The following is a 72,089-nucleotide window of genomic DNA, read 5'->3' on the forward strand; positions in this document are numbered from 1 at the left end:
GCTCTGTGAAGAGGAAACAAGGAAAGCTTAGTGGAAAGAGAGAGGAGAAGAGAATTTGAACATTGATTTGGATCTGGAAAACGAAGAAGATATTTCCAGTCTGAGAAGAAAATCACGAGTACCTGAATACGACTGGCTAGGCTAATTTAAGGGTGATAATTGGTCTAAAGTAGACAGACCAAGCTAATCAAAAGGAGAAATGAAGGTAGAATGGCAAGAGAGAGCCGAATTGTGAAGAGACTTGAATGCTGAGCAGCATATTTTTTAATTTGTGTCACAAGTAATGGGAAATTGCAGGTCTTTAAGTGGGGGATGAGCAGGACTGACTCCAAGTTTTAGGAACTGAGCTCTGTCAACAGTATGAATGACAATGGGCAGCTGAGCTCAGTGAGCATGGAAGCATGGTCTCTGCAGAGAATCCTGCCCCTTGATAGCTGTGTGACATTGGGCAAGTGATTTACCCATACTGTGCCTTATTTTCCCTATCTGTAAAACAGGGATGATGATGATAGCTACTTCCCAGGATTGTTGTGAGGATTAAATCCAGGAATTCCCATCATGGATTCAGGACAGTGCCTGACATTTTAAGAAGCACTACATAAATATTTATATACACACACAACATGTACCTTAGAGAGAAATAGTGACAAGGTGTTAAACAAAAACATCTAGTTTGTGCTCTATCTGTAACGGGCCCTTGAGAGATGGGAGTAGGATGTCTGGGACCAGATTGCCTGGTGTCCAATCCCAGGTAAACTGTTTTTTAATCTTCCTAAGACTCTTTTTTCCTTCTCTGTAAATTAGAAATAACAACAGTATCTATTTCATAGAGTTGTGTGGAATTAATGTAGATAACACATGGAAAGTGCTCAGCAAAGAGCCTGGTACCTAGTGATGACTCACAGTAGGATAGTTTCTTTATCAAAAAGTATTTGCGCAAGGAGTTTGGAATCCTGTAAATCCTTACCCTGGTTGACTCCCAGCCCTTGGGATGCAACTGACAGTGCAGAGAGCAGATTAGAATCAGGTGAACCTGAAGTGAATTCTTGTTCTGTCATTTAAAGTAGTGTGAATGGGGGCATTTTTCTAAAACTAAGGCCACCTTGTTTCTTCCTGAGATAATGAGAATGCTTCCCATCTCAAAAGGTTGTTTGTGAAGATCAGAAATAATTTATGTCAAGTAGCTAGACCCACACACACTGAGCGCATGCCAGAAGTTGGCTCCCTGGGACTGCCCCCTGCCCCCCTCCCCACTTTTTCAAGCTCCCTCGCATATCCTCTCTGGAAGAGGAAAAGCCACATTCCCTGACCTTAGCCTCAAAGACTATTGTGGCAAGAAGCCAGGCAGAAGATTAGCCACTATTCTGGGCCAAGAATTATGGGTCTCAGAGAAAGACAAAAGTAGAGCCAAACTAACCCAATGCCTTCACTTTCCAGACCTCTTGTTATCTGACTCCCACTGATGTCTAACCAAAATTAACCACAGACCGCTAATGGGCCAGTGAACCATTGTGCAATGTTTTCAACTGGATACAGTGTGGAAAAATGGGAAAGAAGGAAGGGCCAACAGATAGTTGGGGGTTGAAAGTATAAGGGAGGATCATAATGGCTCTGGGGCAGAGGACAGCATATATGTTAGTTTGGAGGAAGGGGCATTTTTTTGTTCTTTTTTCCATATCAAAAGACACAGAAGTAGACCACCCCAAGGGAATAGTTTTCTTCAAGTATGGGAGGTGTTACAGTACAGTGGTTAAGAGAGCTGCTTTAGGAATAATGATTGTTGAGTTGAGGAATAACCTTGGACCTGCCATTTGTGAGCAGTGTAAGCCAATGTAATTCAGTAAATCGGTGGGCAAGTTATTTAACACTTCTTTTTTTTATTTTTTTTATTTTATTATTTTTTTATTTAACACTTCTGAGTTGAAGTTTCCCCCCCCCCAAATTCCTGAATCATTACATTAATGCAATGTTTAAATATAATAATCCATATAAAGCAGATGAAATAGATTTGGCATATAGTACATATTAAAAATATTTGCTTTTTGTAATTATGATTTAATCTTTTAGCAGAGTCAACACAATTCAAAATGAGGAAGACAGAGGTGCAAACAACAAGATGAATTAGACCCTACCTGGCAGCCTGAACCATCTAATTCCAGAAATTTATTCGGTATACTATTAGCATAAAATTCCTCTCCTGAAAATTATTTTCCTGCTTGATTTCTTTTCCCATTTTTAAAAAGATATTCTTTTTCTAAGCTTCTGACATATGGCACTTCTTTGTTTCTTAAGAAATTACTATTACTAAAAAGTTAGATTATCTGACTTGCTTCTCAAGTGCCTTCAGGCTTGACTATTGCTTATAGATCTTTGCACTTGTCCCTGTGGTTTGAGTCTTTCTGCCTTTCCTTCTTTCTCAATGTGGTCATTATAATCTAGATAATACCCATTAAAGGCCATTTAACCTTCTGGCTTTATGATATAGCATTCTTGTCACCTGGAAAATGCCCTCTTATTCTCACTTAGCATTTGCCAAGCAGCAATTTTGTGCCTAGATTTTTTGCTGGGTACTCTGATTTACAGATGGGAAGGTGGTTCTTGCCTCCCAGTGGTTTCGAATCTAACCGAAGAAACAAATCTCACACGAAGTTATAAAACTTTCATGACGGTTTTATGGAAGTTATGAAAATAAGGAGGATAAGATGGTAAACACAGGGCAAGGGCCTACCAAAAGAGTGAGAACAGACAGATACTGCTTTCTGGGAAGCAGTGATCACTACAGCTGGAAAAGGGAGGGGAGACAGTGAAGAAATATTTCTGTTGGCCAGATGGCTGGCTGGCAACACCACAGCTGGGAGTGTTACTCTCCTGACCTACAGGAGAGTAGCCTGTCTTGACACACTATGCATTTTCCTCTATAGAAACATTTTAAATAGCATTTGTTTCCCACATCATTTATGAAGGGAGACTTAATCCAAAGAGTAGCTGAATCATAGAACACTAGAGTACATTAATAACTGACATTTTGTAGGATATAGCAATGTAAAAAGAACTTTTGCTTACCTTGCCTTACATCATGCTCACAAGCAACCACCCTATGAGGAAGTTAACCAACCACCCTATGAAAAGTTATAATTTTCTTTTCCTTTTTTTGAGAGCTAGAGCATGTATGAATGGAGGGGGGGGGTGGTGGGTTAAAGGGGGCAGGCAGTGAGAAAATCCTAAACTTAGAACCAGACTCAGGGCTAGATGTCACAATCCTGAAACCATGACCTGAGCCAAAATCAAGAGGCAGATGCTTAACCAACTGAGCCACCCAGGAGCCCCTATTTTTATTTTCAAGTGAAAAAAATGAAAGTAATAGAAATTAAGCAGTTTTTCTAAGGTCGCTAATTTAGCCATAATAATTACAGGTGGGTTATTACCATGATCCCTTAAATAAAACCTATGTTACATCATGTTGCCTCCTATTTGAAAGAGTGTGAGTTTTTGTGTGTATGTAGGTGTGTGTATGTATTGGGGGTATGCCAGGACAGGGGTTATTCTATGAATTCTATGAATTCAGAACATTATTTCTAGAGGAAAAAATATTTCAAATACTAACAAACCAACTTGGTTCAAAGTTTTCAGAATACAATCTATGTATAAGTTGAAAACTGATGACATAAAATACGCATCTGGACCTGCAGCCTAATGTTTCATTTTCCTACTTCTTTGTCAAGCAGAAAGATGTGAATTTCCTCTTCAGTGTATTTTTCCAGGTACTGATTCAATAGGCCCTTGGAAAGCAATTAATATAGATCTATTTTTCTCTTTCTCATTAGAGTAATGATTAATTAGCATGCTGGAAGTAAAAGGATTCCCTCTGTCAGTAATGACATGCCTCTTTGGTAAACTATGTAATGCATTAGCTTCTAAGGAACTTTCTGTTGCAATATCTCATTCAAAATAGTATTTATATTTTACTTTGTTTGGCTTCAAATTAAAATATATTCCATACTTTATTCCATTTTAGGGTCTAGTTTTTCTTATCTAAGATCAAGTGTTTGATCCTAGACAATCAAGCCCTACTTGTTTCAGTGACTTTTAAGCCTTCCAGACTCTTGGCTGTCTGTCCCTAAAATATTCCATCGCCTCTTTGCTGTGTTCCCTGCACCCTTGTGCAGCCAAGATACTTCCTTTGTTAAGAAATTTCATTAATGGTTAGAAATAAATATTAAAAAGAGCTTTGAAAAAGATAGACTTTCTTTTGTCCATGTTTCCAAAAATCCATCAACATGTAGTTGATGGAATGAGCCTGCCATTTCTTCTTTCGGGAAATGAAAAATCTAAGAGATGCAAAGTCATCAGTTCTTGTTTTCACAAGCCTTTGATCTCTGTCACTGCCTCTACCACTTGGCCAACATTTTAGAATGGTTTCAATTGTTATATTCTAATGAGTATTATTTTATTAATTCAAAAAGCCTTGTAAATATGAATGTTGTAGCATATACACTGAAAAGCTGGCATGGGTTGCAGTTTGAGCAGTGACTTTTTGTCTAGTCCTACTTCTTCTACAGGTGAAGAATTGACTAGATGGGCTGTTTTATAATTTTCCTCACAGTTCACACTTGGTATTGTAGTGTCATTTCCCTCAAGTTAGCACTTACAATTGAGAAACAAAAGTCAAAATCACTTGCCAAATACGTGAAATCATTGTCATGGCTGGGATTAGACCTCAAATTTTCTGATTTCCATCTCCTAGTCCTTACCTTAATACATGGGACTCTACTCCTCTGACCTCTATTTCTATAAGGCCAATACTGGTACGCATCAAAATACAAAGCTGTCGTGGACAATACAGTTAGCCTTCGTGGTCTTCTGCAGTTCCCGTGGTTATCTTGCAACTCACAGAGCACATTTGCACATTTTGGTTCTTTCTTTCTTTCTTTCTTTCTTTCTTTCTTTCTTTCTTTCTTTTCTTCTTTCTTTCCTTTCTTTCTTTCTTTCTTTCTTTCTTTCTTTCTTTCTTTCTTTCTTTCTTTCTTTCTTCTTTCTTTCTTTTAAAGATTTTATTTGTTTATTCATGAGAGACACAGAGAGAGAGGCAGAGACAGGCAGAGGGAGAAGCAGCCCCCTCACCCCCAGGGGAGCCTGATGCTGGACTCAATTCCAGGACCCTGAGACCATGACTTGAGTCAAAGGTAGATGCTCAGCTACAGAGCCACCCAGGTGCCCCACGTCTTGGTCCTTTCATTAAAAGGTGAGATCTGTTTGCCAGCTAACTAACTTGTGTTAGCCTATCTTTTGTTTGCAATGTAGATTTAGCACCAAGTGTGCAAATGAAAAGTGGAGCTTATTTCTTCATGGAGAATTTGTTAAGTGCTAACTTACAGTGTTGAGAATGATTATGGTTCTACTCACCTCCAGGATCTTTAATTCTTCTCAGGTCATGACTGAGAGACATTTTGTGGATTGGAAGAGGAAGATTATTCCTTTCCCTGCTGCCTAGAGATGAAAGTCACACAATCCCAAGTAAGAGCCTGGTCACAGAGCCCAGCAGCCAGAGGAAGAGGGGGACTTGGGAGAACACACAGCTGTCCTCAAGTGCAAGATCCTATTGCTCAAAAAAACACAAAAAATACAAAACGCTTCCAGGCACCAGAGAAATTAGGAAAACAATCGATCTAGTTGAAATGAGGAAGTAGAAGCCACATTTTAATAATATTGTGGGGCAGGGAAAAAATGAAAGGTTAGAGGAGAGAGACTGGAGTGACTACAAGAAGGAGTAAAAATGGTTGACTTGGGAGAAAACACAGTGTAAGAGTTGCAAACACTAATTTGTTAAGCTCGGAGTTGAAGGAAATAGCTGGCTCCCATTTGGAAAAAAAACTTGTCCTCTAAATGACTAGAAATTTGGAATTATTTGGGGGGTAAAAGCCACTACAGAGAAATAATTAAGGGGTCAACAAGTAGAAAGAATAGAAACTGTCGTGAGAAGTTCTAAATACATTTTCATTCAAAAGGATCTGGACCTTTGAAGCAAAATCATGTCTTTGACACAGGAATTACATGTCTAGGAATATATCCCAAAAGACAATCTTAAGTAACTAAATAAAAAACGTTAAACACAAAGATATCAGTGTGATACTTTTATGGTTAAAAATGAGAGCTATATGAATTCTTTAAAACAGGGAAATAGTTAAGTAAATAAGATAAACTGTAGAAAATGAAGTCATAATATTCAACTTATCTTATCTTATCTTATCTTATCATCTTTAAATTGTGCATCACAATACATCAAATGAACAAAATGAAAACTTTGCCCTGGCATAATACTCTGTATGTGCACAAAGTATAAAAATATAGAGAATGATTATCTCTTAACAATGTAATTATGAGTGACATTTATTTCTGAATTATTTTCCCAATTTTCTAAAGACCATGGAAAGCAGTCTAACATAATGCATAAAAACTGAAGATTTGCATTTAGCTGTCTGGCTTCTCATTTTTACTAGCTTTACACCTCATATATTCTACTAGCTTCGTGATCTTGGGCATTTTACTTAAAATTCTTGGGGGTTTCAGTTTCTTCATCCATAAAAATGAGATAATAATAATAACTACTTCATAGAGCTGCCTTAAAGATTAATGAAATAATAAGTTATTAAATGAAATTAATTAAATGAAATAACGTACTGTATGAATAGTCCTTGCAAATAGTTAACTGTTCGATAAATTTTACCCAATCATTATCTAAAAAAAAAAAAAGCATACACACGTATATGGGTACACACACCTACTCAAGCAGACATATTCAAGTTTTAAAACAATAAAAATAAACACAGCTATCATTTACAAGGAGAGTTGAGTATTGTTAAAACCCATTTTAATCATGTTTAGTTTACTTAAGAAAGACATAGGGGAGCCTGACAAAGGGTAGGCTGGTCAGGGCAGTGGTGAAGGCTCTGCCCAAGCAGGGCATGCCGCTCACCTGTAACCTCATTCATCTCTGTCTTCCTGGATCACATTTCTCCAGTCCTCTCCTGAATGCTCATTGCTTTGGAATCAATGTGACATGATACACCTAGAAATAGAGGTTTTTCTACAAACCATTGAATATGGGAGATCTAATGCTCAAATACTTTTTCTTCATTCCCTGAGGGTCATGAACTCCATCTTTTCTACAGGCCTGCTGTAGACAGGGAGGAAATATGAGAAACAGTCATTTAATTCACTTTGTGTATTTTTCCAGTACCCTGCAAGTTAGAGTAGGTTTCTATCTTAACCTAAAGGGAGCGAAGGGGGGATAGAAAGGGCCAGTTCTCCAGACAGTAAAACTGCTGGAGAGCTAAGCAGTGTAATCCCAGTTCTCCATTAATGATCTTTGTCCATGGTGTGGTTTAGAAGAAAAGTAGAAAACAAATTTTAGCTCTGGTTTTACTACAGCTGAAATTGAACAAATTATTGAGTTTCTGAATGCTAAATTTCCCATCCATAAATTGGGATTATAAGTAGAGTTATAGGAAGGACTAGTGAAATATTACTTCGGATAAGATATGTGATATAGGGGCACCCAGGTGGCTCAGTCAGTTAAGTGGCTGCCTTTGGCTCAGGTTGCAATCTCCAGATCAAGCCCTGTGTTGAGCTCCCTGCTCAGCAAGGGGGTCTGCTTCTCCCTCTGCCTCTCTCCCCTGCTTATGCACTCTCTCTCAAGTAAATAAGCAAAATCCTGAAAAAATAAAAAGGATATGTGGTATATAGTAAGCATCTACTAAATAGTAACTACTACTACAGAAACTAAAGAAGAAAGGGAAGTGTGGAGTTTCCATGATGATAACAAGTGCTAAGTGCTAATGATTGCCAACATTTAATATGTGTCAGGTACTAGTTTGAGCATTTTGCCTATAATAATGCAGTTAATCCTCATAACAGCCTTAAGAGTTGGGTAATATTATGAATCTATTCAATATTACTTTGCACAATATTAATTTGCTCTGTTTTATATATAACGAGGCTACTGAGTATAAAATATAGTTTGAAGAAAAAAATATATATATACAGTTTGAAGATACTTTGGAGCTCTTTGCAACTCTGTTAAATATCTAATATCTAGTATAAAACTTCTCTCTCATTCTACACCCTGAACCCTGTCTTCAATGACAGATCTTTGTAACTCCCACTTTGCTTGCCTTATGGAAAATATACAATAGATATATTTTAAAGAGAACTGCTCTGCCTTCAAGGATAGAAATTAGTTCTACACTCAGGGCAGAAATTCATTTCATTTAAGATTTCAGTGGCTACAAAGGAATAGTCTAGTTGTACCTTCTTCATTCACAATACATATTTTGAAATCAAAGTTTCATAATTAATATCAAGATCAGTTTGCATTAAGGAACAATTCAATTGAGATAACATGCTTGGTGTCAGGTATGATATTACTATTTTGGATCTCTGCTGCCCATTGTGTTTTTGGCACTTCTGCTATTTCCATGAGCCACCGAATCAACCACAATGTAGTTCATTCCTTTCATCTGGTTTTGCTCAAGGCCTATGTCCGACATAATTAATCAACTCAAATGTGTAGAAATTTGAACCAACCATTGGATGATAGAAATAATCAGAGTCCAGGCCACAATATGAGGAATTTGGTTAAGTGGCCACAAATATGGCTGAAGTCAAACACATTGGGATTTGCACATCACTGAACTGCAAGCAACATGCTAGAATGCCTACTAGCAAAAAGTCCTTATCTGAAATTCTCTTCTGTGTTAGGACATCAGAGAAAGCAAATGGCAAAGAAGGTTTACAGTCATTGTAATAAATCTGTTGAAACTCTAAAATATCCTTCAGAATATTATTTCTTGAAATCAGTGAATTTCCTTGAGACATTTCAGGGAAGAGTCAGGGATTAAACGACTTTTGCACAATACATTTCTTTTCTAATTATATGAATACTTTAAAAAATAGGACTTTTACATAATTTTTAAAAATTCCTATGTGAGTGGTTTGTGGCTTGGATATTTAACTTTATGAGTCATCATTTTACTGGCTTATGGAAATGCTGTGGTTGTTCAGGTATGTTTTTATATTCCAACAGGGACATGAAGTAGTTAGAAAAGCCTTTAATTTCCTTTAGACTTTAGTTCTTCAGTGATACAAAATGATCCTCATTTAAAGATGCAGCTATCTATGCTAAAGGCTGCCAGGAAACATCTCCTTTGAACTTTTTATTTTTTTTTATTTATGATAGTCACACACATAGAGAGAGAGAGGCAGAGATACAGGCAGAGGGAGAAGCAGGCTCCATGCACCGGGAGCCTGACGTGGGATTCGATCCCGGGTCTCCAGGATCGCGCCCTGGGCCAAAGGCAGGCGCCAAACCGCTGCGCCACCCAGGGATCCCGAAACATCTCCTTTGAAATAAACATGCAGACTTTCTTTTAGAGAACGGTTTTGATTGTTATTTGCAAGGACTGTTAATGTTTATGTCACTTTCTTTTTGCTAAACTGTTTTAGGGATCTTACATGACTTTTTAAATAAATGTTAGTCAAATGTACTATAACAGAAATATTGACGGCAGGGAAAGTGAGGTTCTATAAAATATGTTACACATTTCATGTTAGAATGCTCTATAATGAATGCATCACTCTCCTGAGGACTTCAAAAGAAGATGCCATATAGGTAGGAATATTATTCACTATAGGCCACCAATTCCACCTTTAAATTGAATGGTCAGAGATAATGGAACGTAAAAAGTCCTGTACATTTTAGCAAAGAATTACAATTTATAGGGTATGACTCTAGACAAGTCAAGCTGACTGATAAGGACATACATATATAAAAAAAGACAGTCATCTTGAATATAAATACCAGTTTCTTGGCAGTCTCAAGATACATATCTAAGGGCACCTGGGTGGCTCAATCAGTTAAGCATCTGACTCTTGATCTCAGCTCAGGTCTTGATCTCAGGGTCATGAGTTCAAGCCCTATATTGGGCTACACACTGGGCATGGAGCCTACTTTAAAAATAAATAAATAAAGACACATATTCAATTACTAGTAAATAAAATACTGAGAGGTAAGACAAAGGTAGGTTGTCCTACTCTGGAAGGGGAGATGCCTATATCTACATGATGCATTTAAAAATGATGAAGAGTCTCAGCCAGAAAGAAACTTAAAGAGAAGTCATATATTGTACAAAGACCTCTTTTGGAAAAGATTTGTCAGGAACTTGAGGGATGCCCTTGAGCTTCCTAAAGCCATGTGTGACCAGTGGCTTCATGGGAGTTTTAATATGCAGTCTCAGCCTTAGCTTGGAGTTAATCAGATTACCTGTCAAGACTTCTAGGAGGTCAGCCTGGATTTTATAAAGATGGAGTCCACTTGGCACCACAGTCAGATGAAATCAGGTAATAAAAGAGTCAGGGAAAATAGAATGTCCTCAAAGAAGGACTCTACAAGAAGACATAACTGCTGGTAGCAGCAGAACCTCCCCAGTCCACTCATTCCCTGAGGTGTGCATACAAGGTATGAAGGCAGAGCATGGTAAGATCTGGCATCTTTGGAGCAGTAAAGAAGTGTGGGTAGTGTTTGGGGGAATGCACATCATTTATTAACATTGGCTAAATTTTCAATTAAAATACCAATTCAGTAATGCAATTTGTAGTTAAATGGATAACAAATTTCAGTACATAATCACGGGTATACAAGAAATAAGAAATATATGTCTATTTTCCTGCACTTCAGCTCAATTCTTATTTTTAATCCTATTCTACCTGGGTAATGGACACACAATCTCACTTGATATTTGGTTCTTTCCTTTTCTAAGGATTGTTTCCAAATTAGGAGTTAGTTACAGCACTGAGATCGTAGGGTGTAGTGTAAGCCCCAGTGAGTCAGCTTTTCTTTTTTGTAATGCAAGTGCCTGGCTTAAGCTTTGATTGCCCAGCACCCAATTCAAAGAGGCATCTCCTTCAAGGATGGCTGTTTCCGACAAACACATGGCCAGCTACATGCTAGATAAAGAGCTAAGTACCTCCTCTTGAGGCTCCCGATTTGATTTGGTTTGATTTATTTCTATATTTATTTGAGAGAAAGAGAGAGAGCAAGGATGGGGGTGGAGACAGAGGGGGAGAGAGAGAATATTCAGCAGACTCCATATCCAGCAAGGAGCCTGGAGTGGGGCTCTTTCTTACAACCCTGAGACCATGACCTCAGTTGAAATCAAGAGTCAGTCACTTAACCAACAGCCACCCGGGCGCCCCAAGGCTCCCTATTTTAGACATCTTGATTGATTCCAGTAACTGATCATTTGGGCCCTTGTTTATTCTCTTCTTGTGCCTGAAATTCTTGTTCTTATGCTTTAAACTCACCAATACAGAGCAAGCCTGCAAAACCCTAAGCCCCTACCATTGACCTCAATAAAAGCAGAACTGCAGGCACTTGTCCTCTGTGTGTGTGTGTGTGTGTGTGTGTGTGTGTAACAATACATCATTCTTGCCAAATGCTTGACAAACTTTTGCCATCTACTTAAAGGATGTGAAAAAGCTAAAATTATTTTTCATGGTAAGATTTACATTATAAATGCTGGGGACCAAATTCCATTTATTGGATTGGAATGCCCCGTTCAGATGTAATGTACTTACCTCATCTGTCAAGTATCTTTCAAAAGACTAGCAGTACGTAGTGTGGCCCCAAGTGCACCATGTAGTTTCTAGCACTTATAAGTAATAAACCTTTTATTTTTTTCCAAAGCTTCCTGATGGTTGTTATGGAGGGCATCTTGCAATCATACTGAGGACCACAGGGCTGGTCCAGCCACAACATGAGTTATTGATAGGCTGAGACCAGCACACAATAGTGAAGTGTATCCCTCTGCCCATTAATGTCATTTGCCTACTTAGCATCCACAGTTATGTATACATAAGAATAATATAAGAATTAATTGTATAATTGAGTTTGTTCAATGTAAATAGGTATGACAAGAACAAGCATGTCTAGGAAGAAGTATGCTCTGTGTTTCTTCCTCTTTCATCTAAGAATGGAGCTAGCACATTCCAGGATTTTTGTTCTGTTGGTAGGAGGGAGAACCACTTGGGAAGCTTAGAAGGAGATAAAACCCAGATTTATTTTCATTATTGAACTTATCTGAGGAAAGCCCATTGAAACTCAGAAGCTAAAAAGGGGGAAGATAAAAGAATTGAGAAGAAAGCTAAGTGAGCCAGCTCTAAAGATTTTTAATAAGGTTTTTGGGATTGACAAGAGAGAAGAGATTTGGGAGAAGGGAATATGAGGACAGTCTTAAGGAGATAATTGAGTAGAACAGACTTCTAGGTTTTGCTCCAACCCAGACCATGTGATTCTCCTCTGTGACACTGTAGATAGACTTTGGTAAGAACTATTGCTATTTTCTACGTGGATTGTGCCAATTCAGGGATGATGACAATAAAAGGGGGGGGCAGTGACTTTCAGGACCAGGTATATACATACATAAATAGGGAAAATAGGGAGGAGGAGGAGTTCTGACCTCTCCCACCACCCAGCTCAGCTACCGTCTTGCAGATTTGGTACTTCTGGAATGCAGGATGCTAAGCTTTGACAACTTGCTCTGGGTTCCTGCTTGGGGTTCCTGGATCATCAGTTAACAGATGAACTGCCAGCATCCAAGGCATCACCTTAGGTTCTGATTTTAGGAGAGTGAAAATTACAATTCTTTAAAAGAGAAAGTGTGCAAAAAGTCTTTTTTTTTTTTGTCTATAGAAAGACATTTCTTTCTAAGTATTCTGTAGATTATAAACCAGTTATTTACTATCCAGATGCTCACTTTAAAGTTCTTTGGCTTGCATTTCTTTGTTCCTATGTTGTCTTCTCTTTTTGGAAATGCCAATAACTTGGCACTTATCTTAGTTTAATCTCAAGACGATGGAAGTGCAACCTCTGATGCTCTGCCCCTCGATTGCCTTAGTTTTCTGTTATGGTAAACAAAGTTAAGATATCACCATAATGCTGGCTTATGTTTAACACTTGTTCAAGAGTTTACAGCACTTATACATTTTTCCCAAAGGGCCTGGCTTCCTCACAGTCCCTGTGTTTGGGTGTATTTGGAGATTTTTGGCTTTAAATTTAAACATCTAAGTGTGGTCTGCCTTTAGAAAACACTGGACTGAGTCAGACACACTTGATCCCTTTTTATGATTCTACTCAATATGTTGAGAAACCTCCTACCCTCTCTAGGCAAGTCTTTCTATCTGTAATGAAGCCACCCAGCACTTAACTGTATCTCAGACTAAAAGGAACAGAGTTAATAGACCTGGGAGCCTCCTGGATACTGAAATCAGGAATGGGCCTAATTCCACTGTACTTTCTTGTGTTTCTAATCTAAAGTATTTCTATTAGTTGCTTTATTTTGATGTAGTTGGAAATATGCACTAACTACAAAAGAAGAAAGAATGATCTTTTATGTTTTCATTTAATTATGGAATTCTGACACAGGGAAGTTAGACTATAAGTGAGAAAAACAAAATCACTTCATGTACTAAATAACATATTAGTTCTTTACATCTCTTTCTGAACTTTTTTTTTCAAGATTTTATTTACTTATTCATGAGAGACACAAAAAGAGAGGCAGAGACACAGGCAGAAGGAGAAGCAGGCTCCATGCAAGGAGACCAATGTGGGACTTGATCCTGGGACTCCAGGATCACTCCCTGAGCCAAAAGACACTCAATCGCTGAGCCACCCAGGCATTGCTCTTTCTGAACTTCATTCTGATCAAGTCAATACTATGTTACCTTCCAATACCAAGGATAAATTGCTTTGGATAATACCATGCCTGAATTTACAGTACACTACCAGGAAGTGAAGAATAGCACTTAGGGGCACACCACCAGAACAGACACACAAACTCTTCCTGCACTTAGCCTCTGGGTAGGAAAATATAAGTTAGGAGGGAAAAGAGGAGTATGGGAAGAAAGAGTTGCGTGTAGCTCCAAAGCTCTTTTTTTTTTTTTTTCCATTTTACTTTTGATGTGTGTGTGTGCGCGGGGGGTGGGGGGGCTTGTATTTGTGTGTTGTTAGGGTGTTGTTAAGAGGTAGTCGGCAATGAAATATAACCCCCACATATTTTCCTTTTAGGGATGACTTTTAGTTCTGCATGTCCTTTTTTAAAGCTCATATGTAGCAGCTTTGGATTATTCCTACATCATAGCATCAGGACTGTAACTCGATCAATGACTTATTTTATCTGCAGTACAGGGGGAGGGGGAATGAGGTTATTTTTATTTGGGAGGAGTGGTAGAGGCTCTGGAGGGCAGGATCTGGTACACCAGAGAGCAATGACAAAGCTCTAGGTGCAAGGATGCAGGGAATAAGGACAGGCCAAAAGGCCTGTGAAGGTGGGATAGTGAGAAAAAGAAAAATTGTTTAATAATTGTGACTTTGCAGTTTTGCCTGGTGAACTCACAATAATACATCCAGGTTAGTACAAAGATAACAAAACTTCTCCCTAACAATTCATGTCACTTTTCCCAGTCATGTGAGGTCAACCGGAAAAAGAAAGGGGTTCACTTAAAAGAGGTGTGAAAGAGACAAGTATATATATTCCTACAGTCTCTCACACATACAAGAGTTTGAGCATGTTTAGCTCTTATTCTTAAGAATGAGAAGTTGATGGTTCAGAGCAAGAGAAATGAGGCAGCTAGTACAGAGTTAGCTGTAGGATGGGATTAATTATGAGGAGACTTTTGATATAAAGTAAAAGGCCATAAAACATATGTCCTACACTGAGAAGTACACACCTTTAAAGTTAAAAGGATGACTTAACCACCAATTCTTATAAATCTTACACCTCAGGAGCATCTGGATCCATGTTGGCCACTCGGGTAGCTTTGCCCCACCCATATATCTGTCACCTGGAATATTATTACAAGCCAACCTGGAAGTTATCCTCAGCTGCTCTTTTTTTCTCACACATTCCACATCCAATACATCAGGATATCGTGGTTCATTTCAAAGTTGAATCATGTGCACTGTCACCCTCCTGGTCTGGGCTGCCGTCTTCAGCCACCTGAACTGCGTTATTAGTTTTAATTAATATCCTTATGCTCCCCCATGTCTACTTTTGACACACTTCCAATAAATCCCTTTCAAAATATAGTAGACCAGGACTCTCCTCTGTTTAAATCCACTATTAGCTCCCCTCTCTCAGGGTTAATGATTAAGTCCCTGGAAATGAGTGAGGAGATTTTGCATGTTGTGTCTCCTGTGCTTTCTCTGTGTTTTCCCCCTTGCTCACCCACTCCAGCCACACAGGGCTCCTTATTCTTCCTTAAATGTACATTCACTATGTTTCCTTTTTAGGACTATTTATTCTGCTGGGAATTCTCTTCCACCAGATACCTACTTGGCTAAATCCCTCATTTCCTTTAGATCTTTGCTCTCATCTTCCCCTCTCAGTGAGGACAAATTCCTCAATTTACTTGGTCCCTTTGTCCTTTCAACGAGTCCCTCTCTGTTTTTAAGCACATCCTTACTTTCCCATGTAAGCAGCTATTCCAGGATCCCTGCATACTTTTTTCTCAGCTGCACTCAAGCCTTCATTAAAGTGCTATGCATATGCTTAATTTGGTGTGTGGATATTGTTGGCCATGAAGGATGACATGGGAGAGTCGATGCTCAGCATTCACCCTCCCCACTGACATATGCTCAAGGCAGCAGCTGCCTGTTACAAGGGATCATAATCCAGAATTCCAGATACCCACAGCACCTACATAAACTCCTTAAGTTTCCATTACATTCTGGAACCCATTTGTTTTTGTAAATGTTTTATTAAATTAATTTAAAAATAAGCACATTTGTTTGTGTCTTCTTAATATTGTGTGGTCTCCTGACATCTTGGATCACATCCTTTCATATTCACAGCCCCAGATTTGAGTATAGTTTCTAGCACTTATTGGGTGTTCAATAAATATTTGATCAGGGAAAAGAAGGAAGAAGGAAGGGCCATCTCACCAATTTTATCAACAATTCAGACAAAAAATATGGAATGATAAACTCTACATAAAACCTGTGGCCAATGAATGGCAAGTTGAAGGTATATTGTAAGAGTAAGCAAAGTAAAAGCTAGAGTTTTCTGCAATTTGCTAGTTCTGAGATATAAGCAGAAGAATGTTTTTATGTGTGGTTTATTGTATTCACAATATTCCCGTTGACAATATAGCAAACTGGTTGAAAAAATTATGAGAAAGCATATTTGATGTTATTCCTCCTCAATTTTAAGTTTTGGAGTTCCAAGAAAATTATTTTAAAGTGTAATACTAAATTGAATTTTCCTCATCAAATCAGCACAAAGTAAATGATTGTCAAGAAATCATGTGTAAAAAAAAAAAAGACACATAGATGAGTGGAACAGAATAGAGAACCCAGAAATGGACCATCAACTCTATGGTCGACTCATCTTTGAGAAAGCAGGAAAGAATATCCATTGGAGAAAAGTCTTCAATAAATGGTGTTGGGAAAATTGGACGGCCACGTGCAGAAGAATGTAACTGGACCATTCTCTTACACTATAGACAGAGATAAACGCAAAGTGGATGAAAGATCTAAATGTGAGACAAGAATCATCAAAATCCTAGAGGACAACACAGGCAACATCCTTTTTGAACTTGGCCATGGCAACTTCTTATAAGACACATCTATGAAGGCAAGGGAAACAAAAGCAAAAATGAACTGTTGGGACTTCATCAGGATAAAAAGCTTCTCCACAGCAAAGGAAACAGTCAACAAAACTAAAAGACAACCTACAGAATGGGAGGAGATATTTGCAAATGATACATTAGATAAAGGGCTACTTTCCAAGATCTATAAAGAACTGATAAACTCAACACCCAAGAAAGAAACAATCCAGTTATGAAATGGGCAGAAGACATGAACAGACGTTTCTTCAAAGAAAACCTACACATGGCCAAGAAGCACATGAGAAAATGCTCTGCATCACTTGCCATCAGGGAAATACAAATCAAAACCGCAATGAGATACCACCTCACACCAGTGAGAATGGGGAAAATTAACAAGACAGGAAACAACAGATGTTGGCAAGGATGTAGAAAAAGGGAAACCCTCTTGCACTGTTGGTAGGAATGCAAGCTGGTGCAGCCACTCTGGAAAAATGTGTGGAGGTTCCTCAAGAAGTTAAAAATAGAGCTACCTGATGACCCAGCAACTCACTACTGGGTATTTACCCCAAAGATAAAGATGTAGTGAAGCGATGGGACACCTACACCCCAATGTTCATAGCAGCAATGTCCACAATAGCCAAAATGTGGAAGGAGCCTTGGTGTCCATTGAAAGATGAATGGATAAAGAAGATGTGGTCTTCTTTGGAATATTACTCAGCCATTAGAAAGAATGAATACCTATCATTTACTCTGACATGGATGGAACTGGAGGGTATTATGCTAAATGTAATTAGTCAATCAGAGAAAGACAATTATCATATGGTTTTACTCATACGGGGAATATAAGAAATAATGAAAGGGATTATAAGGGAAAGGAGGGAACTTAGTGAGAAAAATTAGAGAGGGTGACAAACCATGAGAGACTCCTACCTCTGGGAAATGAACAAAGGGTAGTTGAAAGAGCGGTGGGCAGGGGGTTGGGGTAACTGGGTGATGGGCACTGAAGAGGGCACTTGATGGGATGCACACTGGGTATTATACTATATGTTGGCAAATTGAATTTAAATAAAATATTTTTTTAAAAAAAGAAGGCAGAATTAAGCAGATGGAGAAGGTAAAAAAAAAAAAGAAAAAAGAAATCATGCATAAATACTAAATTAAAACCACAAAATCAACTGATGAATTCTGAGCAGGAAGTATAAAATCCGAGAATTATGCTTACCATGTTTACATTAAGTCAATGACTACCAAAACATTGATGCAGTTTTATATAAACTCAAAAAAATGTCACAAATAAATTAGTGTCTAGTCTGGCTTTGGAAAATAGCTACAGTTCTAACTGCAAGAATAAAGTAAAGTTTAGGATTGTAATTAACTCTGGAAGCAGAGGAACAGAATCGTGAAGGAACATAGGTATATTTGATAATAGTGATAAAGCTCTAGTTCTTATGCTCATGGTGTGCATTCATGAATGTTTGTTTTATGCTTTAAACTATATATCTTTGGTAAATGTTTTTATTTTGCATGTATCAATTATTACATAATAAAATAGAACATAAAAAATAATAATAAAATAAAATAGTACATAGTTAACATTTTGGAAACTACTGACCTAGTGCATTAAGACTTTGGTTTTCCCATATGTCAAATGCAGATAATAATCCTCATAAAATTGTCTTTAAAATTAGATGAAATAATATATAAATTGCAACATAGTGTCTGGCATATATGTATATGTTATTACTTCGCATGTATGTATAAAAGTGACCATTTAGGCTAATCTTTGTTCCGATTTTTAGTTTATAAAAACACTATTTAGTTTTTGTAAGTTGCAAAACATAATAAATATTGCATTCAAATCCATCCTGAAATGTTTTAGGCCTATAACTACATTCTTGATGAAAGTGATTATCTTACTAATACATTTATCTTGGAAAATAAGCACTGAACAGCATTGTCTAAAATGCAGGAAGAATTTCAAAATATGTTCTCTATCTAGTGTCACTACCATCTGGATGGCTAGCTGCGAAAGTCCTTGCCACAAATTAACTGACAATAGAATCTTAACAATTCATGTAAAATATAAAGCTGAAAATTTTGGACATCAGATGAATCGTGTTTGATTATGAATTGTGATTACCCATACTGTAACTAGACTGTCTAATTTTACCTTCTTATTTACAAGATAGATGCAAGAAAGACTTTGCTAGAATAAGATCTACAATTCTGTCTTATTTCTGCATCTTTTCCTGATATAAAAATCAAATATGTAATATAGTGCACACAATCAAATCAAGTCTCTCTCATTACTTTGAAAAGTCTGTCAACTCAACCAAAATACAATTTTCCATATTTTGGCTAAAATATATACTCAGCTCAATAAGCTAAAAATAAAATAAATAAATAGATAAGAAAAAATATACATCTATTCAGACCTTCCAGTTGAATTCAAGGTTGCACTCTTTCAAGCAATGTTGGGCTGTCCACCCTTCTGACCACTTCTCCAAAAAACAAACATGGAAAATAATGCACCATTTAGAGCTGGGTTTTGAGGTCAATTCAGAATCAGTTGAGAAAAATCAGCAGGGATATGTTTGGCTCTTTCCATTGAAGATTAAATTAAATTAATTATTGCCACCATCTGATGATACCATGAGTAAAAGCAGTGATGATAATGAAAGGCACTATAATGTCCTTACCATGTTCTAGGCAAAATGTTCGGCACTTTACATGTGATCTCATTTAATTCACACTAAAACTTTCATGAAGAAAGTATTATCTGGAAGTGACTTATCTAAGCTACACTACTATTACGCTAAACTAGAATACCAAACTTCTGACTCTAGTGCTAAGACTCTTAACTGCTAACACTCAATATGGGTATTTCTTATATACCCAGTTCCACCTTATTAACTCTTTTGCCATTTGTTCAAATATCATCAATCAGTTGCAATCAATTGCCAATCATTTCTTCTAGCAGTACCTTACCTAGCCTGGAAATAATTTTTTATTGTCTGAAAGGAAATTTTTGAGTTTCCAATCTTAAGACTTCAAGGATTCTGAGATAAGAAGAAGAAATAATGAATCAGCCATGATATGATAAAATCTTCATTCTAACAGGATCTTTCCTGACAGGATCTGAGAAAATGTATAATCTGTAGTTTTGGTCTATGTCTCAGGTAGGCGAAGAGGAGGAAAGGGTTTGACACTGTTTAGTAAGTACTCAGGTAAAGCCAAGAAATTAGTGTTAACTAACCAATTTATAAAAGAGAGAAAAAGTAAAGATTACAGATCTTGTTCAACCAAGCATGCAATGCCATGTACTATTATTTGAAGTGTTCAACATCAATAGGATGATTTATTTATCACTTTTATAGAGACTAGTCTTGAAGAAAAATGTCTAGACACATTTAACAGCTTTCTTGCCCATTTCAAACCTCTGAAGCTTGCTTCTCTCTCTTCTAGCCAAATTCACAACTGATTATTAAATGAACCATCTACACTTTGGATTATTATTACTGTGGATTTTTCCTGCAGTGTCTTCTTGCCATTTGATTCGTTTCCTTGACTGCAAGAGCCGAGAAGGATATGGATGTGGGGCCACCTGGTGACGGATATAGAAAAATCCTGGAGACTGAACAGTGGGATTAGAATTTTGGTTTCCATTTCTAAATCATTAATGTTCAACAAATGCCTTTTGCAAAAGGGTATCATGGCAATAGTTGATTTTTGCTAATGAAGGGATGGTTACCAATATCACAATATACTCAGTTACACCACTGACTTGTTTCTACGTGCCAGCCACTGCCATAAACTAACTGCACATATTATATCATTTAATGCTCAGAGAGATCCTATTAAATAAATGCCATCATATTTCCACTTTACAGATGAGACAACTGAGATTTAGAAAAAAATAAGTAATTCATTTAAGTTCATGAAGAGAGCAAATGTAATCTTAGGAAGCCTCAAAATATTCTGGTTGAAAATGTGGGAAAAAATGTCACTCTATATGAAAGCACAAAATTACATGAAAATATTAAGAAGTAGATCAACATATTTACCATTTTGTAACATTTTAAAGCTTCAAATTGCATTTTATTAGCATATTTTGGATTAGAGACCCTGTTTTTATAAAAACACAAATAGGAAAACAAAAAATGGGGAAAAAATAAAAGCTGATAATATTATGGGTAAACTCAATAGTGTAGAAATTAAAAAGCATATTACATTCCCCATACTCGTAACTAACCTTATGATTGTTTTAAAAAGATTTTATTTATTTATTCATGAGAGACACAGAAAGAGGCAGAGACACAGGCAGAGGGAGAAGCAGGCTCCATGCAGGGAGCCCAATGTGGGACTGGATCCCTGCACCCGGGATCAATCACGCCCTGAGTCGAAGGCAGTCGCTCAACTACTGAGGCACCCAGGCATCCACCTATGATCTTATTTTTGACCCTTACCTATGTCATGTTAAAAGAGGGGGTTTGTGTATGTGTGTGCACATGTGTGTGTGCACGTGTGTGTGAAAACAAAGAGCAGATATTCTCTAGCTAAAATTAATACTAAATACCCTTGGATTCTATTTTCAGTGTACGGAAATTATTAGTGAGTCATGTGCTCTATATTATTCCTTCAGGATTTCAGATGACATCTTCAAAAGTAGAGTCAGTACTTTTCTTCTATGCCCTCATATGTATTTCCATCCCCCATAGTGGCAGTAGCCATGGAATTCCTCTGCCCAGCGCCCCCTTAGAGGAAGAACTTGTTTCAGCTGCAGACAGCTGCCTTGCCCAAAGTCACGCCCTCCCAGGGACACACTGTGTCCAGTGGCTCAGTGAGGGTTTAAAGGCCGGGCATTTGGCTCTTGGAGGGACCACTGTATTTGCTCTGGGGCTTACCATGCGGCTTGGCTAAATCTATATTAAGGTTTGCATCACAATGCAACTGTGTTCTCTTCTGCCCAATCCTGCTCCCTCCCCCTTTTTGTAGATTTTGATCCCTAACCTGTCTTTAAATTCAAAATCATTCCACAATCTGCTTCTTATTTGAGTGTGTGTGTGTGTGTGTGTGTGTGTTAAAAAAAAAAACACATGATATAAAATCTATCACCTTAACTGTGTTTATTTAAGCGGACAGCACAGTAGTATTAACTGTATGCACGTTGTTGTGCACCAGGTCTCTAGAACTTTTTCATCAGCCTCTGCTCCTGGAGAAGCCAATCTGTGATAACACTTTAATGATCTAAATCGTCTTCGGATGTTTTGAGGTGCTGCTGTGCCTTGTGGGTCATACCCTGGAAGGCTTTGCCATCTGAAACTGCGACAACACATAGTGCAGAGTATTTGCAGTGATCACCTGCCTTTCCATGACATGTGTGAGAATTTTCCGAACAGCTTGAAGATCAGAGTTTTTCTTGAGAAGAAAGTTTTTCATGAGAAGCTCTAAGCTGTCTAACTGCTAAATGTTGTTTTTGTTTTTTATTAGGCCAAGAGCAACATGGTTGGTATCTAACAAAGTTTTTGACTTAAATCTTTCCAGAAGTATTGAGCATCGGATTTGAAGTTTTAGAGTTAATTGTATTTACTCAAAACTGATGTCACATCAAAACGCCATGCTTTGGTATCTGTATCTGTAAAATGGAGAGTTTAGGCTATCATAATCATTTCTATTTCGGTGCAGTAATTTAAGTTTGGCAGAAAGTGTTTTTGCTACTCCTTCCATTGAGAGGTGGAATCGGATTCTCATCCTCTTGAATCTGTGTTGATATTAGTGACTCGATTAACAAACAGGACATGACACAAGAGATGTGGCATGAGTTTCAAACTAGATCAGACAAAGCCTGAGGCTGCACCTTCATCTCTTGGACCATCTCCACAGGAACCTCACCTCAGCACAGACCAGCAGGTGTCTGGGGACCTAAGCAGCAGGGTTGGAGACAGGAATTACAAAGGGGCAGAAGGAAACTTTTGAGGGTGATGGATATATTCATTACCTTGACCCTGATGATGGTTTCAGGTATATATATATATATATCGAAGTTCATCAGACTGTACATTTTAAATATGTAAAGTTATTGTAGGGAAATTATGCCTTAATAAAGCTACAAAATGAGAGAGAGAACTTGGTGAGCTCAGAGAATTTCCCTAGGAACCAGAAAGCTGGACCCAGGGGATCCATAGCTGAAAAAAAAGTCACCTGAATTTCACAGCAAAATTACGCTAACAAAGGTAATGCAACTGTCACTTATTGGACAGGGACACCACAGATTGCATTATTGACTCCTGGACTCCTGGAAAGCAATTGCTTTTATGAGAGATTGCTTTCGGTACTGCATCTGACAAGGGAGGCATCTGCCCCCACTCATTGCCAGGTTAATGTAGCTCTTCCAGGTGAGTTTCATTACAAACGATTCTGTTTGTAGGTACTGAATCCTACTGGGACTGCTTAGATAAGCCCAGGAGCATCTATTTAAATTCATAAAAACCTCATTGATCAAGCAAAAAAAAAGCGGTTTTCTTCTTATCTTCAATAGCTATTGGTACCTGGCATTATCTCAGAAGCTAACCATGAAACCCTGGCTTCAAAGAAAGCTGAACAGTTCATGAAAAAGCATGGCAGTTAAATATTTGTCAGCCTGAGTTGGCCAATAGAAGTATGGAAACCCACAGTCAGTCACATTTTTTTTCAGGACATTTTGCACTATAACAATCTGAAAGGCACTCTAATGATAGGATTCCACAATAATTGTATTGGCCAATGTTCTTTAACAGATGTCCTTAGACCATTGGTGTCTAACAAAACAATTCTCCAAGATTGTTTACTAGCTTCGAGTTACTCAATGCTACGGTTTCTTGCTCCCTTTATACATATCAAGTATCCCTTTTATCCAGAAAATATTATTTGACTCTAGCACAAAGCTTCCCCTCTAATTTGTCCTCCTATTTCCCAGGTACTTGGGCTTCTCCTAAACAAAAACTGTTTAAATCCAATTCATGGGATTTTCTATAAGGATGCTCAGGAGAGAGAGAAAGAGTATGCTTTATTTTCTTTTTTTCCCTATTTCTATCTTCTATTGAGATAATGAAGTCTCCATGGTCACTGTGGCACTAATATACCAGGATTTTACAGAAAATAGAAACAATCCTGCATAATAGCCTTTATTCCTGCCCTGTTAGTCCACATGACCGGGGTTATCAGCTCCATCTCTTTCTTTAATTCTACAATTTATTCAAGGAATTTCATCTTCTCCAAAATATACTTTGAGACTTAAAATAGAGACACTATTCTCTTAGCTCATGCATTTGTTAATTCACTAATTCCTTTATGGACCCAAGATCATCACCAGGTAGCTGGGACTAAACATGCTGACTAGATTCAATCAGGTTATCTTTCACTTGAGCAGGTGCATGGCTTTTCTACCCTGCTACTACTCAGATGAACTTTAGCAAGTTATCAAACTTCTTTGAGTCTCTATTTCCTCACTGATAAGATGAGGCTGCCAACTACTTCATGACATTATCATGAAGAGTTGCTAAGTTGTAAAACTGTGGGACACAAATTAGACATACAATAAAAGCAAGTAAATTTCTACAGGATGATATACTCGGGGGTTTTCTCTACTTCATTTATGTAAATTCCATTTCCTTATCCAGCTAATAAATTCATCATTAATTGTATTTTTCTCCCTCATCCCACTGACAGCCTAGGAAGGCTAGCCTTGCTGTGCACAACCACTGGTGATGGATAGTCGAAAGTCAGTCTTGGGAACAGGTACCTACACTGTGAAACACTAATGCTGAGGACTTGAGAAAAAATTCCCAACCTAGAGACTAAAATATATAAATCCTCCCTGTTCTGTATTTTGTTTTCTGGGTTGTGTTTGTATTTTACAGAGATGTGAAATGTGTAAAAATTTCCATAGAACGTTTTAAATTTTCTAAGTCAAAATGTATGTGCTTGGTAAAATAAAAAAACTTTCCAGAAAAGTTTACATTTACATGTTAAGAAGAAAAAAAAAAAAAGAGAAGAAAAGCAGGAAGGGAGGGAGTGAGGGAAGAAGAAGAGAGAATGAAGCAAATATGAATATTTCCAAACTGCTAAAGTGGTAGAGAGAAAAGACTCCATCTGAGGAGTATATGAAGAAATATCTTTTTAAAAGTTAGGTAAATAAAACCTGGTGTTGACAAAACATTTCCGTTTAAATGAAATGGCAACCTATGGTACATAAGTAATTTTAACCAACCAACAGTGACACTAGGAACATTGTCAAGAGAATCCTTGTTATTTTGCTTTTCCAATATAATAAAGCCACAACAGGGATGCTTCTCTAGCACAAAAGTCTCATGGTTCAAGCGATAATTGAGTAAAAACAGAAGGTAGGATCAGCAGAGATGAGAGCAGCAGCAGCAGAGCTCCCTCATATAACATCATTGAGTCTAAAATAAATATGGATGTCGTACCAAACCATTATATTATCCTCTTAATATTTTTTTCTTTTTGATTTGGCTATACTTAATATTGGTTAATCTATGTACTACCTATATACATGTAGGTATATTATAACTAAATTACATTTGAAAATAGCATTTTATATAACTAAAAGCTTAAAGCATTTTACTTGTTCTCACAATTCTGTGTGATATGAAGTGGCATATTTTTACCCCACTGTAGAAATTTAAGACACTAAACACAGTGGTTCCTTTTCAGCTCCCCCCCACCCCTCCCCGGACTCCACCGCTATTGTCTTAGGTTCTCCCTAAGAGCAGTCACTCAGATACAGATTCAAGTGCAAATAGTTTATTTTGAAAGTGATCCCTATAAACTTGGGAGGGATGGGGCCATAGTAGTGAAGGAAAGAGACAGCACTCAATGAAGTGTTAGTTATCAAACAAGTTATTGCTATGGATTGATTGGAGCTTTACTGGAACCATGTAAAATATGTGCATGAGGGTTACCCTGCCTGAGGGGTGAGGGAGCCAGGACATGTAGACTACTCTAGTGTGTCATTAGTTAAAGGCTGCTTTCAGGGGCATTCATTTCCCATTATTTCCAGTCCATGGCTCTGCTGGTACAGTGGACTCAATGGCCAGAGAAAGCCCCTGAAGACTAAGTGTAGTGAGGGGCTGCAGTAGTGAAGATAAGACAATAATGGTTCTGTTTTTATAGAGTTCTGATTTTATTTATTTGAAATTTCATTAGCATGTTCACTAAGAAATTTTGGGAAAGCATGGAGGAATTATCCTTTACTTTTTATCTCATTCATTCTTCTCATCCCTAAAAGCAATTAAAAATAAACAATGGGGCAGCCCAGGTGGCTCAGTGGTTTAGCACTTCCTTCAGCCTGGGGTGTGATCCTGGAGACCCAGGATCAGGTCCCACATCGGGCTCCCTGCATGGAGCTTGCTTCTCCCTCTGCCTGTGTCTCTGCCTCTCTCTTTCTCTCTGTGTCTGTCATGAATAAATAAATAAAATCTTTAAAAAAAAAACTGGATTAAAGGAACTATTTTGCAGTGTGGTTTGGGTTTTTTTTTTTTTTGGAGAAATTAATACTCTTAGGTTTCCTGTTTTACTCCACATTTTCAGTTATCAAAAAAGCAAAACTCCCATTGCTATTCTTTTCTATCACTGAAAAGTCTCCTTGAAGAGGCAAATATGTGAAAGAAACCTTTTAAGTAACAGGGAAAAAAGGCTTAGGTCAATTCCATGAGGTAATTGACCTGACTTCTGAATCTTTCTTATAAGTTGCATGAAAAATGAAGAATTTTAAGTGAGAAAAATCAACTCTCCTTCTCAAAACTATCTGGAAACTTCTGCATCCATTTTCACTGCAGAGCCAGGCAGAAGTCTCTTCCTGAATAAGCTTCCTGCTAAAATAATGAGATTTTTGATATGAACTATTTATCAGGTTTTAGATATTCCTTTGCCATGGTCCTTTGGGGTTCCCTGGTGAACTGAAATGATCCCAACAGGACTTCTTCACAATTTTCCAGAGGTCACAGGCACCTCACTTATACTGCCAAAGCCCATTGGACCCAGTAGTCATGATGAAAGGAATTCCCAGGTTATGTGGAGTCAGATTGCTAGGGGTCAGCAACATGTACCTGAAGTTGCTTCAATCATACTAGTTCCAATTCAAATTTAATTATTTCAGAGACTTTCTCCTGCTTCTCTAATTATTTTAAATTTGCAGAATGGAAGTTAGCTAGCTCTCCAAACTATGTTTTGGAATTTACTTATCAAATAAACGAAACTTTTGCTCTAGAATTCAGAAGTAAGGGGGCTTGACAGCTAAAACTAAACAGATATCTGTAGCATGTTATGTTTCATGAGGACAGAGATTTTTTTCTTGCTGTTTTGTTTACCATGAATACCCAGTACCTAGACATACTACATTTGCAGAAGCAAAATAATGAAGTGTTTTTAAAAGCATTTACATGAATTTTTTATAGTGTGAAATATTCTGAATTTTTTTTAATTCTTCAATAAATTTGGGATGGAAAGGGGTAGAAGGTATCCTCATGCACTGGCATTGAGGCGCTACAGTAATTATACTTGGCATGATGGAAGCAGTAAAAATTATAAGAGGATAGGGACCGATTTCATCAAAGAGCACAATCTGTTAGATATCCTTTAAAATCTATCATGATGATCTTGAGGACTGTGGAAAATGTCTTAATTTTAAGAAAGAGCTTGCTGCGAATAAAGACCTAATTTTTGGCCTGCCCTTGACATCAATTTCCTTTTTTAAAAAAGTGATTCTCACTATTTTGAATGCCTTTCTATATAAAGACTGATATTTGTAGTTTTTAAAATCAACATGGAACCTCCATGTGGCATTTTTTTCTTCTATTTGATTTTGCAGAATCCTCTGTGACATCATTTCACTATTTATAGGAGGTAAGCTACGATCTCATGAATAAAAAATCACCTTCAGAAAAAAATTAATAGAAACATGATTATTTCACACAGATATCATATATATTAATTATATATAAAATTATATGTAATTAATATTAATATATTATTATATAATTATTATTATAATTATTGTTATATATAATTATATATATAATTAATGTTAATGAAAGAAAAAGAGCAGGTGCAGAAACCACAGGCCAAAAACACAGAATTATTTGTTACAGAGTAGCATCTCAGGAGGGTCTCATCATGGTGTCTTCAAAGAAAGCAGAAGATGTCTGAGCCTTTGTTAACAGTAAAAATATATGGGTTCAATATCTGGTTCAGTATTAACAATTTTTATCAACTGTGATTCCCCATGGAACATAAATTATATATGGATACAGATATACATAGACATAGGTCTATAAAATTCAACTAATATTCAGACATATAAATATATTTCTTGTAGAACATGATCTGATTTTGAGCAACCAGATGTTTACATCAATTCAAATACTATACTTTCCTTAGAGGCATAGAAATAGCGAATAAAAAATTCAAAATCAAATTCAAATCAGGGCTGGTTGACTTATGCATTAAGTACAGTAGACACATTGCCTAGCACTCACAATAATTTGAGTGACTCATGAAAATGTTTCAATTTCTTTAAAGTCAAAATTTTAAAAAAGGAAGGTTTCTAGTTACTTACTTTTTTCACAAAAGAGAAAGATGAAACTCTGGGGGGCTCACAAAGATCTACTAAGTTTTGCCTGAAATAGCGAAAAAGGTTGAAGTATTTATTTATTTATTTATTTATTTACTTTTTTTTTAAGATTTTATTTATTTCTTCATGAGACACACACACACACACACACACACACACACACACACAGGCAGAGGAAGAAGCAAGCTCCATGCAGGGACCCGATGTAGGACTCGATCCTGGGACTCCAGGATCACACCCTGGGCGGAGGGCAGGCGCCAAACTGCTGAGCCACCCAGGGATCCCCCAAAGTTGAAGTGTTTAAAGCTATATCAAAAGTAATTTTTAATTTTGTTATGATTATGATGGGAAAGCTCCATAAAGGTAGAAGTGTCTAGGGCCCATGAATATCCTTTGGCAGCCCTGTCAACATTAAACAAATGTAAACAGAGATTTTTTTCTTGTTTGAATAAAAATAACGTTTGTTATCAAAGCATTAGACTTTTTTTTAAACTATTGATCACAGGGTGTGCCTACCTTCCCGCGGTGCATCAGAAAGCAAGAAACTGCCAAGAGAGCAACAGAGCAATCAATAGCTTGGAAGTTGTGTTTACACTGGAGCCTTCCCTCCAAATCCCTGCAGCCCCACCACACAGGTATGCTTAGCTGTCTCTGAGGACTTGTGCTGCCTGAAGTGGCTTTTTTATATTATTGCAAAGCTAAACGTGTGTGGGCCCTCATCTTTGCACTATGTTCCTGGAAACTACACAAAATCCAATATGTCCCTGTGCCCTTTGAAACTAACCCCGAGAGAAACAAACAGTCCTAGATCTCTTAACAAAGTTTCAGCGTGCTTAAATATTAACCTGATTTAGTATAAAAACGATTTTGTTTAATGTGCCTGTCTTATTCTGTTTGGGCTGTTATGACAAAATCATCATATACTGGGTGGCTCAAACAACAAAAACTTATTTCTCAGAGTTCTGGAGGCTGAGAAGTCCAAGATTAAGGTGTCAGTAGATCCTGTGTCTGATGAGAAACCCCTTCCTGGCTATAGATGACCTTCTTTTTGCTGTGTCCTCACAGGACAGATGGTGCAAGAGGGCTCTGTGGGATCTCTTTTATAGGAGCACTTATAAAAAAAAAAAAAAATCTCATTCATTAGAGCTCCATCCTCATGACCTAATCACTTCCCAAGGACCCCACCTCCAACTACCATCACACTGGGGATTAGGTTCAACATATGAACAAGAGGGGCACAAGCATTCAGGTCTACAATACATATCTCTCAACTTGATTATCTGTATTTATATACTTAATTTTTATAATATTTTATTTTGAAATAACTTTAAAGTTATTTAAGCTTATTAAAGTTATTTAAGCTTCTCTTATTAAAGATTAAATAACTTTAATAAGAGAAGTGGCAGGAAAATTCTAGAAAATTCTAGAAATTCTAGAAATTCTAGAAAATTCTTCACCCAATTTCCCAGGATTTCCTAAAAACAAGATAATTTTCTTATATAACCAGAGTTACAACAATAAAAAATAAATTAAAGTCTGTTTAATCTACAGACTTTATTCAATTTATGACCATTGTCCCAATGATATTCTTCACATGGATGGAGGGCTGGATAGCTGGATAAATGGATAGATGGACAGAGAGAGATATGCAGACATGAAGAAGCTACATCAGGATTCAAATTTTAGCTCACATATTGCATTTAGTTGTCATATTTAATATCTAATCTCCTTTATTCTGAAACAGAGTTTCCTCAGTTTGGATTTGTCTAGTGTTTCTTCGTGATCAGACTCATTATGTGCAGCAATATTTTGGTGTGATGTTGCATTACTTCTCAGTGCCTCTTCTAATAAGATCTGTATTTTCATGTGCACAAGTAATAGTTAAAAGGATTTTGCACCCTAGCAAAGAGGACGTTAAAGTATCAATTTATACTTGAGGAAAAAATAGTTGCTGAATGAAACTCCCTTAATCTGTTCCTGCTGCCGTTCTGTTTGCTTTATAAGAATGTCGGTTTCTGGGTGTAATGAGCGCTGTCCAAGGGCCCTTGCAGTAGTTGTAATTAATAAATACTTTATTTTGATAATACCTTTCCTGTCTCCAGAGCCTAACACAACAGCAAGCAGCTGCTCACAGAAGGTGTGTGAGTGTGTGTGTGCTTGTGTGTTCAGGGGAAGAGGGATGAAACTGATATTAAACTGCTCACTAATGAACCAAAGCAATTGTTTTAAGTATTGTTTTTCATGTCTTTAAGTTTTGTGTTTTTTCTGAATTTAATCGTTTCTGTATTAATTTCATAACGTCACTTAATAAAATCAGGGTTGTTGATTATTTAGTAAGTGCTTTTTCAGCTTTTTCGTCATGTTATATGCCAGACATTGTGGTACTTGCTGTGAATACAAAAGGAATAAGATCTCATTTCTTTCTCTATAGACCTTGCAATCCAGGAAGACCAGACGGCCGAGTCAAATGCAGGGCAGAGTGTTGTAATAGGGGAAGTACAGAGGCCCTGAGAGTACATGGAGGGGATCTTTCAACCATCTGGAGGGAACTGATTTATGAACTGAGACCTCGGTGTGAGTGTGGAGTTCTTAAGGCAGACGCAGCCTTAAGAACAGGAGACAGGGCACTGCTAGGGAGAAGGGAGGGCTTCCATCCGTTGCTCTCTCCCTACAGACCCTGCGCCTACTCACAGGCAGCTCTCACAAGGGAAGTTACAGCAAAAAATTGCAGGCCACTTACTGGCTCTTCTTAGAAAGAAACAACCCCCCAAATTTGAAGCTTTGAACACTCAGTGACGATGCTGATCCTCTGGCAAATATATTGTATTGCCCATTTTTTTTTATCATCACTGTCACTAGTATTATTAATATAATTATGGGTATGATGGTTCGTTTTCTAAAAGCTCGGAAAAGAATAAGCAGCTGCCAACACAGCTAATGAATGGATATTTTGGCCACAATGTTTTGTTCTAACACATTCAAATTCTCAACAAACGTGAACGACCAAGGCATCGAGTGCTCTGAGTCAGAGAAGCGCTCAACAGGGACGGCAGAGCTGGGAAGCCAGTCACAGCTCTGACCTCAGCAGGACAGCTTCTACCCAAGAAGTCAGTCTCAAGGGCTGCTATTCTCAACTCACACCCCTCTGGCCTCCTCAGCACTCACAGCTAAGCCAATAGTCAGGAGAACACAACTTTATTACTCTCCTACCCCAGCTCCCATCCCATGTTTGCTCCCCCACCTGCTATACATCCACCCTGGGTACCATTGCCTATAATGCTCATCTGGTAGAAACTTCTAGAATAGGTTAAGTTAAAGAAGATCCTGTAGGAATAAAATGACTCTATGTCTCTGTATGGAACCATTCTTAATTCTCATACACTGTTGAGAACATCTTCACAGCTTTGAAATCTGTCTCTTTTCTCCCTTCCTTTGCTCCCTTCCTCCTGTCCTTTTCTTCTTAGCATCTGGTATAGTTCTACATTACAAATATGATTCCTTCTGAGTATAGTAAAGTATGAAAAAGAAAGTAAAAATTATCCCTCATCTCACTATCCAGAGGTGAAGGCTGTTAAGGTTCTGATAGATTTTATTTCAATCCTGTGTGCTGTGTGTACGTTATAATTTTATGTCCTGGGTATTTCACCTTCTGTTGTGTTGTCAGTGTTTCTTAACATCCATCAGTACTTAGGGGAGCCTGGGTGGCTCGCTTGGTTAAGCATCCAGCTCTTGGTTTCAGCTCATATTATCTCAGGGTCCTGGGAAGGAGGCCCGCATCAGGCTCCCTACTCAGCGGGGAGTCTGCTTATCTTCCTCTCCCTCTGCCCCACCCTCCCCATCCCCCACCCTACTCGCTCAAGCACACTCAAATAAATAAATAAATAAATAAATAATATCAGTGAGCACTTCTATTTAGTGATTGCCCTATCAGCATTTCTTTTTCCACCTTCACTTGCATCTATGAAGTATTCTAACATATAACTTCGCCTCATTACCTGAATCACTGCAGAAATCTCCTTAGTGATTGAACCTCAAGCTTTCCCCTCGCACTCACTTTTGTTAAGTGAACTTTCTAAAATATGACCCTGCTCATGTCTTTTCCCAGCTTTAGTCTCCAGTGTCCACCCACTTGCTGTGGTCTTTGGGATACAGTTTATATTCTCACCCTGATGGAATTATTTCTTTACTTGACCTCTTCCAGACTCTCCAGATTCCTCTTCGGATCTGTCTCTTCTCCCAGCCTCAGCTTCAATCTTTTAAATTCTCATACCTCTGAGTCTTGGCTTACATTCTTTTCTTGGTTTAGGATACCTTTTCCATTTCTTTGCATGACAAAACCCTTTAAAAAAAATCAACCCAGATAGCACTATGGCTTGGAAAGTTCCTGAAAGTCCTTCAACCTCCACCTTACCAAATGGGTTAAGATCTCAAGGTATTCTCTTCTCTGACTGTAAGAGCTGACTGCACCATTTCCTAAGGGACTTCTTGGGTTTTTCCCCCTTAACAATGGGAGCTAGATTTGAATCCCAAGCACCTCACACAGAGTGAACACTCAAGACAATTCTTTTGAAAGAGGAAATCTTTCAAAGTTCTTCTGGCTCAGCAGCCAAGAGTTCCTGAGTCTGAGGCCAGTTTCCTTCTGTTGACCCCATTCCAATGTCATATGCCTGACGCATGACTCACAAATTCCTGGACAATGTCGTTTGTCCACATGGCTATGAAGCCTTGTCCACTTGTGGAATTTCCCAAGGATTTCAGAATCTCCCTTTAAAATCCCTTTCTCCAATATTTCTGTCACAGATGCCTCTAGAGATAAAGAGTAATAGGGCATTGTTCCTCTGAGCATAAGTCACCTATTTAAAAAAAAACACATTAATTTTGCTTTAAGGAACTACAAAAAAGGAAACCAAATCAGGGTTTGTTTAAAAATATGATGAATTAAAATTTTAACATGCAAATTTTCATGTAGTAAATGTGAAAGTGGTTTGAGTGGAGATCCAGAAAGATAGAAATCCATGTGAGTAGTTCCAAACACCACGGTACAACAGAATCTTCTTAAATTTATCACTGTTACCAGTTACTAGGGGCACAGTTACTACCCTAAACATAAGGATAAACATTTGTACATCCTTTTTAAGGAGTGATATCACTCACATAGATGAGAACTTTATCACAACCATAGATGGATGTATCATGAAGCTACTTAACTTGAGCTCCAGGACCAGTCACTAAGTCAGCCTTTTTTCAAGGCCTTGGCAGGGGCCCTAGCAAGACATATTTTTTAAAATTAACTGTTGTGTTTTAAACAAATTGATTAAGACTGCTTATTTTTCCCACTCCCACTTCCCTTCTTTACACTTTTTGTATTGGAGAATGTTGATGTAGTTGTGCTTTTGATAACTGGCTAAGCAGAAGTTGAGATGAGGAAATTAGTTCAGATTTAGTGATACATATTTACTATTCGTAATCATATTATAAAAGGTTCTGTTTTTACTGGGCATCCTGGCATGAGAATAGCTTCTAGGAATATTCCTCTGCTCACTGGCTTACTCACCTGGATTCCTGATGTGGAGAATGGGTATGAAGGTACACAACACCAAAATGGTGCAAGAATGGGAGAAAGAAGGTTGAAATACACAGCGGCAGAGCTAGTCTGGGGAAAATTCTTCCAGTCATCAGAATGGAAAGTTGCACCAGAGGATTCAGTTCACATCAATCCTAGACAAAATAAACCCTCTCCCTCATTTCAGGAATATCTTAATAATGTAGAGTATATGGTCAGAAATGTTTCATATCTTTTTTTCTATTTGACTGGAATCATGTGTCATAGAATCTATTGGAATTCTTGTACTTGTAAAGCATGCAACCGCAGTAGTATGACAAATAGTAAGTATATCTATACATGAAGTCACATGCTTCATGCATCCAACGATCTACAATGAAAACAAATTTTGATCAACCATCCTAAGAGAAAGAAAAAGTTATATTTCTATTATTTGTATAAATGATTATCTTAAATACCCTTGTTAGGTGAAAAAGATGTAAAAAGTATTATAGCCACAAATGTAGCGTCAAAGTGTTTTAGAGATATCGTCAGCAGTTACATAATAAGCATTTTCTGTTTTACTGGATTTTCTCTTTGTGGTATTTTTCAGCTTTATAAATTTAAAATGTATTATGATTACTTTTCTTATTTAAAGTAAATTTTTATTTTTACACTGTAATTTGTATTCTTTCTTTTAGAGCATCTCTATAATTGCCTTACAAAACCTGAATCTACCTAATTAATGATTTTTTTAAAAAACAGTTTCATGTGCATCTTGCCCTTTGCTGTATTCCATAGATTAGCCCTTGTCCCCTCACTTGGAGTTACATGGCATTACCCAGTACTCAACAGCAGCACACACAAAAGGTAGTTCTCCCTAGGGTTTGAACCACAGCTACTGCTTACTCGCCATATAAATAAATAAATAAATAAATAAATAAATAAATAAATAAATAAACTCGCCATATATTATATAATGCATATATATTTTTGGAAGACTTAGAGTTAAAGTTTTATCCTAAACTCAATCTTAAATCTATTAATGGAATTAGTCTTGTGGTCTTTCTTATGTTTAAAAGTAATCAAAATAACTAAAGAATATTTTTATACCAGATGAATATTTGAAGAAGAAAAGGTCCAGAGAATCTAACACATCACCTAGTGATCATAGTGATAACATTCTGCTCTATATAACTAAGATTTACTGAGGGACTAGAATATAAATGCTCTCACAAAATAAAAAAAGATACATATGTGAGGTCATAAATATGTAACTAGATATGAGAAATCTTTTTCACAATGCATATATCAAATCATCACAATGCACACTTTAAACATCTTACAATTTAACAAAAATTAAAAATAATAAAAATCTTACAATTTTGTTTACCAATCATATCTTAATAAAGGTGAAAATCCAAAAATGCCATTATATTCATAATCCAATAAGTTGCTTTAAAAAAGATTTAAAGAAAAGAAATGTCCTTCATATGTATTTAAATATGCTCAAAATATCTCCTCTGGGGAAGAAAAAAAAAGTAGTTTTCTCTATCAGTCCAGTGAGAACAAACTCCTAAGTATCCTCTGTGCCTGCAAGTTCTCTAAATAGTGAAGCCCAAGAAAAATCAAGAATGAAAGAGAAAACCAACTAAAGGAGAAAAAAATGTCCAAGAGATCTGAGCAGAGGGCAGTTGGATAGCAGATAGAGGCTATGGGAAGAGGGAGGGAATCGAGGAGAGCACTTAAACAGAGTGGAGAAGGATTATATGTGGTAGTGTGTTTTTTGAAAGCAGCTTTCAAAACATAAAGCCAAGATTTGTAGCATTTGCTGATTTCCATGGTGCAAACACTTCCTGTATGGTCAATTTTATACTACCAAAAATTAACAGAGTTTTCAACAAGTTAACACTCAGCCCTTGGAATGGCATGGGCTGATTTGAGCACAGCAGTGATTGTAAACGACACTGGGAAACACTCGCTGACTAAGAATGAGCTCCTATAGGACCCTTGGGAAGATTACAGAAGACTTAACTTCTTCCACGTTCTTCTTCTAATGAAACTATGACTATGTTTTACTCTAAGGCATCAACGTGCATATCCTGTGCCTCAAGAAGAGTGTTTTGAGTGAGAGCTTGAATAAAATGTTTTTTGGTTTTACCCAAGTGCCAGGCACCTCTGTTCTCTGGTTTTATTTATTTTTTTAGTTTTTAAAGATTTTATTTATTTATTCATAAGAGGCAGAGAGAGAGGCAGAGACACAGGCAGAGGGAGAAGCAGGCTCCATGCAGGAAGCCTGACGTGGGACTCGATCCTGGGTTTCCAGGATCACACCCTGGGCTGAGGGTGGCACTAAACCGTTGAGCCACTGGGGCTGCCCTGTTCTCTGGTTTTAATGACAACTGCTACTCCTTTAGTGAATTCTAACCATTCTGAGGTGGGAGGAAGAGTGAGAGAATAAAATGGAGTAGCAGGAAAAGCGCCCTGTGTTCTCACCCTGCCCTTTGCCTCACACCCCACCTCCTTACTCCCAGCCCTACTTGTAAAGCCTTGGCCTTTCTGTGAAATAAACATTACTTGGCTCTGGCTTGGAGGAAAATTGGAAGAGCTAGGCTCTAAAATAAGCTAATATTATTCACAGTCTAGGACAAAAAAAAAAAAAAAAACAGGAAACATTTGGCACAAAGAAATTGTCTTTGAGAAATTATTTTCCATGTTGTATTTTGTTTAAGTTTGTCACGGGTCTGCCATTTCAATGGAAGAGGAAAAATGGCCTGACCTTGAGTTGGCTGGCATCCTGTTGCCCTTTGCAGCTGACCAAAGTTAGGCTGCTTCACCTCTTACTTTATTTCTGTTCTTCTTAGTGGACTCAAGACTGACAAATCTGAGGCTGCAGACTGAATCCTATGATTTTCCCCAATACTGTGTGGTCTAAGTAATGCATATTGCACAACAAAATTTCATTTTGCTGATTCTTGGTTTGTTGAGCCATGAGTCTGACAAGTTGTTCAAACCATGAAGTAGCATTTCCTGTAACAGTCAGAGAGAAGCTGTGGCCAAAGATCAAGCACCAAAGATGCACTTGGCAAGACCATCTGACTCCACATTCTTGCTCTAAAATCTAAATTCTTCCCTACCTAATAGTGTCCCTCTGCATTTCACATGAGGATCAGTCAACTACAACATATTCCAAGACAAGGTATCCTGTTCAGATTTCTGCCCTAACTGTGAAAGTCTTCCACCAGGAAATGACAATTATTGTCCTGCTATTAACGCATGAGGAATTTGAAGCCTCTTGAGTAATAAGAAGTTGAGAAATGAATTTCCTGCTGTTGAAGTTACTACACCTTGAAGTACTTCAATAAACGGAAGTAACTAGTGGTTTTTACTTTCATAATGAAAAGAGATTTGCTTAAAACAAGCCCAAGTTAACTCTCTCACAAGTTAATAGAATCAATTAGATTCTTCGACCACTGAAAAAATAGGCCTGTCTCTCATTGCTCAAGTTTTCAAGGATAGTTTGAAGAACCACTGAAGACAAGATGGTGTATCTTTGCTTTTCCTTATAATGCTATATTATCAAAATTGATTATAGTTCAAATAGCATTTTATTATTCAGTCAAGATATTCTACTTGAAGAAAAACATGCACTTCATCCCTTAGCGTGATTTCCCCATCTGAGGTGTTAACCATTAAAAATTTTAATATACACTCCATTTCTCTTCCTTCCCAAGAACATTTGTTTTAAGTTATTAAGCACTATTGGATTCCAAGCACTAGAAAATGAACTCTATGTGTAGCAAATCTAAAAAGAAAATATATAATTCTTGTTTCCAAAAAGCAATAAATTCTCTGTGGGATTATCAAAATAAGCACAAATTTAGATACATTATAAAAATACTTTTTTTTCCATAATTCATTTCACAGTTATGTGTTTTAGGGTGCCTTTCCAAAACTCCTTCCCCAAAGGAGAGATAATGAGTGGGTAATATCATAGGGGGAGACAGAACATGAGAGACTCCTAACTCTGGGAAATGAACAAGAGGTAGTGGAAGGGGAGGTGGGCAGGGGGATGGGGTGACTGGGTGACGGGCACTGAGGGGAGCACTTGATGGGACGAGCACTGGGTGTTATACTATATGTTGGCAAATTGAACTCCAATTAAAAAAATACAAAAAAAAAAAACCTCCTTCCCCAAATGCAAATGCACACCTCCAATGTCTATGCACTCAGGCCCATAAAACAGTTGTGAGGGCCTGAGGGAGAGTTCAAAGAGCGACCCACATTTTTCTAAATGTTTAAATTTTTAAAAATTATTTATTTATTTATTTATTTATTTATTTATTTATTTATTCATGAGAGAGACAGAGAGAGAGGGACAGAAACACAGGCAGAGGAGAAGCAGGCTCCTCACAGGGAGCCTGATACAGGACTTGATCCCTGGACCCTGGTATCACACCCTGAGCCAAAGGCAGATACTCAACCATAGAGCCATGCAGACATCCCTAAATGTTTAAAATTTTGTAAACAAGCTAACAAAAGGTTAAAAGAATAGTTCTACCCTTCCTACCTTGACAAATACACCTTGACAAATATATATTAATAACATTTTAGAAATATGTAAAACTATTGAATTTATATGAGTAAAGTAAGCAAAAGATGGAAGATAACTAAATTTAATTACTCCACACATCTGGATATTTTGTTATTATGAAAGCCATATTTGGATGCACACAAAATACAGACCTACATACTTTATGATTAATGATTAATTAATGATTAATTTATAGTATAAAATCCATTTTTCCTGGCTACATTCAGTTTAGCAAAATTAATTCTTAAGTTTTCATAATTGAAATTTGTGTTCTATAGACAGTCTTACAAAATTAGATATTATTTGAATTATTTATCTTTAGATAATTTTATTATTAACTTAAATGTGGAGGCTTCACTCTGATAAAGTAGTGATTTGAATTGTTAATAAGATTCCTGAAACATTACTTAGATTCAGAAATGAACCATGAATTTCACATCATGTTCATACATTATAATGGGTTGCCTATGATAAACTATCTAGACACTGAGAATAAGAAAACTTACAGTGGATGGATTTCTGACAGTTTTCTAACTGATCTCTGAATGAGAGGACAGGGAAATTATTGGTCATAAGGGTACGTGGCTCTCCTGACTTCATCCAAACTTCTTAAGTCAAGTCCCCTGTAAATATTCTGTGCTTGTTGTTGTTGTTGTTGTTTTTCTTTTTGTTTCTTTAATACACTTCCAGCTCCTAATAGGTGTTCCAGGGCAGAAGAGACTAGAAGAAAGCCTAACTGACCCCTTTATTATTTATTTGTGTCTCCAGTGCTTGAGACATTAAGCCTTGGAACTAAATTTTGTTAGTCAAGAGAATAGATATTTAGGGTTAAGGATCTTTAAAGTGTTAAAGGTCATTTGATACCCACACAGGTCTCTGATTCCTCCTGTGGCAGAGGTGCTCACATGTTCTTCAGTACCTTTACTTTTCCCTATGCTTGTAATAGGGAGATCTTCTCATGCTTTGGCAAAGGAGAGAGGGCCCTTATTCCTCCAAGTCTAAGGGCATGTAGAATTTACCTGTTATACTTTTTTTTTTCTTTTTCTATTCTATCTTTTAGAATTTAAGCCCTGTAAGAATAAGGACAGTATTTTACTCCCCTTTCTATCTTTACTTCTTTGCATACATAATATCTGGCATATGTATTGTGTTATTATTGCCTGTTGACATCCCTATAGCTCTTGAGAAGGAAGGAATAGATGTTTTGATTTCTGAATCTCAGTGCATCACCCAGTCCTGGAAACATGGTTGCTCCTTAATAAATAAGTCAATTGATTAATGTGTGTATAACCTTAGAACTATATCTTTACTGTGGAAGGGGTGTGGGACAGTATAGTCCATGTCCCACATGGTGTATATTAGTTCAGCAAGCATCCAAATAAAGCAAAAAATATATATATATAGGAGAAGAAGGGCATTAGAATATAGAAGTGGATCCATTCCACCATTTTTGCTACCTCCAATTCCACTTTCTGTTTTATAGTCACCATTCTTGAATCTTTTATTCTTTTTCTCACCTTCTTTTTGAATTGATGATCAACCCTTCATCTCCACCTGGTTTCATGCTAGCTACCACAGAGATGGAGAGTGGGAAGGGAAAGTGTTGTCACAGTGTTTATATATTGCCATGATCAACACTTTTGTTCCTTCTCTCAGTTCTCTCTTTCCAGGAAAGCAACAGGACTACAGAAGAATAGCTATAATCTGTACTTGAAAGACTAGTAAGTCCTGGTATTACCAACTTTAGTAACAATTGCTGTGCAAGATAACAGAAAAAAGTAACTCAGTGCTGCATCTCAAATGACCATGCCAATATTTGTCCTGTTATAGAAAATAAACCTAAGCCAAAGCCCAGAGGGACACTCCTAGATGTTTTGTTTTGCATAAATTCCTGCACTACAAAGAATTATGGTCAAGGAGCCACAATAATAAATGAGATTAAATAATTTTCACCATGGTGGAATGAAGGTAAAAGGTCAAATTTAATCAGTTTTAAAGAAAATAATTTTAAATGTTCCTGAACACCTGACTTTATAAAGCAAAATTCAGACTCACTGTCTAATATTTGAAGACTCAAAAAAATTACTTGAAGGACAGTAAAAAGTGATTTTTTTTTGTATAAGGACAGCTCAGAATTTAAAATGTAACCACTGACTTTGACTTTGTTTTAATTGTTATTATCATAAGCATACACCAGAGCAAATTGCCCCTTACCTCATAAAGATTTGCACATTTTTCATATATTTTTATGATGGATATGCATGCAAGATACAGGAAAAATAGCTATACAAACGTGACAGAAAGAAATTTCACCCTAAATAAACGTATTACTAAAGAAATTCTTCTGTAATCCAAAGATTATCAACTTGTTTCCAATGACAATTTATGTATAATTATAAAGTTCTATAATAAATAGAGAATATCAACATATTTATTATTTTATGGCATTAAAATTTGTTCTAAAGAATTCAAAGCACAACTTAGGCTCAGAGGTAGAATTCTCACAACGGTATTGCCTCAGTGCAAATTAATCCTTGCTTAAAGGATATTCTGAATCCATGCTAAGAAAGTTTAAAATCAAGCCTTGAAAGCATCAGACTGATCCTATGTAGTGTAATTGCATCCCAGAGCAAGTGTATAAAGTAATATACAAATACATAATTTTAAAACCCATTCCCGACGTAAAGTTCACAATATTTGACATCCAATCAAAAATTACTAAATAATCAGAGGAGCAAGAAACTATCACCATAGGAGAGGAGAAAGACATAGGAATGGCACAGATAATCAATTAGTAGACAAAGATGTTAAAACAGTTATTATTAATATAATACATGTTTCTTTTTTAAGATTTTATTTATTTATTCATGAGAGACATAGAAAGAGAGACAAAGACAAGCAGAGGGAGAAGCAGGCTACCTGCAGGACTCAATCCCAGGACCCAGGATCACACCATGAGCCAAAGGAAGACCCTCAACCAGGCATCCTTATAATTTATTTTTCAAGAAAAAAAAGATGAGCATAATGAGGACAGAAATGGAAAAAATAAAAAACAGCCAAAACAAACATTTAGAAATTAAAAATACAATAGCTGAAGTAAAAAAAAAAAAAAAAAAAACACTGGATGAATTACTAGCAGATTAAACATTGTGGATGAAAAAAAATCATGAACTTGAAGACATAGCAATACCAATTACAAAAAATGGTGAGGAGTAAAGAGAGCCAGAAAAAATATTCCAAATATGATAAAATTTCTATCAAGAAATCTAATAACCTCCAAGTAGGAAAAAACAAACCAAGACACATTATAATCAAATTGTACAAAATAAAAAGTGACAAAGAGTAAATTTTAAAACAACCAGAGGAGAAAAAGATACACTATGAAGAGAAAAACAAAGGTAATATAACAGCAGACCTATCATCAGAGACCATGCAGCCCAGAAGACAATGAAATAACATCTTTACAATTCTGAAAGATAGTCATTAATCTCAAATTCTAAACTCAAAAAGACTTTTAAAAACGATGAAATAAAGATTTTTTTCAGACATATAAGAAAATGAAAAAAAGCTATCACCAGATCAGTAATGCTAAAAGAAGTCCTCCAAGTAGAAGTAAAGTAATGCCAGACAAAAAATTGGATTTGTACAAAGAATGAACATCTGGAATAAGAAGCATGTACCTGAATATAAAATTTGTTATTTAAGTCTACTAATAGAAAATTGACTATTCAAGCAAAACAGCAACATATTGTAGAGTTATAACATATGAAGAAGTAAAATGTATGACAATATACATAAAGGCAAGGGGAGGGAAATGGAACTATACTATTGTAAGATTATTCACTATATGTGTGAGGTTATCATACTAAGATAGAGATTGATAAATCCTAGAGCAATAAAAAGAAAGAGATATAGCTAATAAGGCAAAATAGGAGGTAAAATGAAATAATATAGCAATATTTAATTAATCCAAAAGACAGCAAGCTCTAAAGGAAGTAAAAAGAAAAGAGAACAGATGAGGTAAATAAGAAAGAATAGCCCAATGGTAAATATAAACTCAATCATATTGAGAATCATATTAAATGTAAATGGACTAAACACCCAAATTAAAGATCTTGATTATCAGACTATTTTAAAATGCAAAATCCAAAAATATGCTTTATAAAATAACTCACTTTAAATATGAAGAGTCAAATAGTTTAAAAGTAAAAGGATTGAAGATTTACAATATTAACAGTAATCAAATAAAACTGGATGGATAGACCTATAGATTTCAGAGCAAGAAATATTACTAGGACTAAAAGGACTCAATTTGTAATGATCAAAGGTCAACTATTCAAGAGAATATAACAACCTTAAATGTATAATGACAGTTTAAAAGTACATTTTTGTTAAAAGTCATAAAATCTTTTATTTTATTTATTTGTTTGTTTATTCATGAGAGACACAGAGGGAGGGGTAGAGACATAGGCAGAAGAAGAAGCAGGCTCCCTGCAGGGAGCCCGATTCAGGACTTGATCCCAAGACCCTGGGATCACAACCTGAGCCAAAGGCAGATACTCAATAACTGAGCCACCCAGGTGCCCCTAAGTCACAAAATATTATGCTTCAAATTGGTCAGTGTCAACTATGTAAATAAAATAAAAAAACCCACAATCCACTGATCATAATGCCATTTACATGCAATGTTGAATTTGTCCTATGTTCTTTCTAAAAGCTAAATAAACATAATGCTCAGTGAAGCTTATTGTGTTTCATCAGTTTGATTTTCATTCAGAGCATCAGACTACTCCTGCTGATTAGACAGTGTTAGAATCATCAAGTCCTATAGGTCTGCCCATAAAATTTCCAGATATTTACCCATTCTCTCTATCACTACCCCCAGGATAGGTCCACATGATTCATTTCAACAAAGAGTCTATGGAGGACATCTCTCTCAGTGTCAGACATTGTGCTGTATACTGGGATTCAAAATGAGCCTCTGCCCCTGCTCATGGGCTAATATAATTCAATCTAATGTGTCAGATGTTTGTGTAGATTAGAAAGAATATGCCATAAGAAGATGGAGAAGAGAGTGATTCACTCTGGGTGATTTTGAAAAAGCATAATCTTTAATGGTATCAGCGCTGGGGCTCCTGACTGGCTCAGTCAGTTAAGCCTCCAACTCTTGATTTTGGCTCGGATCATCATCTCATGATGGTCAGGCTCCAAGTTCATCATCTCACTTGGTCAGGCTCCAAGTTCATCATCTCACTTGGTCAGGCTCCAAGTTCAATGAGGAGTCTGCTTGAAATTCTCTCTCTCTCTCTCTCTCGCCCCCCCCTCCTTATCCCTCCTCCTATTCATTTATTCATTTTCTCTCTTAGCTCTTCTAAAATTAATAAATAAAGTATTTTAAATAAATAGAATGGTACCATCATGTAAGTACTTATTAGATGCCAGTGATTATAGCTAGTCTTCCCAATAACTCTTCAAGGTAGAATATTATTTTCATTTTACAACTGAGGAAGCAACCACAACAACCCTTAAGAAACTTGTTCAAGGTCACGCATATAAGAGGCAGAGAAAATCTGGCTGATTCCCAACTCCTAGTCTTTTTATATATTATGCTATTTGTACCGGCAAATAATATGGAAGTAATTGCTTCATAAAGGAACCAACACATGAGCTTGATCTTGAGAAAAGGATTGTAATTTACAAGTCATCAAGGGAAGAACAGAACTTTAAAAAGAGAGAAACAAACATCCTCAGTCTGAAAAATCATTGCGTATTTAAAGAAGATCTTATCATTCTGTGTAGGGGGAATATATCTGTGGGGTAGGGCAGAGATATACTGGAGACAGTAGACAATCATTTCTTGAAGAGCTTTGCCCCCATTTTGTGTTTTCCTCTTAGCATTTCACTTCAATGCCACAAGAAGCATCTTGCTAAAATACATATATAATGGTATCACTCATCTATGTACAAACATTCAAGGTTTCTCTTTTTCCCCCAGTGTAAGGTCCAAATTTATAAGGATGGCATACATGCCTTCTTTTCCTAATCTTTGAAATGGATGTATTTTGAATAATTTCTTAGGTCTACTATATGGAGATTTTACACATAAACACACACACACACACACATACACACACATACACAATCTCAGTCCCATGTCATATATGAAAACATATAAAATGGTGCATTTTTACTAAATGTTAGTGATTATTAATAATTATGATTGTTATGTTATTATTATCACTATTCTTTGTACTATCATAGTCTGGTGGGTAAGATATTTAGCTCAGATATTTCAGTGAAAATGAGCAAAAAGTGTTGAAATTGAAATGGAAGTACTTCAACAAATTTTTTAAAAAGTTAACATAAGAGGAAGTGGGGTACAAGTAGTAAGGTGTCATGGTTTTACTTTTTTCTTTATTTCTCTTCTGATGCTTGCCACAAACATCTTTAATTGGGTATAGCAATCAGTAAGTATGACCCAACAGGCCAAAAGACCGAAATATGTTCTGCTCATGTTACTCTTTGTTTTGGACTAACTCTGCTGAGAGCATTGTAAGGCTGTCACCTTATCAGCAAGAACATCTAAAGCTGGCATTTCTGTCGGGAAAAGCACAGGTTGTATTGTAATTTACTGTAGCTCCCTGTTATGCAACCTTTCAGGGAGTGATGAAATTAAGGTGGCATTACTTCAACTTTTTTTTTTTTTCTGACTGAAAATTCTTAGCAAATAGTATCTACAAACTGAGAACTAGTATAGACACAACCTGGATTAATGAAATAGAACTATTGAAGGGATATTTTTGCTTGTGGAGGTCCATTTCCTATATTTTGTGCATTGAAGATTTAGTTTTACAGTTACTCATGTATAAAGAACAAAAGTTTCATGATATAAGACAAACTAATTATATATGATGCATTATGGTACTTTTATTCTATCCTATTATATTTAATTCCATTATATTTTCAAATACTAGCTACAACCCACAGGATTGATTCTACAACCTACTAATGCATCATGACTTATAATTTAAAAGCATCACTATAGTCTCTTAATAACAGAGGCAAGCTTTGACAGTCCATGTAGAGTCAATATCCTTGTTAGTGTGGTCCAGGATGTTAGAAGAGCCAGTAGAGGTAGAATCCTTAAGCTGGCTAGGCCCTTTGCACACCCTAGTTATCATCCCCCTCCAGATTTGTAGGACTTTATTTATTTTTTAAAGATTTTATTTATTTATTCATGAGAGACACACAGAGAAGACAGAGACAGAGACAGAGACAGAGGGAGACACAGAAGGAGAAGCAGGCTCCATGCAGGGAGCCAGATGTGGGACTCAGTCCCGGGACCCGTTGATCATGACCTGATCTAAAGGCAGATGCTCAACTGCGGAGCTACCAAGACATCCCAGATTATAGGATTTTAAGATCTTAACCTAGTGTTGGAAGTCTCTGGGCACTCCATGGGGCAAAGTATTTGGAGTTGAGATGGCATGATAAGTAGGAGAATCTCTGGGCTGCTGAAACTCTGGAGGCTAGTAGTTGTCATTGCCCCAACATTTCTATTTGGTTCCTAGTACAGACTAGACTGAGCATTTAAAAATGCATTGTTTTCAGGATGCCTGGCTGGCTCAGTCAGAAGAGCATGCAACTCTTGACCTCAGGGTCATGAGTTCCAGCCCCATGTTGGTTGTAGAGATCACTAAGAAATAAAAAAATAAGCTAGAAAAAAAGGCTTATAAGTAAACTTTAAAAAAAATAAATAAAAGTGCAATGTTTTCTAAGAAGGTTTATTAAATTAAATACACTCAATAGACAATTACATAGTCTCCTTCTTTCCAATAGATTCTTTCTTTGTGCAGACGAAAGACTCACTTTGAGTCAGTGGGCTTCTAAGTTAGAAGGTCTTGAGTTTTACTTTTAACTCCACTTTTAAGATCTTTCTTGTCTATAAAATGAGAATAATAATATCAACTCCATAGTATTCTTGAAATAATTAAAAGGACATTATAAAGAGCTCACACAGCATCCGATTTAGAATTGGGGCCTAAGAAATATTACTCTCCTTCTCTTCCCTTGATGCTCACTCCCAGAATCCATGTTTTCAAGCAGCAATGACCACATCCCTGAGCCAGTAAGCAGCCCACTGGTACACCACCAGCAAGCAAGGTTTTTTTTCTTCAACAGAACCACAACCCAAAGCTAGGGTGCTACAGTCATGACAGAAAAATGTAGCACAATGAATATAAATCACATTTTCAAAAAAATCAACTAAAAAATCCTGCAAAGCTTGTCAACCACTATGTTTATAATACTATGAAGTATACAGAGTGCCTGATGTTTGAGATTTGGTCTTAACTTTCTCTTTGGTGAAAAAAAATAAGAAGAAATAAACATACTATGTTATCATGTTCATTATTTATTTCTTCACTGAGTCAGACTGTAGCAGTATACCAGCGTCCAGTTTTATGTGGGTGGCAGTAAAGCTTGAAAGCAAAAGGAGTCACCAAACCTAAACAGGGTTAGGACTATCAAGTCTTAATTATGAATAGTATTGGGTAATTTGTCTTTTACTCTGTGATTCCAAAGTACCATATCCCAATTTCCATCAGCTCTAACTCCAAAATCTATTATAATTATTTGTTTGTCCTTCTGATTTGTTCCTCTGAGGAGCAAACCTTATCCCCTCTAGTGTATCTACATTCTAGAAAATGCCAACCACAATAAATGCTAGAAACTATTTTTCAAATCTTAACCACAGGGAGAAGAAAAATGTGATTACTATAAAAGTTTTGGATAAGGATTTTTTTATTGCTGGGATAAGCAAACTAACCAAGAATAACACAAAATGTCCTCACTAAATGATATTTAGTTGTATAAGTACATAGTAAATGTAGAGTGTATCAGATGTGATACAAAACCAAGCCATCCTCCCTCCCCTTTTCTTCCTTATTTTCCACCCATCTGTCATAATGGGATCTCATGATTCTGTAACCTCCTCTACTTCAGAACATTCAGATGGCACTAGCTCATCATCCACAGGTGGAACTTTGCCTTTGACATCATCACATTCAGAACAATGCCACAAGATTATAGATGGTAAAAGGCTGTTCTGAGATCACAAGGTTTTGTCCTTCTAACTTTCCCACTTTCAAACTTCTATTAGACATGCTCAGCATTCCATGGGGACTGAAAATCCCTAAAAAATCCCATCACCATCATTTCTTTTCAGTTTCTCACATTTTATCCTGCTTCATTCATCTTCCAGCTCAGCCTGGGCTCAGTAGTTAGTCATCTCTGCAAGTTACTCTCTACATGGTTCATATCAGGTTAATCTTACTTCCATTGTCTTTCTGTTTTGTCCCTGAGCTACAAAATATTGCTGAAGAAATGAAATGTGAGTTGGTATCAGGGAAATTTAATGCTTTCTGGTTCTAGGTGAGCTTTTCTGATATTTTACAATGCTTTTGTTCTTTAAATTGAACTATCTTGGGACTTCCACAAACTATGGTTCCAGATCCTCATCACTTCCATTAAATATCCAGTCCTGCCTTTAGCCCTGGCCACTCAAGAAATGTCCTGTCCTCACACTTTACTATGATGATCCCTAAACTTACCTCTCTTCATCTTCAATATCTATAGATCTTTACCTTTTTTCTCCTTCTACTTCCTTGGTATTAAAAGATGTTAACCCCACCCTGACCCCACTTGCTAAATATAAGCAGTCAATAGTACTGATTACTTAACCTTAACTATGGAAGTACACATTTTCGCACAACTTACCCACTTTATTTTTAAAAGATATTTTAAATTTTAATTATTTCATTATTTTATTATTTTTTCTTTATTTAACAATATTTTATATAGAATTTGCTTTCTGGCAAGTTTTATATATGCAAACTGATTTGCTTTTCATAATAATCCTATAAGGACTATTTTTCAAGATCTTAGAAGGAATACAAACATTTAGTTTGACTAAGCTAGTGGGACACAGAATAGACAAAATATGAAGTAGACACCGAGAGAAACACCATAATGAGAGATTGCATGGTCCATGAATAACAGAATAAGCTCTATCCCTGGATTTCTATTTCTCAGTTCCAGCCCCATGTAATAACTTGCTATTTCCTGCCCAGGCCAACAGTTGACTGCCTTTTGGCCTGCTGTTTATACCAAAAAAATACTAAATACCACCACCACCCTGGCATACAAGGTTTGTTTTGTTTTGTTTCTTATGTAGGTTTAGTAAGGTTTCAACTACTTGTAAGCAATCATATATATGTATGCACATCTCTGCATGCCTCTATAAAAAATGCATGCACAAACAGAGTCAAGAAGAATAAAAACAAAAATCAAAGTATTTCTGGTGAAAAATATATGAAGGTATAGTGAAAAATGTTGAAGAAATGTCCTATGGAAAACATTTAAAAATCAAGTTTTTTTATTCTTTGTTCGTAATTCTTCTAGTCAATACATAGCACTCTGTATGACTCTTTTCTTAGTTGTTTATACAGTCGTCTATCAACTTCCTAAATTTTGCTTCCATAATGCCAAAGTCATCATGTCTTTATTCTTCAAAAAGGTCTTGTTATAACATAAACTATTTCCGTGGGGAAGTAAACATTTCCTGTGTTTACTTCCCTTTTATAAATGTGTCATACCACCATTTCTTCGTGTTGCATTACATGATCACAGCAGTATTTACCTAATCAGGATGATTATCATAAACATTTAGAAATCAGTTTTAAGAAAATCGAGGTGAAAAACTACTTTAGAGCATTGTTAAAAATCCTTTAAAAACTGTCCCAAATCAATATATTTTTACTGTCTCTTAGCGTAACTCAAAATGATTTTAAATAATTGTGAGTTGCTCGAATCATCGGGATCTTCACTATATGTGCAGCAACAATAGAAGTTAATTAAGGGAACATTAAATATAAAGAGTATAAAGATATTAAAGAATGTCAGGTCAAGAGTCTGGCATTTACCAATTGTACATCTCTTATAAAACCTGTCAGCACGTTATACACCATGAGTGCATGGTAAAGGCCTATTGAATTAATATCCACATTTAATCTCCTCATTTCCTACCATACCTATGACTTCTATTCACTCTGCACCTCACCCCACTTAGTAAATGGCGAATTTGTGCACACAGTCATGGAAACACCTTCAGATGGATTTAAAACCATTTCAATGGAGGTAACATCTGAACTGGTTTCTGAACAAGTAGGGTCTACACACAGCCTTCATTGACGGGGTCCTGCCTCCATCACTCCCCTCTCCCTGCCTCACAGGTGAAACTCCAGATGTATAAATTGCCGGGTGCTCCCAGTAGACACAGTGCTCATTCTAGCCTCTATGATGCTGTGTGTTTTGTTATCTCCTTCTAGAATGTTTTGCCCACCCTTAATCTCCCCATTCACTTGGGAAAACGCATCCTTTCAGACTCAGTTTGGAGGCACACTTTCCCTAGAGAGATTTCTCCAAAGATCTCTGAGAATTCAGCCCACTCCATTGAGAAACAATGCTAGGGGTTCCATTTCCACATTTCTATCGTATCCTGGGCATACTATATCATGTCATTTACCAGTCCACTTCATAATATTCTATTTATTTATATGTCTACTTCTCCTATTAGACTGAAAATTTGGTGGTAGTACAATGCATCTTACTTTATTGTATTCCTGGGACCTAGCTTGATTCCAAATTCATAAATGCTAACTTATAAATGAAAAGATGGAGAAAGGGAAGGATTTAAAAATGAAGAAATCAACCTATATTAAATAATTTTAGCAGCAAGATGAGAGAGAGATGGATTTTTCAGGACTTTTATTATAAGTAATGGCAACATGACTCAAATTAGCTTTATAAGGAAAAAAAAAAATCAACTGTTATCTCACAATGAAGTCAGTGGATTAGGTTGGGCAAAGCTAGATTCCGTTGCTCCAACAATGCCCCAAATAACCATAGGCCTGTGGGCCTCTGCCTTCCTCTGTGACAGCTCCGCTCTCAGGCAGGCTCCCCCAAGCACTGGCAAGTCTCCAGGCTTCTATTTTACCAGTTTAGCAATCCCAGAAAGAAACAAGAGCCTCTCAATTCCCTTTGTTCCAGCACAACTGGTGTCTTCTCTGACTTGGCCAATCTTAAATCACAGGCTCCACTCAGAACCCAGAGTGGCCTGGGCAAGGCCACGGGCACACAGGAGAGACATCCACTGCCATAGGGTCCCAAACTCCCCTCTTGAGCTCAAAAGTGAAGTCATCTAACCTTGATCATGTAGATTGATTGATAAAGGCAGAGATGAAGATTTCCGAAGGAAAATGAGGGTTCTGTTTTAAGGAACAATGGGTGCCGGACAGATGTAGAAACAACAGATGTAGGAGAGATTGGAAGGGGAAGTTAGCACAGATGTACAACTTAGACAACAAGATAGACGATCTTGGGATCTAGTGACATGCTCAAGCATCTTGATCTTCTCCCTTCAGAGCATAACCATTATACAACAAACTAAAGCTGTTAGGAAATGGGAGGGAGGTGGGTGGCAATTATGCCAGCAAAGCTCCAAAGGCGAGCTAGGATAAAGTGGAGCCACATCATTCATTCTTGCTGGCCCATTAACAAGATCAGTGCTCAGCACAGAAGAGCAACCCAAGGTTTTGCGGGCTTATTACAATGTATTGTAATAAGTCAAGTCTGAAAGATACAGTAACAATTACAAGGTAAAATCGGTTTTAGTAAACTGAATATATATTTTAGAGATAACTTCATTGGGTTAGTGATTGCATGGATTTACAGCTTGCACACATAAAAGTAGCATTCAGCACATTTTAAACCAAGAAGCAATTTGTTTATCATGGTGGGCTCTATAACACTGGCGCTCTTAAAATTTTCTGAAAGTTAGTATGGGCTGAAGTAAATGAATTAAATAACAGAAAATGGTACATTAGGAAAGGAAAAAATACCTTTCTACTTCTGAAAGTCCGTAATTCAGATCAAACAAGTCTTAGGATAATCGTAGATAATTCCACAGATAATGGGTTAATTCGTGAATGTCTCATCCTTTTGGCCGCTACTTTAAGTAAGTTGAAATTCTACTCTTCCTGAATATTTGCTAACGTCAATACTTTGGGTTGGGTCTGGGAATCATTACAGCTAATACTTTCTATTGTTTGAGCAGCCAGCTGTTAATGCCCAAGGCATAGAAATAGTCATCACTGAAATACTTTCCCATAAATGAATTAGGGAGAATTTTTACTCTTATTCCCATTTTATATTGGAAACTAAAATTTCAAACCAACACTGGATTTTAAAAATATATTCTAAGATCTCTAAAGAATATAGATGCACCCTCCTTTCACAATTCCTGATGCTGACAATTTTAAAAGACAAAATATTTTCCCCCCTATTTACATAAAGATTCACCGCAGAGTGTTCTTGTTCAAGCGTCTTCATCAGTTCAGGCTGCTAAAACAAAATACCATCATTGGCTGGCTTAAATAATAAACATTTATTTTTATTTGTTCTGAAGGCTGGGAAATCTAAGATCAAGGTATCTGCAGAGTCAGTATCTGGTTGAGAACCCCCTTCCTGGTTTGCAGACAGGTAAGTTCTTGCTGTACCCTCACATGACATCAGGCCCTCTGGGTGTCTCCTCTTATAAAAGAACTTAATTCCATTCTGAGACTCCCACCTTCATGACCCCACTGAGACTTTATTACCCCTCAAAGGCCCCATGTCCTAATACATCATCACAATGGGATATAGAGCTTCAATATTTGAATTTATGGAGGGCATATTCAACCCATACTAGTAAGGTCTTAAAACACTAGTTCTATTTTACTTAACAAATATTTATATAACACAATACTTGCTGATACTTTACAAACATTAACACATTTAGCACTCTTAACCAACCTGTAAGGCAGGCATTACTTGCTCTTTTGCAGAGGAAAAATAGGAGTCCAGAGAGAGTAGGTAAATCGCCCACAATCAGAGGGTCTTGAGGCCGGAGGGCAGTGTAGCTAAGGGCTACAGGGCTTCAGGGCTTTACCACACTGTCTCTGTTCCAGAGGGAGACCAACTGCTTCCACCTCCAGGCCTTGTCAGACCACTGCCAGGATATCTCCCGCATCCCTGAGGACTGGATGAGGTCCCAGAGGTCCCTGGAGAATCTATTGAATCTACTCAGTTTAACCCAAGAAGAGATACCGAAACTGATGCTGTAAAGTGAAATCACTCCAGGAAGAAGTCCTCAACCGTGTGCGGACTGAAATGCCTTATTGGCATTCATAGAAAACTGAAGTACTTGGCAGTTGTTTCCCAGGAGGATCTATTCCAGGAGGCAGGCAAATGCAGATGAGGTGCAGTGGAATGTCCTAGTAATCTAGTATTTACATATTTGGAAACACATCTGTTTGCGACTTAGAGGAGTAAAGGTCCCAGTGGCTGGGGCCTGGCTCTGGGTGCCCATGGTCCTTGCTGCCAGTGCTACAGAAGGTGGAGACCCCCCAATCCCAGCATGGCCCTCACTGCTCCCCACGACTGTCCTGAATGGAAACACAGCTTCCTAGACAACCAATAACGGGGCTCCAGGAATTACTAGAGTGTGGGAAGTTCCAGAATTTCCAAGAGAAGAAATATGAGAGGTTTAAACTCTGTCCTAAAATAAACACCGAATGGACCTGAGGGGTGCTCTGTCCCCTTACCCTACCTCCCTGCCCCACACTGCCCGAAGGTGGTACTGAGCTGCTAACACACCAGAAATAAGACAAACGTTCTCAGTATGATCAATCGGAGCTGACAGATACTTTTAAACGGCGCCTTTATTCCAGAGATAAAGACAATCTGCAGGGATCCCCGGGTGGGTGGCGCAGCGGTTTGGCGCCTGCCTGTGGCCCAGGGCGCGATCCTGGAGACCCGGGATCGAATCCCACGTCGGGCTCCCGGGGTGCATGGAGCCTGCTTCTCCCTCCGCCTGTGTCTCTGCCTCTCTCTGTCTCTCTCTCTGTGACTATCATAAATAAATTAAAAAATTAACATGAATAAGTACATAAATACAATCTGCAAAACCCAATTTAGAGTGAAAGGGCAGATAGGGAAGAGAGGCTGCCATGCGTACTTCGACCTTTCCAGTTCCAGCAGCTCAAATGTCTTTTTTAAGGACTAATTCTCTTTTCTAAAGGATCTAACTGACGGGTGGGACCAACCCCGCCTGGAGATCGCGGATCGCGGGGCGCCCCCGCCCCCCAGGGACTCAGGAGGGAGGAGACGGCCCCGCGCGCCAGGGCCCGGCGGGAGGCCCGGGGCGGGGGCGGGGGTGGGGGTGGCCGGGCGGGCCCCTGCCCTGCCCCTTCCGGACCCGGGAATCCCCCGTCCCCCGCCGGCCGCCGATAAAAGGGCTTCCCCGGCTCCCGGAGCCCCAGAGGCCGCTCCGCCCGCCCCTCCGAGCCGAGCCCCATGGCCCCCGCCGCGCCCCGCGCCCCCCGCGCCCCCCGCGCCCCCCGCGCCCCCCGGCTCCTCGGCGCCGCGCGGCTGCTCCTGCTCCTGCTCCTGCTCCTGGGCCCCGCAGGCACCGCAGGTGAGACTCCGCGCCCCGGGGCCACGGGCGGGCCGCGGGCCGGTGGGCGCCCCCCGGGCCAGCGCGCCCACCCAGCTGCTCTCCCGTCCCCGCAGGGGCGCCGGTGGTCGCCGAGCTGCGCTGCCAGTGCTTGCAGACCCTGCAGGGCATCCACCTCAAGAACATCCGCAGCGTCCAGGTGACGCCCTCGGGCCCCCACTGCGCCCAGACCGAGGTCGTGTAAGTGATGCCGCCGCCCCCAGCCCCCAGCCCCCAGCCCCGCCGCCTGCCCACGCGCATCCTGCCCACGCGCATCCTGCCCTCCCTCCGCAGAGCCGCTCTCAAGGACGGACGCGAGGTGTGTCTCAACCCCGAGGCCCCGCTGGTCAAGAGAATGATCCAGAAGATCCTGAGCAAGTGAGTCGTGCCTTCCGTCCACACCTGGGACCAGCGTTGTTGGTCCCAGACACCTGCAGGGTATTTGTAAACCCAGGGTGTAGCCGAAGGACTGGAAAGGATTATTAGTTCATAGTTGAATTTGCTACTAAGATCATTCATCTGTATTCCCAGTGCCCTCCATCCCCATGCAAACGGATAAACATATGTGTTCCTAAAAGATGAAGTAGATTTGGCTAATGATGCTGAAATGCCTCCTAATCATTAAAGAACAAAAAGTATTGACCCTCCATCGCTGGTGGGCTTCAGCCCTGAAAAATGGAATGACTCTGGTTTGGGGCAACTTGAGCCTCTGAAGTTTAGCATGGAGAGCAAGGACTTTGCAGTGAGAGCTCCCTAAGCTCAAGTCTAGGATCCCCATGAAAATTCTCTAATCCCTTTGAGCCTCAGCAAAATGGGATAGATAATAATAGCTATTTCATGGGCTGTACGAGGGTTCAGCGAGGTCTTCCATGTAAAATTTTAACTCAGTGTGACGGTGAGTGCTATGTTTTAGCACTTTCAAGTCAATAATAGAGTTCCACAGCCATGCCTCTCCTCAATAAAGAAGCAACCTCTCTGCTGTGCAGGGCAGTGGGTACTAGGGGACCTTCTGAGTGCAGAGCTGGGCCAGGTCTACATACAAAAACCCTCCAGCCTCAGGGGCCAGTGTGAGAGAAGAGCAGCATTCCTGAACACCTGTAACAGTAACCCTGTTCTCCTCATAGGGACAGCACCAATTGACCTCGAGACAAGTAAGAAGCTATTCTGGTGGTGGTTCCTGAAAGACTTATAGGAACTGAAAATGAAGAAGAGAGCAGCTGGTTTCTGCAGACATCTAGAAAGGCCTTAATGTGTTTGACTATTATGAGTTCTATTTATTTATGTTTGTATTTATTTATCTTTCAAAGCTCATATTTAATATTTTACTTGTTAGTATTTAAAGATGTGAATGTGTCTAATCAAACATAATTCAGTCCTGATTGTCTTTTAATCTGAAGATGATGGGTTTTAAATGTCTCATCAAACCAATGTTTATTGGGAGATCATCAAGTGCCTGGGCACAGTGATGGGGAGGGGGATGAAAGAAGGGAATCAAAGCAGGTAGACAGTGTGTACACATCTATTTTTGTGCTTGTTTAAAAGAATGTCAGTTGTTATTTATTGAAACTATTTCACATTATGTGGTCAACATTTTTATGTTGAAGCTTCCCTTGGACATTTTATGTCTTGCTTGTAGGGCATAATGCCTTGTTTAATATTCATTATGCAATGTTCTTCTGTTTTGGAACAGAGAAGTTAAAACTACTGTTATGTTTTTACAAATGATATGACAATAAACGTTTTGCAAAAAATAACATGCTCAGGTTTTATTCTTCTCTTCTGGTTCCTATTGAGTGCCCAGGGTACTACACAGTTAAACTGTAAGTCCCACTTAACCTTATGCATGCTCCTGGTTGTTACTTTCCTTACCTTTCTCTTACTCATGGGATATTTGACACACTAACCTACCCAACCGCCTTGAGAATCCTAATTTTACACAAAATGTTGCTGCTTTTCACACTGATTCATTATTCAAAATTAGTTCTTTATAAACTTCTGGATTTTTATAAATATTGTAACAAGAGCTCCTATTAAATACTTTGGGTAAGGGGTTTTCAAACAGTTATGCAATTCCTTCCCTTTTGATGAGGCTGGGACCAAAAGGTGGAAAAGTGGATTCTGCTTAAGAACTTGAACAATTTGTGTCACTTGATAAGAATAATGATCTATGTTAATACTCACTAAAGCAAAAAAAAAAAAAAAGAAGAAGAAGAAGAAGAAGAAGAATGATCTATGGAGATAAGTACATGCTGTAAACTGTAATACCAAAAATAATGAAGGATAGGTAGGAAGAGAAGTGGATTTAGAATATAATATATATCTTGGATTGTTGGAGAAAGTATTAATTGAAGGAAAATTTTAATGTGGCAGGAATATATATAGCAATCTTTAAGGTAACCACTAAAAAGGAAATGAAAATTCTGGATTTAAAAATCTGAAAAGGGGCAGCCCAGGTGGCTCAGCAGTTTAGTGCCACCTTCAGCCCAGGGTGTGATCCTGGAGACCCCGGATCGAGTTCCACGTCAGGCTCCCTGCGTGGAGCCTGCTTCTCCCTCTGCCTGTGTCTCTGCCTCTCTCTCTCTCTCTCTGTGTGTCTCTCACGAATAAATAAATAAAATATTTTTTAAAATAAAAAATAAAAAAATAAAAATCTGAAAAGGAGAGACGCCTGAGTGGCTCAGTGGTTGAGCATCTGTCTTTGGCTCAGGGTGTGATCCCGGAGTCCCAGGTTGAGTCCCACATCAGGCTCCCTGCATGGAGCCTGCTTCTCTCTCTGCCTGTGTCTCTGCCTCTTACTCTCTGTGTGTCTCATGAATAAATAAATAAAATCTTTTCTAAACATCTGAAAAGTACATAAAATAGAATAAAAGAAAATATCTGAATGATACAAAAGAAATTAAGGAATAAAGAAACAAAACAGCCAAAGGAGAAGGGAAAAATCTTCCTCAAGAAGAAGGCCTAATAATACAAGTCTTTCTCCTTTTTTTTTGTTTTTTAAGATTTTATTTATTTCTTCATGAGAGACAGAGAGACAGGCAGAGACATATGCAGAGGGATAAGCAGGTCTCATGCAGGGAGCCTGATGCAGAGCTTGATCCCTGGTCCCCTGGACCCCTGGACCCCTGGACCCCGGGAACTGAGCCAAAGGCAGAAGCTCAACCACTGAGCCACCCAGGTGCCCCAAGTCTTTCTCTCTCTGAAGGTGAGTTTTAATTTCACTTGCCACATTGAGTTGTGGGCTGCGTTTTGTGACTGTCTTCCAAAGAACAGTGTAAGAAAAGGGGAAAACAACATTACAGGGAAGAATCTGGCAGATCCCACCTTAACTAAGTGATGAAGGTTATTATGACCAGTTGTGTCATATGAATATCAGGAATGCCCCCCCACACACACACATGATATGGCAAGAAGGGTGCTTTGTCTCCATCATATTCTTTCCCAAAACCCATAAGCCCAGTAGTATATCATGAGAAAACCATCATAAAAATCCAAATTCAGAAACATTCTACAAAATACTTAACAAGATTCTTCAGATCTGTCGAAATCATGAAAATTAAGGCAATAACGAGACTCTGTCACAGATCAGAGCAGACCAAGGAGACACAATGACTAAACCCAATGTGGGGCTTAAACTCATGACCCTGAGATCAAGACCTGAGCTGATCAAGAGTTGGATGCTTAACCAACTGAGCCACCCAGGTGCCCCCAAAATTGACTTTTTTATACAAAGATTGTATAACTAAGACAAAAAAACGCCTATGCCTCTTAAAAGAGACACACTTTAAATACTGGGACTTAGGTAGCTTGAAGTTAAAAGAACTCAGAGTGTTATATCATGCTAAAACTAACTTAAAGAAACCTAGTGTGGATATACTAATGTATCACTTTTAATAAGTATTAATGTATCATTAATATAAATTTTTAATACATTAATGTAAGTTTTTAATAATTGATAGGTTAATAAAGGCTTAGTTAATATATTAGGACTTAAGGAAAGAAGTATGCTTAGAGATGAAAAAAAAAAAAAAGACTGACTCAAAATATAAAAGGGATGGGACCCTTGGGTGGTTCAGCAGTTGAGCATCGCCTTTGGCTCAGGGTGTGATCCTGGAGACCCGGGATCGAGTCCCACGTCGGGCTCCCCGTGCATGGAGCCTGCTTCTCCCTCTGCCTGTGTCTCTGCCTCTCTATGTCTCTCATGAACAAATAAAATATTTTTAAAAAATCAAAATATATTAAAAGATAAACTAAAAGGAACCATGGATGACACCTTAATCATAGTTAAAGATTCTAACAGGACTCTTTCAGTACTTAAGAGGCACAGCAGTAAAGAATCAGTAATAGGATGGAAGAATAAAGCAACAGGATCCCCAGCTTGGCCGGAGTGTAGTAATACAGACACTTCACCCAACAACTGTGTAAATCATATATATTTTTTCAAAACACAAGGGAGGGACATTTTATAAAAGAGGCTACATATGAGCCATAAAGAATGTGTTAATATATTTCAAAATGTTGAAATGTTATAGAGGATATTCTCTAACCACCCATTATTTTATGATTTGTCATGTTCCTAGGTATGTATCCACATACTATGCGTAATGTGTTTGCTGTGGTTTATAGTTCATCTCTTAACTTCCCAAATTTCACTTCCATAATACAGGAAGCATCAAAACAGGGTCATCATGCTGTTTTCGTGCCTGTTATAGCCAAGTGGGATAAACAACATTTCTGTGAAGATATTTCCACATTTTCTCGACATGCCCTTTTGTATTTGGCATTTCTGTATTTCTTTGATTTATGTTATATGTAATGTAATTTGATGACTCAGTACTACTCACACAAAAAAATGTTTTAAATCTGAAGAAAATGGGGCACCTGGGTGTTTCAGTCAGTTAAGTGTCTGCCTCTTCATTTCAGCTCAGGTCATGGTCTCAGGGTCATGGGATGGAGCCCCTCTTCAAGCTTTGTGCTAAGCAGGTATAGTCTGCTTGAGATTCTTCTCCCTCTGCCCCTTCTCTCTCCCTCTTCCCCCACTCTAGGTAAATAAGACAATCTTTTGTTTTTTTCTTTTATTAAAACAATGTTAAGAAAATGGAAATACAAAGTTTATATTGAAATTCATCATTTTTAAAGCCTTGAATAATGCCCAAATCTAATATATTGGATGGTTCTCAGAGTTAATTGAAATGATTTTAAATAATTATAGATGGTTCAAATCATCAGGATGGCCTTACCATGAGAACAAAAGGAAAGACTATCTGTGTTCCAAAAGGAAGAAGTATGCAAGTAAATACTGAAGAACTTCACATTGGGAGTTTCACTTTTATCCCCATACATCTTTTGCAAAACTGACCACAGTGCCTTGTATCTTGCATGAGCCTAGTAAATGTCTTTTAATTTAATATCTCTGAGTCCCTCAATTCTTGCCCATAACCTGAATCGTAGGTTATACCCCACCCACCCTATGGTAGATAGCCAGGAAAGGTCACAGTGTGGTCTCTGTGATAGGGCCATGGAAGCAACATGTGCTGCCTTCAGAAGCCTCCCAGTTGAGATACCAACCATACTGGATCCTGACTGACAAATAGGATCCTACCAACCCAAATCTTCTATTTGTACATTCATTTCCCTTATTGCATTCAGAGTTAGAGAGCAACAGAGCCTTACCCCTCTAGATCCCTGGCCACACTTCATTCCCACCTCATACACGCTCAGTAAATGATCAATGACAACACTGAAACAGACGGAAAAAGAAAGGAAGGAATTCAATTCGTGCTGAAACGCCCTTCTGTTTAGAGAGATAACTAACAGTAAGTGGAGTCAGTAACAAAAACTCAACTCAGGGACGCCTGGGTGGCTCAGCAGTTGAGCCTTTGCCTTCAGCTCAGGACATGATCCTGGAGTCCTGAGATCGGGTCCCACATCGGGCTCAGGTCCCACGTCGGGCTCCCTGCATGGAGCCTGCTTCTCCCCCTGCCTGTATCTTTGCTTCTCTCTCTGTGTCTCTCATGAATAAATAAATAAAATCTTAAAAAAACTCAAAATGGCTTCATTAAAAGGCAAATCATTCAACCTGTAAAAGACTGATGAGTAGATAAGGTAAAACCAGACGCTGCAGTTCAAAAAATTTCTTTAGTAATTAGTCTCACTCGATATCAGGCTGCTTTTCTCTGTGCTCACTTGCAGAAGCTCCCCTCAAGTACTAACAAAGTTTTAAGTTTCTGTTCTAGTAGGTACAACCCCACAGGAAACAAGGACTTGTTTTTCCAACCATTTCCTGATAAAAAAGATTCCAGGAAATTTTTCTGACTTGGCTAGGCTTACTTAGGTCACTTGCCCACAGGAATGTACCCAACAGAACAGGGGTGGGGGTTAGACCCAGCCTGGAAGGGGTGACCAATCAGCCCACTCAGGGGAGTCATTAGACCACTCCTGAGCTTTGGGGCAGCATCACCCTATGGGAACTGCCAGATTGGAAGGGAGAAGAGACGGTCCCAAAAGAAAAGCAGGATTCTATAACCAGAAGGAGGAAGCTCAAGCCAGCTAGAAATGGCCAATGCATTAGAGACTGGATCAGGTTTACGACGTTAACATTGGACAAAATGCTCTGGATTGAAGAAGTGGGTTTTAACGTCACATTCAGACATCTTCATTCTTCTCCCCTCAGCGCCATTCTTTTTTTTTTTTTTTTAAGATTTTTTATTTATTTAGTCATGAGAGACACACACATAGAGAGAGAGAGAGGCAGAGACAGGCAGAGGGAGAAGCAGGCTCCATGCAGGGAGCCTGATGTGGGACTTGATCCCAGGACTCTAGGGTCATGCCCTGGGCTGAAGGCAAGCTCTAAACTGCTGAGCCACCCAGGCATCCCAGCATCAGTCATTCTATCAGAAGTAGTAATTGCAACAAAATAGAGGTGACAGTTGTGATGTCATACTTTCTCCGAGGCCAGAGTGGGGACAGCAGCACTCTACCACCCCATTCCTTTGGCCCCATCATCTCAGGAGGCAGCACCAGGTCTGGGTTGCAAAGGCAGATTAGATAATGTCAATCAGATCTGCAAGATGTAGTAAATATGGTAGCTCACAATGGGACTTAGTCACCAATGTTTTTATTTTAGGGATGCTCTATTCTTTTAAGATTGGTGATTGCATTAAAGTTTGGGCATAGAAACCTGTCATTCAGCTCAAAATGAATAATTAGCTGGGGAGGACACTTGCAAAAACATCAAATTGGATTATTTTTTAGGTTTTAGAGCACCATTGCTCTTTAAATTGTCTGAAAAAAACAAATATGGGACTGTTAGGGATTGAATTAGGAGAATTGATATATTCAGGTAGAAAGACCCTTTCTTTTGTACTTCATTTTGTAAGCAACTGATGCTTATCAAGAAAGTCTTAGATGTAAAATGATGGACAGTTCTGTAAATATGAGGCTGCTTCTTGGCCTTGGCCACTAGTATATATTTTTTGATGCTCTATTCATTCACCCTTCTTATTTGCTTATGCCAATACTTTGGACTGGATCTGGAAAGCATTAGAACAATATTTCTCTGGGTTTTTTTTTTTTTTAACTTTAAAGAGAATAAAATTCTGGATAGCCTCCTGCTAATGCTGGAGGCAAAATATTTCCATATTAAAATATGATAAAGTACCCAAACTGCATCAAGCAGAAAACTGTGATCCTTATTTCAGCAAATGAGAGCTAAAATGCCCAGTTCCCTTCTGGGAAGCTCTGAGTAGAGTGTTCATCCCACTGACCTGATTTGGGAAGCATAAATCCATTGATGTGGAAAATCAGAGAGATAGATAAATGTAGATTTTATTGAATTTAAGTATAGCTTATTCATTCCACAAAAGAAACTTCTCACCAGTGAAATAAAACACTGGAGACTTCTGAGCAGTTAGCTATTTTTAAGCCTTAGGAAAGGTGAAGTTGAACTATTTAGCCATGAGAATAGCAAACATTTAAACCAACTAAAACTCCTTTTTCCTCTTCCGGGGACGGCGTCCATAGGCGTTCAGAATGGTTCAGCGTTTGACATACCGTCGTAGGCTGTCCTACAATACAGCCTCTAACAAAACTAGGCTGTCCCGAACTCCTGGCAATAGAATCGTTTACCTTTATACCAAGAAGGTTGGGAAAGCACCAAAGTCTGCATGTGGCGTGTGTCCTGGCCGACTTCGAGGAGTTCGTGCGGTGAGACCTAAAGTCCTTATGAGATTGTCTAAAACGAAAAAACATGTCAGCAGGGCCTATGGTGGTTCCATGTGTGCTAAGTGTGTTCGTGACAGGATCAAGCGTGCTTTCCTTATTGAGGAGCAGAAAATCGTTGTGAAAGTGTTGAAGGCACAAGCACAGAGTCAGAAAGCTAAATAAAAAAATGAGGATTTTTTTTGAGTAATAAAAATCAAAAAGCTTGAAAAAAAATAATAAAAAATAAACCAACTAAAACAAAACAAATCTGCTCTCCTGGTTATCTAATACTTGTCTTTTTTTTTTTTTTTTTTTTTTTTTAAGATGCAGTGGCTAACGCAGCACTGGCTTGAGCTCAAATTGTGAATTTTGTTAACTATAAGACCTCGGCAAATTACCTGAGCCAAAGGCAAATGCTTAGCAGATGGAGCCACCCAGGTGCCTCTGAAAAAGTCTTCATAACAATCTCTTAGTGTTTTCTGTCCTTCATAATTTATCTATAATAAGCAGATACACAACTAAAATCAGAAATATAAAATCATATTTTTAAAATATAAAGAATAGTTATTATAATTCTGAGCTACTAATTATCTTAAAACCCCCACAAAACCCCCACAGTATTTTCAATTGCGAATCCTAGAAAAATGAGGATAACAACACTAGACACAAATTCTCAAAGATTGCTAAGTTACTAATATTTTATAAATATGTTAGGTCATCTTTCATTTCCTACTTCTTTTAAAAAAATTAGATTTCTTGTGGTTTTTTCTGCAGGATTGGTGATCACTGAAAAAAATGTAAAGACAAATCTTTATTTGTAATTTAGCCATTCGTAATGTTTTCTAATAAGATGGATCATCTTTATTTTTATTCTCATTTTTTGTTGAAATTACTGAAATTAGAATTATGAGATTACTGAACAATTAAAATTATGGGACAAACTAGCCCCCAAAAAATTCATTTTGAGTTTTCTCTTAAGGATAAAGAATAGTACAAAAATCATATATTGATTGAAGGAGGTGTTTTTCTTTTTTAAATTTTATTTCTCTTTGTACAGGGATTTTTTATCTCCAAGTGAGTTTCAGTTTAGTAGTGTCAAAAAAAGCAATTTCTATTTCATTTATTTAAGAAATGATTTAAAGCATATCGTATGTACTGGTGTTTTGTAAACGTCATCACAACCTGTTGAGGCGGATGCTACTTTTAATCTCCATTTTACAGGTGAGAAACGGAAGCAAAGGGAAGTTAAATGTCTGATACCTGTGGTGGGCACAAGGGCACTTCCTACCGTGGCAGCGCGGAACATGGAACCAAGTGGGGCTCCGCGCCCCTGTGCGCCTCCGAGCGTCTCCTCCCTCTGATCTCTCTCCCGCCCTACACACCGGTGCGGTGCGCGACCCCAGTGGCCTCGGACCTGCATCCAGGATCACACCTAAGTCCTCTGAAACCCACGTGTAACCCAACAGAAAACATGAAAACTAAGGGTGAAAAATGAGCTACTGAATGACAACGGCTGGAGTCCCAGCTTGAAATGTCTTATCAGAAATCAGTAAAAAACAAAATATGACTGCGGTTGTCTAGAGAGGATATCGAATCACGGGAGACAGGAAAGTCCACCGATGAAATGAGATTCCTGAGCATAAAACAAGGATTCGTGGTCTAGCACTTAAATATTCCACCTCTTTTTGCTATTTAGGGGAGCAAAGATGCTGCTCGCACTAGGCATCGGCTCCTGGTTCCTCTGAGCAGTTTTGTGCTTGGACAAAAGCAGCAGCTGCGGACCGCGGGGGCCCGAGGCGGCTTCCCCTCCCGCAGCAGCTCTGACCTGAGCTCTAATCCCCTTGCCTCGCGGACTAATCCGGGCTGTCTACACCGAAAAAGTGATATTCATAGATTACATGGATTTCCAGCTCTGGAAGTTCCAGAATTGCGTAGAGGAAGGGAGGTTTGTAAGGTCAAGGCGCTCTGCCTTGAACACTGAGCTCAAGTCTGGGCGCGCTCATCCCCTCACCCCTTCAGGATATGACACAAAGTCTGATTTATTTGTGATTGTAAAGTGCCAGGAACAAGGCGCACATTCCTTTTTTTTTTTTTAATTTTTATTTATTTATGATAGTCACACAGAGAGGGGGGGGGGGCAGAGACACAGGCAGAGGGAGAAGCAGGCTCCATGCACCAGGAGCCCGATGTGGGATTCGATCCCGGGTCTCCAGGATCGCGCCCTGGGCCAAAGGCAGGCGCCAAGCCGCTGCGCCCCCCGGGATCCCCGTTCCTATGTCTACTGTGAGATGACAAAGGTGTTTGAACAGAGTCTGCTCGTGCGAACCTAAGCAAAGTCATCAAAGCAGAAGACGTTCATGCGCTAAGTGACAGACAGACACCGTGTCACCCCTCCCCGGGCCTCACCCCCCAGGCCGGGTAACTCACTTCCAGGAAGCCTGACCCTGGCGCGTGGCGCGGACGCAGGCAGGGCCCCCCCCCCCCACCCCCCGGGACTCAGGAGGGAGGAGACGGCCCCGCGCGCCAGGGCCCGGCGGGAGGCCCGGGGCGGGGGCGGGGGTGGGGGTGGCCGGGCGGGCCCTGCCCTGCCCCTTCCGGACCCGGGAATCCCCCGTCCCCCGCCGGCCGCCGATAAAAGGGCTTCCCCGGCTCCCGGAGCCCCAGAGGCCGCTCCGCCCGCCCCTCCGAGCCGAGCCCCATGGCCCCCGCCGCGCCCCGCGCCCCCCGCGCCCCCCGCGCCCCCCGGCTCCTCGGCGCCGCGCGGCTGCTCCTGCTCCTGCTCCTGCTCCTGGGCCCCGCAGGCACCGCAGGTGAGACTCCGCGCCCCGGGGCCACGGGCGGGCCGCGGGCCGGTGGGCGCCCCCCGGGCCAGCGCGCCCACCCAGCTGCTCTCCCGTCCCCGCAGGGGCGCCGGTGGTCGCCGAGCTGCGCTGCCAGTGCTTGCAGACCCTGCAGGGCATCCACCTCAAGAACATCCGCAGCGTCCAGGTGACGCCCTCGGGCCCCCACTGCGCCCAGACCGAGGTCGTGTAAGTGATGCCGCCCCCCCCAGCCCCCAGCCCCCAGCCCCCAGCCCCGCCGCCTGCCCACGCGCATCCTGCCCACGCGCATCCTGCCCTCCCTCCGCAGAGCCGCTCTCAAGGACGGACGCGAGGTGTGTCTCAACCCCGAGGCCCCGCTGGTCAAGAGAATGATCCAGAAGATCCTGAGCAAGTGAGTCGTGCCTTCCGTCCACACCTGGGACCAGCGTTGTTGGTCCCAGACACCTGCAGGGTATTTGTAAACCCAGGGTGTAGCTGAAGGACTGGAAATCCGGGACTTTGCAGTGAATCCCTGCCCTTAACATGATCTTCTTATTTCTATAACTCCAGCGAGAGCATTGAATCTTTTCAAGTCTCAATAATATAGAATAGTAAAAATAGCCATTTCGAGGTGTCTGCTGTGAGGTTTAAGTGACGACCCGAATGTTCCCTTTAGTGACCTGACAAGCTGGCTCTTTGAAGCTAGGAATATAGCTGTGATCATAAGCCCTTAATAGGCCCTTAATTCCTAATTAAACAGCATCCGGGACCCTGGCATTTTCTGCCACAAAAGACAGGGATGTAGATAGTGACTGCGAGGCACAGACTCTGCAGCTCATGTATCAAGCCCTATTAACGCAATCATTTTCTCATCGCAGGGACAGCGCACACTGAGCTAGAGACTGCGGCAGCCTATGGCTTAACTGCAGCAGCCTGAGTGCAAGGGAAGCAAAAGAAGAGAAACAAAAACCTCCTGAGACCACCTGGATTGTTTAATGCCGTTTGGTTATTTCCTATGAGTATTCATTATTTTTTGACATATGTATTTATTTATTTATTTATTTATTTATTTTCTCAAAGCTAACACATATTAATGTCCTAGCTCGTGGATTTTGCTGATGTGCTATGCTATTATTTCTAAAAGGTCTTTTTGATGTTGCATCAAAGTTGGTTCGGTTTTGTTATTTAGTTTGTAGATGATAAGTCTTAAATATTCTTCGTTAAGTTCTGGGGGAGTGGTGGTGGGGGTAACCATGCCATATCGTGATTCACCATGATAAAGGCTGGAGATAGTGTGGGATCCAAGCAAATATATCACTGTTAAGGTTGTGGAATGTATGCATCTGTCTTTGTACTGTTGAGAACAAAGCCAGTTGTTATTTATTGAGAGAGTTTCACAGTTATGTGGTCAACATTTCTGATGTTGAAGCTTTAAAAACTCCAATGTTTTAAATATCCCTTGGACATTTTATGTCTTCCTTGTAAGGCATAATGCCTTGTTTCGTGTTAATTATACGGTGTTTCTCTATATCTTGGAATAGAGATGTTCAAATATTTATTGATGTATTTTTACAAAGAGCATGAAAATAAAAGCTTTTTACAAAAGTTCCTTGCTTCGTTTTTTTCTTCTTGATCTGCTGTTCCTCCTGAATACCCAAGCACTGTCAATTTAGGACAGATTGTAGGTCACATCCACCTCGAGACTGCCACTAGTGGACACTTCTTAGTACCACTCCTGTTCATGAAGGCCTATCTGATGCTTTTTCCAGGTCCTTGCAGTCCCCCATCTTGAGAATCTGTTTTACATAAAATTCCCATTTTGTTTCAGCATAACCAACCATTATTCAATGGTAGCTCTTTAAAATTTTGCGAATGTTTATACATATCTTAAAAAGAGATCTTATTTAAATTTTCTTCTTAAATGGTTTTTCAATTATACATTATTTTCCCTCTTAATGATGCTAGGAGCTAAACTGTAAATTGCATTCTTCTTTAGAACTCAAACAACTGTGTAATGGGAAAAAGTGAGCTGGTAAGTGTTTCATCTAAAGGTCTAAATGTGAAGGTCTTTGTTTTCTTATCTTCATGGCAAGATAACAATCACCAAGTGTAAGGCTGTTCAGGTGCTTCACAAGTCTGGTGATGGTTTAAATGGTTCTAAATCTGCAAACTTTAAATGGTCCCAGGACACATCTGGAATACATCCAGGTTTCACAATAGAAACAAAGGCATATCCTGATGTGGAAAGATCTGAGGCATCTGGAAGAGAATGTGTTCTAAATTTGAAAGGGAAGAGACTTTGTGTACCTGTGGGGAAGGCCAGATATAGTGTGGGCTTGTCTCTGATTCAGGACCTGTTCCTGGGCACGTGTATAGCTTTTAGCAGGAGGAAAGGGGTGGCACATGCCCACCCTTGTTAAGTAGCTGGGTAACTATGGACAAGAAACAGCTATTTTGAGCCTCTGTGTCCTCCCCTGAAAATTAAGTCTCTTCCTAAATTCAGTGATACATGCTCAGAACAAATGAGATAAGACAGAACAGCAATCTTTAAGTTGTATAGAGGTAAACACATGCAAACCATTCTGGAAGCTCCAGACATGCCAGCATGACACCTTCCTTATCCCCCAGTAGAGAGCAATATATTTTAGGCTGTGGGAATTGAAACTCTTTGGATTTCTCAGTGTTCTTATTTCTCAGTGTCCTTGCCTCTTCACAGATCATGAGTATCAAATCTGACATTTGTCTAGTTAATTGCTCTAATCCTAACAGTAAAATTTTTCTAATATCCTGAAAGAGGACCCAGTGGTTTACATCCAGGTGTCAGGATAACCTGGGGGTGCTGGGGAGACTAGAATGCTATCTCTCTGGGTATTTACATGTCAAAAGAGATAAAGCCATAGAATTTAGATATATCCATGGGCCTTACCAGAGGAGATTAGGGGCAATCTGACCCTTGGAAAGATTTACTTACACCACAAGAGGTTAGAGTTGGGATTTAGGCTTACTGCTTTTTGAAGGAGACCCTTTTAGGAGGGCAATAGAACAAAGTCTTCCTTCCCCTTTATAAGCAGAACTGCTTGTTTTCCTCCCAGTAACCATCCCCACACCTTTGAAGTGGGACAACTGATCTGGGTCTCATCACATTACCCCAGGCATCAGGCCACAGGCAAGCGAAAGTGACACTCATTCACTGGGAGGTAATTACTAAGAAATCTGTCTGATGCATTCAGGATAAAATTTTAAAGTATGAATATTAAATTTCCACATAGGCCATGTTAACTTGGTCAATGAAAAGAAAGATGAAGAAGTTTCGACTGGTTCATATGTTGATTGAGAACAGTGGCTGTGAAGAATTAGACTGGTCTGGGGACGCCTGGGTGGCTCAGTGGTTGAGTGTCTGCCTTTGGCTCAGGTCATGATCTCAGGGTCCCGAGATCGAGTCTGTATCAGGCTCCCTCTGCCTGAAGGGAGCTTGCTTCTCCCTCTGCCTATGTCCCTGCCTCTCTGCCTGTGTCTCTAATGAATAAATGAATAAAACTTTAAAAAAAAGAATTAGACTGGTTTCACAGTGGCTTTCTAGTCCTAACACTTTCTATGTAGATTCACGGTCAAAATTCTTGATTCATGGAAATCCCATATCTCCTTTCATAAAAGGTGTACGAGAATAGAATCTCCTCTTTGTAGTTGTTACTAGAATGGAGCATTAAAATTCAAGTAAGTTGCTAAGCAGTGCTGAAGAGATGACAGTGGCTCCTGAATTCTGGAGAGGAGGGGGAGCAATCTGGCTGAAAGTGGGAGCACCAGTGTTCTGTTGCTGTTGTAACAAATGATCCCAACTTCAGCAGCTTAAAACAAACACAAACTTATTCTCTTACAGTCCTGGAGGTTAGAAGACCTAAGTTAGTTCAATCAGGCAAAAGTCAGAAGTCAGGCTTCAGTACTGGTTCCTTCTGAAAACCGCAGGAGAGAGGATCCATTGATTTGATCCTTCCAACTTCCAGAGGCCATCAGTCTTCCGAAGCTCATGACCATCCTCCTGCAACTTCCCAGCCATCAGCATAGGCTTTTCAATCTCTTTCTTCCTGTCCTTCTGACTTCTCTCACATCCCTTTTATAAGAATCTTTGTGATTCTTCCAGGCCTAGTCAGGATTCTCCAGGGTACTCCAGAATAATCTTCCCATTGTAAGATCCTTAATGTAATCATATCAACAAAGTTTATTTTACAATGAAGGTAAAGGCTATCGACAAATTGCATAGGCTCTGGGGAGAGGGGGTGGACATCTTCCAGGAACCATTAGGCAGCCTTCCACAAGAGGCTTGAATTTCAGTGTTCAAAGCACTTTTCATGAGGCTAACACAACACACATATTGTAGAAGAGAAGTTGGAAGTTGTGGGAGAAGCCAAAATGGTGCCAACACTGGCTAATGTTCAATAAATGCAGCTACTGTTAATGTTCCTAAGGTTAACAAAAGGAAATTTAAGTCATTTCTCCAGACTGCTACTACTGGAAAGCTTCGAAGTGAACCAAAATATATTTATCACGTAACTGGAAGGAAGACATGAATGACTGGAAGAGCAAGAGGAGGGTCTCCATCTGCATTAAGCATTGGTCCTCTGGCTTGCTCTTGAGAGACTACACAATTTCTGAACATGAGCAACTCTGTTTGGAAGCTACATTTTCTTTTCTCATGAACTTTCCAACTGGACAAAAGTAACTTTTAAACTGGGCCAGTCAAGAGTGATTGTTTTGCAAGCAGTTGCTCTCAAAACCAACAGGGCAGTTGGCAGGCAGCCCATAAAACTGCCAGTACATACTTTGTGAGAGCAGAGTAGTTAATTAGTGCATACCACAAGTGGCCTCATTAGACAACACCAACATATGAGTTGATCAAAGTGTAAACAAAGGTGGCTCAATCTAGAAGTACCAGTCATGACTTATTTTTCCTCCTCCTCCCTAATTCAAGTCCTGTGGCTACCCTCTCTTCTTCCTCTCATAAAAACTGCCCTCTCACCTCTGGTGTGACACTTTTCTGGTTTTATTGGAAACTGTGCTCCTAGAATTGCAATTCTGAAACTTCAAATAAAGGCCTTTGTTTTTCAGTTTCATCTCCTTTTCTCTCGGCTGACACTCTCATAGATACGAAAGCTTTCTTGGAGCAAACAGAAAAGGCAAAAGAGGGTATCACATTAAATTGTCTACATGAAGTTGAGATTTGGAGTATGAGACAGCCTTCCATTGGGAATACCAAGGTATGAAGTGGAGGAAAGAGTAATTGGGAGGATGGTCACACGATGAGGGCAGGAAAGATGTTCTTTCTTCAGATCAGTCTTAGAACAGTGAGATGCAGTATGACCATTGACTTTGAGAAGCCATCAGGAAACAGTGATGGCAGCAGTGCCTGAGGTTTCCTGGGGAAAAGAAGCCAGAGCAAAAGAAGAGGAATGATGGATGATCCCACTCTGTGAACATGATTCCTTACTTGAGAGTTCTGAGTTATCTCTAGAGACTTCCAGAAACGGACAGGCTGTGAGACATAAGAGGGATGGCAGTAGGGCAATAACCAATACGGGGTAATGTTTTCTCTGCTGGAACAGAGAAATTATAAGAGGAGAGTCCTGCTTTATCTAAAGTTTTCCATAGGGGGTCCCTGGGTGGCTCGGTGGTTTAGTGCCTGCCTTGGGCCCAGGGCGTGGGCCTGAGGTCCCAGGATCAGGTCCCCGGATCAGGTCCCGTGTCGGGCTCCCTGCGTGGATCCTGCTTCTCCCTCTGCCTGTGTCTCTGCCTCTGTGTGTTTGTCTCTCTCATGAGTGAATAGATAGAATCTATTAAAAATAAATAAATAGAATAAAGTTTTCCATAAACCAGAGCCTGAGGCACAAGTCTTCTTGCTAGCACTGTATTAAGTTCTCTAGCTCACATCTGGAACCGTATCTTCACCTGTGCATGTGGTATTCCCAGGGAAACATTTTATCCTCTGCCTTCAAAGCGACAGAGACAGGTGACTGAGATTGTACCTTTTACTTTTAGCAGTCCTTTGAAAAGAAAATGAGGCTGGCCTGGGCAGTCGTGAACAAATCAAATGGACCCGGACCTGTAGCAGCCAATTAGAACTCAGAATTCTGCTCTTTGGGCCACAAGACACACACAATGACACAGACTGCCTAACTCAGCTCCCTCAGAGCTATCTAAGTACAAAACAAGAAGGAGAACCAAGGTTTTTGAATATTAGTCCAATTCGCACGACTGTCAAAGAGGCCTGTGGGTTGACTGTGACGCTAGCATCCTCTGTGAACACATGGTAAAGCCACCATTTCCCTTGGCTTCTCCAGATTCCCCTTAGACCCTTCTCCATGAGCCACTGCAGTGTGGGGTGAAGAAAAGTTATGGGCCTTGTGGCTACACACACTTGAAAGAAAAAACAATCTCTTCCTCTTCTCGTGACCTTGCCAAATTACTTACCTCATCTGAGTTTCAATGTCCTCATTGGCAAAATAAAAACAATCCTTGCAGCATCATTGTAAGGTTTCAGGATAATACACTAAAATTGTGTACAGTAGTACTGGCATAAGACAATTCTCAACAGGGGCACCTGGGTTGAGCATCTGCCTTCGGCTCAGGTTGTGATCCTGGAATTGAGTTCCACATTGGGCTCCCCGCAGAGAGCCTGCTTCTCCCTCTGCCTGTGTCCCCGCCTCTCTCTGTATGTCTCTCATGAATAAATAAATAAAATATTTTTTAAAAAACTCTTAAAAAATCCATATAAACAAATGGTTGTTACTATTAGTACAGTATATGGTTCCTGTGTCAGAAATACATAATTATTTCTGAGGAGTGAAAAGGATGATGCAGTTCAAAATGGACTATTTGATGTGACTTAGAAACTTGTATAGCCCTCACCGCAGCTTGAAGACCATGGTAAAATGTGAGAATTTGATCATCTTAGAATATTAAGGGTCTAGAATTCACTGCAAATGAAATGTACTATTAATCTGGCATTGGGTCAAAGTTCTCAAGTTAGAGATCCATATTTGAAAGTAAAGGTCCCTGAAAACCTAACCATGATGACTTTG

General features: G+C 38.9%; 3 protein-coding genes across 3 annotated transcripts; all 3 read left to right on the forward strand.

Annotated features, from left to right (window-relative positions):
• Positions 1–53,695: 53,695 nt before the first annotated feature.
• LOC121472712 (growth-regulated protein homolog gamma-like) lies at positions 53,696–55,770 on the forward strand. Its single transcript, XM_041724024.1, has 4 exons — positions 53,696–53,998; positions 54,094–54,217; positions 54,311–54,394; positions 55,141–55,770. The coding sequence occupies exons 1-4, from the start codon at positions 53,878–53,880 to the stop codon at positions 55,154–55,156; spliced, it is 345 nt and encodes a 114-aa protein (XP_041579958.1). The 5' UTR covers positions 53,696–53,877; the 3' UTR covers positions 55,157–55,770.
• A 6,240-nt stretch (positions 55,771–62,010) lies between these two features.
• Positions 62,011–62,437, forward strand: LOC121473484 (60S ribosomal protein L34). Its single transcript, XM_041725905.1, has one exon. It carries the CDS (start codon positions 62,045–62,047, stop codon positions 62,396–62,398), a length of 354 nt encoding a protein of 117 aa, XP_041581839.1. The 5' UTR covers positions 62,011–62,044; the 3' UTR covers positions 62,399–62,437.
• Positions 62,438–64,864: 2,427 nt separating this feature from the next.
• LOC121473470 (growth-regulated protein homolog gamma-like) lies at positions 64,865–66,615 on the forward strand. Its single transcript, XM_041725884.1, has 4 exons — positions 64,865–65,025; positions 65,121–65,244; positions 65,345–65,428; positions 65,895–66,615. The coding sequence occupies exons 1-4, from the start codon at positions 64,914–64,916 to the stop codon at positions 65,908–65,910; spliced, it is 336 nt and encodes a 111-aa protein (XP_041581818.1). The 5' UTR covers positions 64,865–64,913; the 3' UTR covers positions 65,911–66,615.
• The last annotated feature ends 5,474 nt before the right edge of the window (positions 66,616–72,089 follow it).

Source organism: Vulpes lagopus, chromosome 12 (assembly GCF_018345385.1).
Source record: "Vulpes lagopus strain Blue_001 chromosome 12, ASM1834538v1, whole genome shotgun sequence".
NCBI classification, from domain to species: domain Eukaryota; kingdom Metazoa; phylum Chordata; class Mammalia; order Carnivora; family Canidae; genus Vulpes; species Vulpes lagopus.

Coding starts and splice junctions, on each gene's coding strand:
- LOC121472712 (XM_041724024.1), top strand. CDS start 53,878: ATGGCCCCCGCCGCGCCCCGCGCCCCCCGCGCCCCCCGCGCCCCCCGC. Junction 53,999..54,093: donor GGGCCCCGCAGGCACCGCAG/GTGAGACTCCGC, acceptor CCGTCCCCGCAG/GGGCGCCGGTGGTCGCCGAG. Junction 54,218..54,310: donor TGCGCCCAGACCGAGGTCGT/GTAAGTGATGCC, acceptor CTCCCTCCGCAG/AGCCGCTCTCAAGGACGGAC.
- LOC121473470 (XM_041725884.1), top strand. CDS start 64,914: ATGGCCCCCGCCGCGCCCCGCGCCCCCCGCGCCCCCCGCGCCCCCCGG. Junction 65,026..65,120: donor GGGCCCCGCAGGCACCGCAG/GTGAGACTCCGC, acceptor CCGTCCCCGCAG/GGGCGCCGGTGGTCGCCGAG. Junction 65,245..65,344: donor TGCGCCCAGACCGAGGTCGT/GTAAGTGATGCC, acceptor CTCCCTCCGCAG/AGCCGCTCTCAAGGACGGAC.
- LOC121473484 (XM_041725905.1), top strand. CDS start 62,045: ATGGTTCAGCGTTTGACATACCGTCGTAGGCTGTCCTACAATACAGCC.